General features: G+C 39.3%; 1 pseudogene; it reads left to right on the top strand.

Moving 5' to 3' along the window:
- The first annotated feature begins 36,262 nt into the window (after positions 1-36,262).
- On the top strand, positions 36,263-36,749 carry LOC139008166 (cofilin-1 pseudogene; annotated as a pseudogene).
- The last annotated feature ends 35,340 nt before the right edge of the window (positions 36,750-72,089 follow it).

The following is a 72,089-nucleotide window of genomic DNA, read 5'->3' as shown; positions in this document are numbered from 1 at the left end:
TTAAATAGACAGGGTAACACAGTGAGAAACTTGGCCTGCAAAATGAGGATTTCATTGCTACTGCAGGGGCCACAAATATAGTCTTGAACTTGCCTCTTTATTAAATCTCAGCTGCCTATGAACCTAAGAATATACATATTACCTTTTAATTCATTTCATTTCCTCAGACATTTCCTACTTTAAATCCTATTATAGGGATTTTTCCATTTGAAAAATTTCTTCATGTCTCCTAATTATCTCCTGATTCTTAGTCCCATTTTACAGATGAAGCCACAAACTGTGCCTTAAGGCTCAAGTCCAATGTTCCCTGCACTATTCCACACTACCTCTGCCCTTCAGACACGGGATGAGGTCAATGCTCATGTGGGAGTCCCAATACCTGGTACCAGTGAATGCAACCTTACTTGGAAATAGGATATTTGCGGGCATAATTATGATGTAAGTTCAAATGAGGTCGTACTGGACTAGAGTGAGCCTTCATATGACAGATGTCCTTCTAAGAAGAAACACAGAGCTATGCACAGAGAGGAGAATGCTATGTGATGATGGACAGAGATCAGAATGGTACCCTACAAGCCAGAAAATGTCAAAGATTGTGGTATCCACCAGAAGCTAGGAGAAAGGTGTACCACAGATCCTCCCCTAGAGCTTTTAGAGAAAGCATGGCTCTGTCAACACCTGGACCTCAGACTCCTGGCCTCCAGAGCTGTGGCAGAATACATTTCTGTTGTTTGAAGCCACATGGTCTGTGGCAATTTGTTGCAGTGGCCCTTGGAAATTAATACAGCTAGCATCTGAACACAGATGTTACAGATCTGGGCCACCAGCAGGGATGGGGGCTGCAATAGTTCCCAGGTTCAGGTAGATGCAGGCTATTCTGGTTTTATAAAACAGTATATTACCTGTTCTATAAGTACTAGTAAAGTTTCTTAAATTTCTTTTTAATTCTTCAGTGTGGTAGGAAAGTCTCCATGTTAAATGTCTTTTTCCCAAAGAACTAAGGCAAGTAGCCAGCCATTGCAAATCTCCATTCCCCCACCCTCTACTACAGGCTGGAGCCTTCCTGTATCTACAACGTTGTCAAGGATTGTCCTACAACAGGGCTTCTCAAACTCTGTTCATCTTTGAAAACTCCCAGTGCCCAGATTGTACCTCCAGATCAGTTCTACCTCAATACCCACACCTTGGCAGGGGGCCCAGACTTCCATATTTTTTAAAGTTTTCCAGGTGATTCCAGTGATTCTTCCTGTTAAGTCCAATGCCTCTTGAGGTTTTATTTTAACAGAAGGTAAACTGAAGTAAATCTCCTGCCCTGTTATGAGCATCTAGAACAGAGGTCAGCGTCCAGCTCACAGCCTGTTTGGTAAATAAGGCTTTATTGGAACACAGCCCCATTGATTTACATGTTGCTTTCTGGCTATAGTGGCAGAGTTGAGTATTATGACAGAGACCATGTGGCAAACACAGTCCAAAATATTTACTCTCTATCTGTCCCTTAAAGAAGTTTGCAGAAGTCTGGAACTTGCCTGATTCATCTTTCCCTCCCACAACGAAGATCCAGCAAAGGGCTTTACACTTCGTAGGCACTCAAATGAATCAAACCGAAATCAAGTGAACTGACATGAACCGAATTAAATTGAGTCTTTTTCAACATATTATCTAAAAGGAATCCAAGGTGTTATGCTTCCCAGGGGTATTTGCATTTTAATAAGTAACTTGTGAAGCCCCTGAGCTTTTATTTGAAGATAGAAAGGAATACCTAATTGCTGAAATTGCAAGCACCTGTAATTATGAATGTACAGTTCTATCAAATTGAGAAATCTCCCCCCAGAACCCCTCAAATTCCATTAGGAAAGCTGCCACCCAGCTTACTGAGTGCAGACTCTACTCTACTGAAATGACATGTGCTCACTGGAGGTCTTGATTGCCCCCACTGTGAAAACAATGTATGTCTCTAAGGTCTATTTGTTTGGCTTTCACTCTTTTTGTTAGCCCAACTGTTGGGGAAAACTGATAGGCTTTCTTAAAGGGTGTCACCACTTCCCATTTTCTAATTCCTAGATATTTTTCTATGGGGACTTTAATTAATTCGCATTGTGAACAGGTATGTCAGCATAAATATGTTGGCAAATTTCATTATTTCATTTTGCTCTCATCTATGAATAATGGGAAATTGTGCTGAATTTTAAATTCCCTCAAATGCCAAATCAATTAACTGGGGAATTTGTCAGCCAACTAGATTGATGCAAAGGCTTCTAAGATCCTCATAAACTGAAAAGTTCTTAATTTTTAATTAGATGACATGGGTGCTCATGAAGAACAAGTGTCACTCCTGTGTCTCAGGTAGCCCAAACCTTCCCTGGGGGAATGGCTTTGGGAAGCTAACTCCCGGAAGAGTCAGGAGGGAGAGGACTCCGACCAAGAAATCAAGCAGATCAAAGTTTGAATTCTGACTATTTTCACCTCCTAGCTACTGTGCTTGGACAAGTTACTGAATCTCTCTCACCGTTTGTTTCTTCAAGTGAAAATGGGAGATAATAGCCCGGCTGTGAGGCTCAATGGTTGAATGGCAACCTATGAACCAGGAGGTCACAGTTGGATTCCTGGTCAGGACACATGCCTGGGTTGTGGGCTCAGTCCCCAGTAGGGGGCATGTAGGAGGCAGCCGATCAATGTTTCTCTCTCATCATTGATGTTTCTCTCTTTCCTTCTCTCTTCCTTTCTGAAATCAATAAAAATATATTTTCAAAAATTTGCCTCTGTAAGGAGGGATTTTAAGGACTACCAGAAATATACCTCAAAGTATTTTTGGATAACAGCAAGGTAGGCATTGTTGTCTACTGCTAGAGAAGAGGGGCCTTTGGGTTTACTTCATTTACAGTTTAAAGTTTGGGTGCTACCACTTTATTAGGCAGTGTAAACCAGGGAAGCAGAAGTGAGGGAAAGGGGAAACAGACCAGAGAAGGAGGGAAGAGCCAAGTGAAAGAGTGCTCTGTGTATGGAGCACTACTGATTGCTCATTCTTGCTTTCAAGTCTTCAGAGAGGCATATGAGCTACTGCATCTTAAGGCCATGCATTCAGGGAAAGAAAAGAGAATGCTATAGCCACCGGCTCCTGTCTTCCCTTGGTCAAATGTTCAGCCCAGAGAGCACTAACTCCCTTGCTGATACTGCTAGTTTGTGCTTCCAGTGGGTACAAAGTGAATCCCAGGTATTTCAAGCCTCAGCTTGGGTGTGAGGCAAGGAATGCTGGGTATGGACCTGGGGAGAGCCCTGTTGGGTTGTGACCATGAGCCCAGGAAGAGTTGGAGGCCAGTAGGGGCAAACCACATGGCTGAAAGCTTCAGAGAAAACTGTGCCTGATAAACAATGAGATAAACTAAGCTATCCTAGCATTCATTTCTCCCCTTTGGGTCTTTTCCAAAGGTTTTATACCATCTTATGATCTTATTATTTTGTTTCTCTCTTTCCCCATGAATGCTGATGGGTGTATGTTTTTTTTTCTATAAGTTATTTAAATTATAAAAGTAATAATTGCTAAGTGTAGGGAAATTAGAATATAGGGATAAGCAAATAAGAAAATAAAAATACTTCAAAATATTTTTAGCATGATGCATATTATATAGCTGGCTTTTTTTCTTAACTTAATATTTTGAGTATCTTGTTAACAAATAACTGTCTAGAATCTCATTTTAAAGATTTTATAATGTTTCACTTTATGTCTGAACTATAATTTGCATCATTACTTCCCTATTACTGGGTATTGGCATTGTTTAAATTTTTGCAATTATTAATATCAGTGAAGGAAATGGGTAAATATTCCTGAAGATGAATTCTTAGGAAGGGAATTGATGGCTTAAGAGTTTTAACGCTTTGAATAATTATTATCAACTCCTCCTCCAGTAAAACTGTACCAATTCAAACACCTCCAGCAGTGTTCAAGGTTAAGATATGCCTTTGCAGACCTGCAGTTTCTATTTCATGTCTCTGACCTCAGCTGGAGCCCTGCTGAGCATGGTGAGCTTGACCACGCATGATTCCAGTCACTCAGCAAACCCCCTATCATCACATAGGATTCGGAGAGCTCTGCGGTAGCATTAGCACCTCAGAGCCCCGGAGCTCCCTTCCTCCTTTCTTTCATCTTAACCTGAGTGTTATTATTACTCAGTATCATGAAACAATATTCGTCTTGGCTGGGATACTTTGCAAGTCAACACCAGCTCTAACAAATGACATTCTTCCAGGCCTTGGTGGAACATTTGCGTTCTGGTGAGAATGAGTCCCACCATCTGACTAACCTGTTTGCCAACCTCGCAGTACTAAACCACAATTTTCTATGTTGCGTAATCCTTTCATCTCTGGGAAACACATTCGCCTGCCCAGCAAGGCCCTTGTTGTACATAAAACAATAATGAGCATGTACGCTGGACTTTAATCTTCAAAGAACTTTGTGAACATTAACTAATTAATTTCACAACACTCTTGTAAGATTAGTAAGCACTACTCCTCCCCTAAAATAAAAACAGGACAATACATTGAAATATTTGACATCACAAAAAGCCTCGAATCTAGTCTGGGAAGAGAAGATTGTTGATTACCAGCTCAGCTGTAAGAGTAGGAGGGAAGCTGGGCAGGCTAGTGATCTTTCCAGAATCACAAAGGGAATGAGCAGCAGGGCAGCAATTAGATTTCACTTTACTAGCGCTCATTGCTATGCTTAGGCCAACACATGGGCAGACCATAGTAATTCAGTCAAAACTCTGTACAAGAGTAAAGGCTATCTGACTAAGTCAAGGTCACCTACATACAATCAAATAATGTGAAGAAGCAGTACAAAGAAATAGCCATAAGTATTCAAATTAATGGTATAACAGGAAGAAAATGTATCTCAGAAAACAGACATATAGGACATTGAATTGAAAGGTTAGGCATTAATGAAGAAGTTCAAAATATAAATGCAAATGACAAGGGACTACACAATGAATTATAAGAGGACTGTTCCATGAATTCTTACTTGAATGTGTACCTGTACCATCAAATAATGCCAACAATTAGGATACAATTCTAGAGAGTAGGTAAACACATAGGTTTTAACACACTTAAGGGGGGGAAAGTTAACTTGTTTTATACCTGGGACCTAGTGATTCTTTTTTACATGTGTGCCTTGAATGGATAATAAAATGAAGAATTCTAAGTTGTTAAACTTTCTTTTCATCAGCTACATCAATAACTTCACTGTGTTCCAGATTGCAGTCTAGGAAGACAAGGATCACTTGCTATCATTTTTCTACTTTGTGTGGATGGCAAATATAATGGGTACTGTGGTAAAAGTGTTCTAGACACTTGGAAATCAGAATAATAATAAAATGGTACATTGTGTATTGCAAATGCTTTTTGCTATAATGATGCCCGTTAATGCTTGAGACTGTATATAGGTATAAATAGCAAAGCCTACCATGGGGTATGAAAGAGTGTGGACTTCAGCAAAAATACCCTGACTTTAAAGAAACTACCACATATCAGCTATGTGTCATTGAGCAGTATATATACAATTGCTAAGCACCATTTCCCTCATCTGTATAATGAGGATAATGATACAGTATTGGTCAGGACTCTTGTTACAAGTGACCTTTCCTAGATTCCATAGTCCCTTCTAGCACCTGCCTCATTTCTCTGCTCTTCTGAAAGAACTGCCCATATTCTCTCTGTCCCTAGGTTCTGCTTTCCCCATCCCTCCTCAGCCCACCTCCAATAAGCTCCTGTCTCTGACATCATGCCACAGAAACCTCTCTTTTCAAGGTCAACTTAGAAAACCATATTCAACTCAGTCCTCACCTTAACCAGACACTCAGTAGCTGGTCCTCTGTGGACATGACTGAGCATATTCTTTCCTCCTGGAACAGTTCATTCTCTTAACGTCCTTAATCTTACAATCACATGGATTTTCTATGACCTCAATAGTGATTATAGTTGACTCTTGAATAACACAGGGGTTAAGGGCACCTAATTTTTTACACGCACAGTCAAAAATCCACGTATAATTTAAATTGGCCCTCCCTATCTGTGGATCTTCAACTGCATCTCCAAAATACTATTTTGTTTTTGATCTGTAGTTGGTTGAATCCGCAGATGGGAAACTCAGAGATACAAAAGGCCAACTGTATCATTATTGAAAAAAATACACTTATAAGTGGACCACGCAGTTCAAGCACAGGTTGTTCAAGGGTCAACTATGTTTTCCAATGTCCTCTGAGGAATTCTAAAAGTATTTTTATTTTTGGCCTGAATTCTAAAAATATATGAGGGCTTTGTCCCTGTCCTCCTTCTATATCTATCCCCACCCCCTTGGGAGATCTCATATCCCATGGCTTCAAACAGAATATAGATTATAAAATCATCTAGCCGAGATGACGTTCCTGAGCTCCATCCTGGAAAATCCAAGCCTACTCAACATACACTCTTTTATAGGTAAGAATGCCTTTTAAACTTAACACATCCAATATTAAAATGTGACATCTACCCACTCTTTAGTCTTGCCCACCTTTGCTTCTCTAGATCTTCTCCATCCCCTTTAGTGCTACCACTATTCATCCAGCTGCTTATGTCAAAAACCTAGGAAACATCCTTGTTGGGTTTTTTGACCTTCCTCTCCTACTCTTCAGCACTTGTAACCCCCACTCACATATGCAGTCCGTCAGGAGGTTCTGTTTACTCTGTCTAAAAATATGTCCTGATTCCAACCACTTCCCCTATCTTCACCACAAGCCGGCAACATTTCTCACTTGGGTTAAGACTTTAAACTGGTTTCTGTACTGCGTTTTCTCTTGTTGCACTGTAGTCTGTTCTTCATGTAACAGTAAAAGTGATTGTTTTAGAACATAACACAAATACGTTTATTTTTCTACTATAAAGCTACCAATAGTTTCCCAATGCAGTTATAATAAAATCCAAACTCCTGAGCAAGTTGTAAGAGACCCTACACAAACGGATCATCCTCACTCACCAACCTTGCTTATTGTGACCTTCTTTATGAGACTTGAGTACAGCAAGTGCACTTGGATGTCAAACACTGTACTTGTACTTTCCCCTACTGGGAAACTCATGCCCCAGATTCTCACATGGCTGGCTCCCTGACAACCCAGATCTTAACTCAAATGTCAGTGCTTTAGAGACACTGTCTTTGACATTTTAAATAAAGTTGTTTCCACACACGTCCACATGCACACATATATTTTCTACTTCATTAATCTTTCTAAATTTTTTCAAAGCATATGACTATCTGGAATTTTATTAATCATGTATTTATTATCTGCCTTCCCCATTATAAGACTCCATAAAGCCAGCACCTTATTTCTTTTCTTCTTTACATCCCCCACACCTAGTAGAATTTTAGTCTACTCACAGGCACTCATGAAAAAATTTTTAGAGTATAAATCAAAAATCCAACCTAAACTGGATTAATGAGAAATAGAAAAAATAAATGTAACCTAAAGATTGAGGAATCGATTAAATTTAAGGAATGGTTGAAACTAAGCACCCAAGATGGACACATCAGTGTTGGTATATTTCCCAGTTTCTTGGTTCAGTTTTCCTTTTTGATAGTTTTATTCTCAGGTAGATTGGGCAGGAAGTAGATATAACAAGTAGAATCTCCTAAATAACATAATCCTTATAGTTCTCCATCTCAGGGGAAGAAAATTTCCCTGGAAATAGAGATATTGATTTGCCCACTTTTTTTTATCCCCCAAATCTAGAAGAGTGGCTGGAACATAGTAAATACTCATTCATAGTTAATGAATGAGTTAGTTAATAAATAAATACAGAATTTTTCTCTCCCAGTACCCACATATCAACTCCTAGGGAAGACTATTGGCCCATTCAAGGAGGAAAAGTAATGCTGAAAAATCACCTGGATCACATGTCCATGCCAGGAGGCAGCATTCCATATAAAACATGATGGGTGTTGGGAAGCTCCCAATGAAAAAATTATGATGAGAAGACAAAACACTTCTATCACAAATACATAACTGGTTAGTTTGATTTAAAGATTAAATGAGTTAATATTTGTGGAAAAGCCTAGTCCAACACAAGAAAAACATTTTTTTTCAACAAATACTTTCTTTTGCCACTTCAAACACTTGAACCTACAGGGGCATAGAAGAAGCTTGTATTAATTGGGTCCCATCCACTTGGAAGACTTAAGATTATTTGAAAAGGATAAGTTTACAAATTGCTAAGTCTGAAAAGCCAGACTCATACAAAGATTCTTCTGGACCTGAAAACATAAGCCATTTGAATTTCAGTTACCTATGATTCTATTTGCCCAAGGAAACTAAACCTCAAATGCTGAAAAAATAGGTGTGCCCATGTCAGCTCTCTGCCTCAGTCCCAGGTCTCTCTGACCATACATAGATGATAGGTGGCGATGGTTTGGGTCTTTTGTTGTGAAGTGGATATTTTAAGTGTGGGAGAGGCAGCACAGGGAAGAGAACATTTCTGGCTTTACTGGGATTTAATTTCACTTACAAGAATGTGATGTTTTATTTGTATACCTTTATTGCCCTGCCTTCTATATATTTCTCAGGTCAGTGCAGCCTCCCATTTTCCTAGACAATATTTTTAATGTCCTTTCCACATACCTCAAACAACTTCTCCCCACTCCTCAGTCCTCCACTAAGCATTGCTCTTCTTTTTCTAAGGACGTAGAAGTTATAAAAAGAGAGCATCTCCATGATCCCGCTACTAAATGTACTCTTCTTCTTGAATATAATCTGCTATTTCTGTACATTTCTGTGCTCCTGTCCAAGGTCAGACCCACCAATCTTGCACTAGATTTACCTCTCTCATCAATGCAAAGATACTGGTCTACCCAGCATTTATTCTCTCTCTTTCGTGTATCTTCAGTTTTCCCTCTGAGTTGACCATTACCATGAGAGCATACTCGCATAATCTAAACATACCTACCTAACAATTGCCTCACTTCTCCCTTTCCCTTTCCAGCAATGTGCCTGTGAAGTAGCTGTCTGCACTTCCTTTTCTCACCCCTATTTTGACCCCGATCCAATCAGATTTTTGTCCCTACCTCTCCACCAAAACAGCTCCTGTCAATGTCACCATTGATCTCCATGTTGCTAGAGTCTATGATCCAACCTCAAGTTCTGTCTTACTCTGGCCAACACAATTTATACACTCTATTTTTATTTATTTTATTTATTTTCAGAACCACACTTTCTTTTAATTCTCCTAGCTTATTGGGCACGCCTATTCATTTCTTTGATGGTTCTTACATTACATTACATTACATTACATTACATTACATTATATTATATTACAATGCCAGTGGCCCAGGGTTCCATCCTCAGATTTACCTTACCTATCTATACGCCCTGCATTAGAAATCTCATCTAGTAAAATTACTATCTACATGCTAATGACAACCAAATATACATGTCCAGTCTCTAACTTTCCTTTGAGTTCCCAGCTCCTATGCCAAATTTCTCACTCAATATCTTCATTTAGAATGTCAATAGGCTTCTCAAATTTAGTGTACATTAAAAATTCTCCAAAATTGCCCTGACCGGTTTAGCTCAGTGGATAGAGCGTCGGCCTGTGGACTCTAAGGTCCCAGGTTCGATTCCAGTCAAGGGCATGTACCTTGGTAGCGGGCACATACTCAGTAGGGAGTGTGCAGGAGGCAGCTGATCAATGTTTCTCTCTCATCGATGTTTCTAACTCTCTATCCCTCTCCCTTCCTCTCTGTAAAAAATCAATAAAATATATTTTTTTTAAAATTCTCCAAAATTAAGTAATTGACCCACAGAAACCTCACACATGTTCCTTCTCACGTTCCCCATCCCAGTCAATGGCGACTTCATTCCTCAGTCTATCAGGAAAGCCTGCCAGCTCTGCCTTTAAATATATCCAGAAACTGAGCACTTCCACCACCTCTACTTCTCTGCCTAGTTCAGACCTCCATTACTTGGCATGAATTACTTTAATAGCCTCAGTACCTGCCACAATTGAGTCTTTTGCCAGAGAGGATACTTTACAAGTCATGTTCCACTTCTGCTCAAAACTCTCCATTGGCTTCACATTGCTTGCCAAACAGAAACTTTTCACCATAACATGATAGGTCTTCCAGGACCTGGATCTTGACTGCCTTTCTGACCTTATTTCCTACTATTTCTCTCCACACTCACTCATCCCTAGTCACACCAGGCTTCTGCTCTTCATCAGGCATGCCAAGCTCATTTCTACTTCAGGGACTTTGCCTGTGTTGGTTGTTTCATCTAGAACAGAGTTGCACACCCAAACACTATTCAGGCCTCAGCATCCTTCCCCGATGACCCTATTCACATAATTTCTCCGTCTCCTTCAGAACCACACCATGTATTTAAATAGAGAAGATTTCATATAAAGAATTGTTAACTAGTAGGAGGTGATTAACTACTAAAAGGGGTAGAAGCGGACCCTAAGGGGTTTATTTTTATTTTTATTTTTTATTAAATTTTTATTGTTCAGATTACATTTGTTCCTCTTCCCCCCCCCCCCATAACTCCCCTCCTTCCAGTTCCCGCCCCACCCTCCGCCCTCACTCCCCACCCACTGTCCTCATCCATAGGTGCATGATTTTTGTCCAGTCTCTTCCCGAATCTCCCATTCCCCTTCCCCCCCCAAGAATAGTCAGTCCATTCCCTTTCTATGTCCCTGATTCATTATAATCACCAGTTCATTCTGTACATCAGATTATTTATTCACTTGATTCTTAGATTCACTTGTTGATAGATGCATGTTTGTTGTTCACAATTTGTATCTTTACCTTTTTCTTCTTCCTCTTCTGAAAGGATACCTTTCAGTATTTCGTATAATACTGGTTTAGTGGTGATGAACTCCTTTAGCTTTTCCTTGTCTGTGAAGCTCTTTATCTGACCTTCAATTCTGAATGATAGCTTTGCTGGATAAAGTAATCTTGGTTGTAGGTTCTTGGTATTCAGCACTTTGAATATTTCTTGCCATTCCCTTCTGGCCTGCAAAGTTTCTGTTGAGAAATCAGCTGACAGTCGTATGGGTATTCCCTTGTAGGTAATTGAGTCTCTTTCTCTTGCTGCTTTTAAGATTCTCTCTTTGTCTTTTGCTCTTGGCATTTTAATGATGATGTGTCTTGGTGTGGTCCTCTTTGGATTCCTTTTGTTTGGGGTTCTCTGTGCTTCTTGGACCTGTAAGTCCATTTCTTTCACCAGGTGGGGGAAGTTTTCTGCCATTATTTCTTGAAATAGGTTTTCAATATCTTGCTGTCTTTCATCTTCTGGCACCCCTATTATTCTGATGTTGGTATGCTTGAAACTGTCCCAGAGGCTCCTTACACTATCTTCACACTTTCGGATTCTTTTTTCATTTTGCTTTTCCAGTTGGGTGTTTTTTGTCAAATCTTTGGTTTGATTCTTGTGCTCCTCTGGTCTGCTATTGGGTATAATATTCTTTATTTCAGTCCGTGTATGCTTACTTTCTAATTTCTTTATCGTAGCATCGAGGGTCTCATTAGTTTTCGTGAGGCTCTGCTCAAGTTTATAGCAAGCCCTCAAAATTGCGATTCTTAGCTCCATATCCTCCATTTCTGTCATGTTTTTTTGTCTCCGCATCTTTTATGCTTTCTTGGTGCACCCCCTTGTGGTCTTTGTGCGCAGTCTTGTTCTAGCCAAGCCTTAATTGTTGTAGTTAACACTAGAGGGATTTGACCACCAGGCCGACTGGCTGTAGGAATCAGCTGTGTGGAAAACTTCAGTCCTCTGGGGCGGCACTAGTCCAGCCTTTGCCTGAGGCGATCGGCAAATGGCTCTGCGCAGGGCCTGGGCAGGGCGGGCTCAACAGGGCGGGGGGAGGGAGCAGCTATGGCTGCTCTCAGTCCGTCTCCAGGGGCTCTGCCTCTCTGTCCCCACAACCGCTGCAAACCTCGGAGGGACCGTAGCCAGACAGTCCCGCTTCTCCCGTTTGAGTCTGGGTCCCTAGAGACTCGCCCGGATCTGTAGCCCAGAGTCTGAGACTCACTCCTGATTGAAAACGACAACCGCGCCCTCAGCCACCAGCCCGCTTTGCGCGCGCACCACCGCACCACCGTACCTTTAAATTTTCCACACTGTGCCTCCTCTAAGCCTCGTAATGCTGTTGTTTTTCCTTCTAGTTGAAGAGTCTCTCCTCAGCCAGCCTTCCTGTGGTTCTGGGTGATGTCCGTTCCGTCTTTTAGTTGTATTTTTGAAGTGGTTGTTCAAGGCAGCAAACTCCGGTGTTTACCTATGCCGCCATCTTGGTTCGATCCCCCCTAAGGGGTTTAGATGTAGCATATTCAACAAGGTAACTACTACCTCTAAGCTGAAGATGCACAGTAACAGAGCTAAGGACTAAGAGTGTTCCCTTCCCTGAAGGCTGAGATTCAGACTTTCTCAGAAAGGGCCTGGCTACCACGGGAGCATGCAGTGTAGCTGTAGCAAAGACACTTGCCAAAGGGCATGGGCTTCCACTGGCCTTTAAAAGCCATTTGCTCTGCTCATGCCAGAAGGTCTGGGCAGTTGGAGCTGGTGTCTAAAGTTGGCCTGTCATTGCCAGAGGGAGTGGCCATGCCAGTGTGGCCTGACCTTGCTGGAGGGTGTGGGCAGACCAGAACTGATGGATAGTAGCCCTGCTGGTGGGGACAGCATGACTTAAGGGTGCGGCTGGAGTGCATCTGCAAGAACTGCCAGACTTCCTCACTGAGGGATAAGTGGAGGGCTGGAACCTTGAAAGGAAGTACCTTCGGGCCACCAGCACTTTGCCCTGTGACTTCTGTTGATGACGTTTAACATTCTGCCAGCTGGAAAAAGAGAAATAGTCACAGAGTCCAGCTCCAGTGTTACAAAGCAGGACAAAGAAGGAAGGATGGAGAAACAGTAAATTGGTAACTGTGACAACAGGTTAGATATTTATCTGTTTATTTTCTGTTTTCTCCCCACTAGAATACAAGCTCTTGGAGATCAGGGACTTTATTGTGTTCTCTGTGTCCCAGCATCTTATATACTTTCCAGGATATAGCAGATATTCAATACATATCCATAAATGAAATATACTAGGGGCCCTCGCAGCCCAGGCTTTGTCCAGAAGGTCGTCTGGATGGTGGTTCTGCTGTTTGGTCTAATTAGCATGTTAGCTCTTTATTATATAGGATAGCCTGGATCTTTTTATAAGTCATTTGTTCTTCTTGTTATCTGGCATTCTTTCCTCCTTTTTTCCAATCACACCACAATGTCTCCCAATTTCTGACTCTAACATCCCACTTTTCTGACTCGCAGGGCATTTCATCACGTGCTTCAATGGTGAATACAAGTCCTGAGCCAATTAATCACTTTAGTCTCTCTTTTAGCCGATGAGATTCAGCCCCATGTTTTATGGAAGTTGTTCGTGAAAAGGAGCCCTGTATCTTGGGGTTTTCATGGGAGAGGAAATAAGTCTGGGTCTGCTGGCAGAAACCTCAGTCATCATGGGAGGGCTTGTCTGAGGTTAGAGCTGACACAGATAAAAGCCAAGCAGAAAGATGGAGAGATACTAAATCCAGGTGACATCATTTGACTCCCTGGATTCAGCCAGCCACAGACTCTTCAGTCACATTAGCTAATAAATTCCCATTTTGCCTAGATGTACTAGTATTAGTCAGGGTTCTCCGGAGGAACAGAACCAGTAATAGATAGATAGATGATAGATAGATAGATAGATAGATAGATAGATAGATAGATAGATAGATAGATGATAGATAGAGACTTATTCTGAGGAATTGGCTTATGTGTTATAGAGGCTAAGAAATCCCATGATCGGCCATCTATAAATTGGAGACCCATGAAAGCCAGTGGTATAATTCCGGTCTGAATCCAATCTGGTGTAACTCCCAGTCCAAATCCTCAGCCTCTTTGTTCTATTCAGACCCTCAGTGGATTGCATGGTGCCCACCTGCATTGGGAGGACAATCTATGTGATTGAGTCCACTGATTCAAATTCTAATCTCACCCAGAAATAATACTGACTTTGGCAATCCTTGGCCCAATTTGACACATAAAATTAACCATCACACTAGTAAGTTTGGTTTGTTTTTCTGTCAATTGCCGTTGAACAAGTACAGTTATACTTTCTAAATTTCAGTCTCCTGAGACAGAGAAGTCCTTGCCTTATATCTTAAACCACCTCACTGAGCACCTGATCTCTCCCTGGAACATACTCAGTATGCTCATAAATTATCATATGCCAATTTCTGACAAATTTCTAGGAATTGACTTTAATACTTAACCCCCGATCTTCATTCCAGAATATTGCTTTCAGAGAATACTCATCTCTGAAAATGATTGGACACAGGAAATAAAAAAATGTATTTTCTTCATACATAGACAAACACAAATTAAGAAACATCTTTGAAACTGACAGAAAACCTTAACATAATAAAAAATAACTAAATGGTTACATAAATACCTATTGTAATCTTAGAATCCAGCCAGAGTGGAAATTTTGCAACCACATCAGGGCAAAGGATAAGAATGGCATTAAAATTCATAGATAACTGCTTTCTTTCTGGCACCCCACTCAGAGCCCCACTTTGGGGGCAACCATAAATCCCCCAGTTGCTGGGAATATCATGTGCTGATGGACCACAACTGAGAGCCTTGGTAGACACTGTCTCTTACCACAGGGACCTACCTCAAGGTTCTCCTGTCAAGCAACAGTGACCAGCTGATGTGAGGTTACAAAGGCCCAGTCCCCTTGCCTCGATTTGGGGTAATTCTGAAGGATGGTTCTAATTCCAGGGCTCCCTGCAAGAATGCCTAAGACCTCAATGCCCAGTGTATCTCCTAAAGCCCTGCTCTAATAAGCCTTCTTCAGGCAATCACCTCAGACTCTTTTCTGGAAACCTGATCTAAAAAAGGTAAAAAGTAAAAAAGACATTAAAAGAAGATGAATAAATACACCTTTTCATATAAAAAGAAATGAAGGGTAGGACAGCAATGGAGAGAGATTGTCACAGAGTATTATAGAGCACAGATTCCGAGTTATGCAGTGGGCCCCTATAATAGGGGGAAGAGGGAATAGAAATGCGTGATATTTTATATCTGGATCCCTACTTTTACTACTTCTAACCCCAAAATGCACTGCAAGTGAATTAAATATTTAAATAACAATAAAACCAAAAACATTAAATAGATGATAAATGAAAGGAAGAAATAAAGGAGGCAGGGAGAAAGGAAGGAAAGGAGGGAGGGAGAGAGAGAGGGAAGAGAAGAAGAAAGAAGGAAGCAAGGGAAGGGAGGAGGGAGGGAGAGAGAAAGAAAAAGGGAGGGAGAGGAAAAAAATGAAATTCACTTATCAGAGTGGTTCTGTTTCTTTGACTAAACCATGACTGATACATTATTGAGTTGATTTGAACTACTTTGAAATCCTAAGCATGAGGGTTTAAGACTTGAAATTTTTGAAAAATTAATGATTTTATGATGAACGAGAAAATATTACAGGTAGAGCTCCCATTTGTCTAAATATCTCTGAATGAGAAAGATGAAAATGGTAACTCCCCTAGAAATTTTACAGAAGATATATATTTTTTTAAAAAAGAAAAAGACACAGTCACTTTTATGCCTTAAGATCTCTACTGTCACTTTAGTTGACTCTTGGCTTCCAATTATACCTTCGTTTTTATGTTCCAGACACAGAATGAGAGGGGACACACCTTCACTAGAATGAGACAGCTAGTTCATATTAGAGGTATCCAGGACACCCACTTTTTATTTTAAAATCTACTTTTTCATATTAAGGTTATTCATTTAATATACACCTATATGTAACATTCATATTTCCCTAGAGGAGTTGGGGTTACGGCTAAAAAGAGAAAAGGAATTTGCATCTTTACACATGTTATAACATAGTGAAAATATTTCCATCAAGATTACTTCTGATTCAATTTCTTCATAACATCTGTTTCCATTGAACAAAAATAATATGCTGTCATGTACCTGGGACATACTCACACTTTCTATTTTCATATTAACAGCACAAAAACTGTCATTGTTAACTTGATGTAACTGCCACCAATGCCACCTCCAGCACACGGACATGCGTTTATATGTTCACAAATTCATATTACTCTACACTTGGAATGTTCTGCAAATATCAGCAGTTTTCCTAGCTCATTTCATCCTGTATTCAATCTTATAATCTGGATACAAAGTAATGTTTTTACTCAAACAGACACAATAAAATGTTTATATAATGGACAGCAACATCTTTATTCTCTTCTGTATTTTCCAAATTTTCTACTATGAGTAGGTATGTTCTTGCCTTGGGCACATTAGCAACCTTATTGGCTATGAGTGGATAAATGACAAAAGTGTTTGAACCAGGTTTGGCTGATTGTGATGGATGTGAATTCTTCGGAAACTCCCGGAAAGGTCAGGTGGACCAGTTAGAGTTTGCACATGTTCTGAGTGGTCAAGTCTTGACTGAACCAGAATGACATGGGCAGACTAGTCAAAACCAAATCAATATCAGCAAAAGGAATATTTTCCACTTTGAAATAAAAATGTTATTTCTAGTCTAGTTGGTTTGGCTCAGGGGATAGAGCATAGGCCTGCAGACAGCAGGGTCTTAGGTTCAATTCCAGTCAAGGGCATGTACCTTGGTTGCAGGCTCCTCCCCGGCCCAGGCCCTGGTTGCAGCCATGCAGGAGGCAACCAATCAATGTGTTTCTCTCACATCAATGTTTCTCTCTGTCTTTCCCTCTCTCTTCCATGCTCTCTAAAAAAGGTCAATGGAAAAAAAAATATCCTCAGGTGAGGACTAACAAAACAAAAAGTTATTTCTACAAGTTAATTAAGGACATTTTCTGATGATATTCTTTGGTATTTGATACTATTTGGAGTTACAAGATGACTAGTTTTATGTAATTACATTTTTTTTAGTGCTTACCATCATTTGTTGTGAAATACATAATTTGCATTGAATTTTGATTTTTAAGATCCCAGTTCCACTTCTACCTCTCCTTTGGGAAGTAATTTCTTAATTAAGAGTTGCCAAAAACTGAAGGAAAATATTAATATGTGTATATCATAGCCCTGAAACTTGTTTTACACCATTCAGTTGGCACATTAACTCACCTTTTTGTAAACCTAAGTATGCTTCTAAGATGTTATAAATAATCATGACAATATCTAATAAAAATAGATGTCATATCACCAAATCACAGCAGAGTTTAAACTTAGTTTAGTAAAATCAACAACTTGCTCACTAGATTGATGAACTGCAGTTACGTGTTTTTAACAAAAGCATTTCTAGCACCCAGATAAGCAAGTGTCTTCTTGACATAGATGGATGACAGCACATGTGCCAGAAGCCAGTGGAAAATAGGACCTGTCATCTAGAAAATGACAGAGCCATTTCGAGTCCCTCTAGATTAGCACTCCATCTTCGGCAGAGCAGATATACTGTTCGCTGAAGGTCTATCGCCAGCAAATCCGAAGCAAGAGGGCAGAGCCCTATCTTTCCAAAATGCCTGGAATCACCAGAGGCGCAGAGTCAGAGAATGAATGGACGTGATGACATCCCGGCTTTCGGGAAGGCTTGTAGTACAAGAAACCAGTCGAATAAAAGCACTGCCATGTGGGTCAGCAAAAATATGCATTCATCTGTTCACCATAGAGATGTACCAGCGTTCAAAAAGAATGTAAGCTGGTATAGACACAGATTGTTTTTAATACCCTGCCTTATTCAAAACTGTCCTATAGAGAGGTGCTTGATTATAGTAGTTTGCTACTTATCTTTATTTAAACAACCGAGTGTTTGCAAAAACATCTTCTCAGCCTTGTGTGACTAAAAAAATACTGTCTGACTGCTCAGCATCCCGGGAGGTAATTCTGAGGTTAAAAGGAAGGTCCAGAGGGCACTGAATTCAGCAAGACGGATTTCCCAGTGCAGCTGGGTCTGCATTTCAGTAAAGGCTTCCCCACCTTGCCCTGGAGCCCACTGGGGCCATCTCTTTGTGACCGTGCTTAATGGCTGAGGATAATGTGCTGCCCTGCGCGGGGTCCTGTGGCAGAGAAGGAGCACTGCTGTTCTGTAAATGGCTTGGCATGCATGGCACGCTCTTCATCACGCTGACCTACTGCCATGGCACAGCGCGCCTGTGCATGGCCGACTGCTGTTTCGTGGCCAGCCGTTAGGGCATCTTGGATTTCTGAGGACCCGACTCAGCACCGTGGGGAGGCCAGCTCAGAACGGTGCAGTCATGACGATGGCCTTCACATCTGACAGCAAACATCTCCAAGGGACATCCATGAACATATCAACCGTCAACAGTTTTTCTGCAAAACAAAACAAAAAAAACTGCCTTACACATATTTTTCTTTATGGCTGAGGTTAGCAAAAGAGATAAAAAAAATATGTTTAAAAGTGTTTAGAAGTTAAGGATAGTAAAGAAACAAGTAATTCTCCCAGGGGAGAAATGACTGCCTTTCATTCCTGGTTAGTTAACAAAGGCCTTTTAACTCCAACTTGGAGCTACAGGGGTGAGCTTGTGTGTAATTTGGGGCTCTCTGGAATCTCCTCACACTTATCAGGCCAAGGTTTGCTGCACAGAATTTTCTAATTAATATTATGAGTCAAATAAAATTCAACTATATAGGTGAGGCTAACTTCGGAAAGAAATATTCTTCCAACTACTTATTTTGTCTATACTGACCAATTATTGGTCTTCCATGAGCCAGATAAAGAAGAAAATCCGTGTTTCTGTGGCATACTCTCCTCATTTTGTCAATGACATTGCCCACGATGAGCATTTCTAAAGAATAGCTATGGCTTCCCGCGTCAGCTCGGTTTTGTCAGTTTTGAATGCAGGGTCTTGCTTTGCCATTTCCAAGGTCTCTTTGAAACCCTGGATCACAGCTGGTGCTTCAATCAGAAGCTCACACCGTGAAGAAGCGGGCTGCGGATCCTCAGCCGGCTCTGGGATATAGCATCTTTCACAGCACACAGTGGAATACCCCCTTCGTTTCACTGCTGAGAAAGACTGTGTCATTCACAAGTCCTTCTTGACAAAAATATTACAACAGCCCAGCCTCCTAAAGGAGGGGAACATTTGGAGGTTTGAATGGAAGTGACCTTGGCTTGTCAGAATTATTTGACTTTAAAAAAAAGGCAACAGTGAATACTGTTTTCTACTGTGGTTTTAAAGTCTGGCAGGTAATAAACTTAAGAGCATTTTAATTATTTGTATCATGACAGAATGTGTCAGTAAGAATATATGTGGGGGGGGTGGTTAAGAAATATACTCATATAATAGGTTAATATTCTTTCCTAATATATGGTATGGTATTTCTTTGTGTGTTTTTTTTAAATAGTTTTCAGCCCTGTCTGGTGTTGTAGTGGTTAGAGCATCAGTCCCCATACTGAGGGGTCAAGGGTTTGATTTCTGGTCAAGGGCAGGTACCTGGGTTGCAGGTTTGCTCCCTGACCACAGTTGAGGTACATGAGGGAGGCAACCAGTTGATGTGTCTCTCTCACATCAATGTCTGTCTGTCTGTATCTCTCTCTCTCTCTCTCTCTCTCTCTCTCTCCTCCCTCCCTTCCACTCTCTCTGGAAAGCAATGGAAAAAAATCCTCAGGTGAGGATTAACAATAATAATAATTTTCAGAGATAGATTATAATAGAGCTTCTTTAGGATAATATTTTTAATGTTTAAAAAGTATTTTATTTATAACTGGGGAATGAAGATGAAAGAAAACTTTTAGTGACCATTTAGGGAAAAAAAGTATTGGCCATGCTAGGCAGATGTTATATTAAGATTTGTATCTTTAGCTAAAATCAACATAGGAAGTTAGCAGGAGTCAGAAAATGGAAATAGAATATATACATAATAAGAACTAAGGCTTTGAAGAAAAATTCTCCTTTCTTTGTGGTTCACTTCTTTTTTTCAGATTGTGTGATTTTATTGTGGTACTTGTTTAACAATTAATGTTCTACACTGGAACTTATTCAAAGAAAATAAGCCTTTTTCAAATATTAATACAGGCTGATTCTAAATATGCCAAATGAGGCAGAGAAGTGGCAGATTAGATGCCAAAAAAATACTTCAACCTCAATTATCCAAAAATTTCAACACTCTGCATGGCTCAAGAGCATGTAATCCAGTTGTCTCCAACATAATCACAATCTTCTCAGAAGACCATCCTTACCTGTTACCCCACTTTCCATTCTCAACCAAATAGGAGCCCGGGGTTACAAACATATTTGCCCAGCATCTTACAGGTTAACGACGAGCATTATACATCCATATTTATTGGGTAATTACTTTTATAATTAATGTTATGTGTAGCAGAAAATGAGCATTTCATACACTGCATTTGTGAACATAGGTGTTTTTCCAATGAAAAATAGCTATTTTTGTAAAGACACTCTACTGACTACCAGATAACATATTCGTATATCGCCACATCTGAAACTGAACCAAAACCCACAATTCAAAATATAATCAGAAGTGCTGGGTGGAATGAGGGGGAAATGAGGGGTGAGTTGTTCAATGGGTACATTTTCAATTTCACAAGATGAAAAGTTCTGGAGACCCATTGCCAACAATGTGAATATATTTCACACTATTCAACTATACACTTAAAATGGTCAGGTGGTAACTTTTATGTTACTTTTTTTTAACCACAATTAAAATTTAAATTTTTAAAAAACATAATCAGGAGAAATATTCCCCTCTGGATCTAGGAAAATGGACTAGGTGTGATGGATGCATTATCTACTGACACACACGTTAAGTTATGTAAAGCATCCATAGGGAATATGGGTAGAGCTGCCATAGGGGCCAAGGAAAACAGAAGCAAAGAGATGATCAATGTCTTTGTCTCCTTGAATAACTGATTTGTGCAGAATACCAGAAATCAGCTCTCAGAAAAACCTCTCACCGTGAAAAGTGTATCTAGGAACCCTGTGAAAAACACACTTCCCACGCAGTGACCCTTGACAGTGTCATTGCTTAGACATTGACAACAAAGCCAACTTTCTAAATGTCAGATATGCAACAGGGAAAAGAAACTCCTCGGATGAAAGTAAAGGGGAGGGAAATAAGATGTGTTGATCTTGAACCAGGGGCTTTACATGTAATATCTTATTCAATCTTATAAGGTAGGTGCTATTATCCCAATATTCCCAAAAAGAAAAATTGGGTCTGAAAGGTTAAGGAATTTGCTCTATTTTGCCCACATAGTATTTATCATTAGAAACAGAACTCCAATCCAGAGCCTGATTTTCAGTCTAATCCTATTGTCTCTGTTACAGCATTTTGGAAAGTCAAAATGAAATTGTGGGTTAAAGTCATAACTAGTTTCTCTTGTGGTCTGTCACTCTGATGATTCTCAAGCTCTGTGACTCTCTGTGGTCCCTGGTCCCTGGGAATCTTGAGCGACTATTCACCCCTCACTGATCTGCAGTATCCATCCTTTCAGTAGCTGACCATGACTATAGTAACCCTTGGCCATAGACATATAAACAAGATCAGGCCCCTGTCCTCAAAAAGCTAACTGTCTACTCTGGGAAATGGTGACAGGTAATATGTGCGCTAAGTGCCTACCACAATGGAGGTATTCACACAGTTTCAGGGGGGAATCATTAAAAAACCAAAATGGAAGAAGGAGTTGGTGGAGAGAAGTAGATGGGACATAGTATCTACAACCAAAAGCAATAAGAATGACAAGGCCCAAGGCTCTGTCTCAAGTTCACCTCTGCATTTTGTGAACAACAAGATTCCTTTAGGGGAGTTAAGCAATACCTAACATTAATTTTTTCCTCATCATTAAATGCAACTGACCAAGTGACAGTGTGAGAATAATTTATATTTTATTACTTAGGACTAAATATGGTCCTTAATTGGGAACCAGATGTGTGTATGTGGAGAGTGGGTTGTGGTAAGTTAGAGTGGGGTTATGAATAAGACTCTATCGTTTGTGAAATTCAAATTTTCTTTAAGAATTTTGAATGGGCATAAACGGACAAGTTACTATGAATAGTAAATGCATAGTGTGGTAGACAAAGCTTCACTCTCATCTTTTTTTATGAATTGGAATTTTATCTTCTAATTTTATATCATTTTATTTATAACTTTATATGTAATAATATATGTCTTATTTTTTACATAGTTTTTCTCCCAATCTAATTAGGCCACCCCAAAGGATCACCTTTAACACTCCAAATGTGCTTTGTTGACTACACTTGGGAAAGTAGTTTTTAAACTCCTGGTGTTGCCTCAAACTTTCTTTGGATTTCTTGCATCTCATGTTCCCATTAAGTTACAATCGATAGACTAAAGGAGGGTATGTCCTAAAGAACACTCCATAAGGTACCAGTGCATGACACTGTGTAACTCTCAGAAAAAAACAACAACACAGCAATAACGAGGAGAAAGCTGGAGAGATTCATAAACTAAATTAGTTCCATTAAATTTCTTTAACTGTATCTTGCCGTTTAAAAAATGGCGACATTTATGGGCAAATGTGGCTCACCCAGCTTTAGTCACTATTATTGGGTGTTAAAAGCAAACTGCATTTACAGGGCCCATGGCTAACAAATTTATTTTCTCACAACAAAGTCTCCCCAGCATTGTTTGTTATTCAGGAAATGTCACAGCTTTAGAGGAACCCAAACTTCAAAGTCGAGGAAGTGGATTTGGGGCCTGGGAGCCTGGGGGCACCAAAGAGACCATCCATCAGCATCAGAAAATTACTCAATTTTTTTTTAATAGTCATTTGTTTACTACAGGGTGCAAATCAGGACTATACATCTACACATAATTTCAAAAGCCCACATGTCCATTTTTAAAGCTACATAGGTACTGACTTATGATTTCATAAAACGTTTAGCCTACCAGACAAAACACTGTTCTATCAGCTGCTGATGGAAGGGGCCTTCCGTTGCTAAACATTGTGCGGTACTAGCAGCGTGACCCTGGGGTCATGGGATAACACTGGTGCGCTCATGCTCACAGGGGCTTTATTTTTCTAAGTGGCACCTGCTGTGAGGCTCTCTATTAATACAGAGAGCCTGCAGCAAATCACAGATGTTTTATGCACTAGAAAAACTGACAGGAAGTAATCACTAAAAGAAAGACAGAAACAGTAGGAGCCAGGGGAGAAAAAAAAAGACTTCTTATATCTTTGGAGGGTTGTTTGGGCGAAAATGGATTTAAAAATGCAGACTGTGAGTAGCTTTGCGGTACAGTTCAGTCTGACCCAGATTCCACCTCGACCCAGCTGAGAAGGCACAGGGCTTCTTAGAAAGAAGGGGCATCCCCTGACATAAGTTAAATGGGAAAATATGCTTGCAAATCCCTCCACGTTGTTTTCGGTGGGTTGGCATTCTTAACTGTTGTAAGTGTTCTTGTTATTTTGTGGCACCCTGGTTTTTTATAAAACAAGTGCCCTATGTTTTTTTTTTTAAGTTTGAGAATAGTAAATGCTTTTGTTTGGGGGCAAACCTTTCCTATTAGCCAGAGACCATTCCCTTTATACTTCCCGGGGGGCTGCCCCCACCACCTCAAGGAGGTTCTTTCTCCCGTCCTGCACATTGGATATCGACCTCTGAAAAAGAACTTCATGCTTGAGTTTATCTTGTTTTCACACCATGTTGTTTTCAGTGTATTTCAAGACCATATGACATTATTTCATAGACTTCCAAGTAAGCAGTAACAAAGAAAATATTTGTCTACTCTACACTTTTCCCAACAATTTCTGGACCTCATTTCAAAGAGATGCATGTTGCCTGATTGTTAATGTGCTATTCTTTTTCCAGAGAAATCCAAACATGTTATTTGTTTTCACAGGAGTGTTTATATTTAACACGTTTACATTTTAGGTCACATTTGCTCCACTCCTTAAATGACTTCTCTAAGAACTATTTTTTTTTTTTTAGCTTATAATCACATTAACAGGCTACCACTAATGAATTCTTCAGAGCCCTGTGTTTTGGTTTTTGGGTATTTTTTTTTTTTTTTTAATAGTTGACACATTCTTTGCAGAAAGGAAAGAGCATTTGAAATAACATTGGATATTTTGCCAAGTCTGTCAAATGAGTAGCACTTCCACTTTCTCAGCTCGGTCTCATTAAAATTGTATTCTAATTCGGTCTTCACTCTGTCTCTGTGCTTCATAAGTCATTGCCTACTCATTACTTGTAGTGCGGGAGATGAAATTTATTCAAACCCGATAGCTGAGATAAAGCATTGAAAGGCAGGCAGCTGGGAGAAATGAAATTAGCCTATTTTAGTGCTTTTCGGGCTGGATTTTTACACAGCCACCAGTTAAGACACGTGTCCATTTGCATTTCTGACACTGTCTATGTTTGGTTTTTAGATTTTTTAAATATGATATCCTGAAAACAAAAATACAGAGATTCTCCCATTCCTTTTTTTTCTCTTGTCTTAGCAATGAAATGTCACTGAGTATCTGAGTTGATTAAGAGGAAAACATGATTTTCTATAGTTTTCTATAATTATAGAATCATTAAAATCGCCCAACAAAGATAAATTGTTCCATTGTGCTACAATTCGTATTGATGTCTCTTACAGAAAAGAACATTAGTGACAAAGAGTAAATGTTATACCCTCAGAATGGTTGGAGGGGAAATGGACTTAGAGCATAACGTGACTTACAAGCAATTTCACACGGAAGCCAGGAGGGAGCTGCGCTTTCTAACCTAACCTCTCCATCTCCAGCTTTAAATGTCAAAGGAACACACTGAGGAATTCCTAATTTTGAATATAGAGGAGTTTTTGAAGAAAATTGACTAAATGCATTGTACTTTCCATTATAAAATTGAGTTGTTAAGGAATTATATGATCTAATTATGAAACTTGGTCTTTTTGACGACTCTGATTATGAACAGATATTGTCATTAGGTAGCTAATTAAATTGATGGCAATCACAAGCAGTAATTTAGAAATATATTCTAAATTAGTTTCTCTATGAAAGCAAGGTCTTTGTTGATCTGTGTATGTGATTAATGTACAGTGTCATGAATTAGCTGAGGGATTTCTGCATAGAAAATATATGCATTTATATAAAAAGAGAGATTTATTTATTCTCCAATTCTGAAAGTAAAAGATGGATATGTACTTAAATATAAGTACCAATGTATATTTTTTTCCTGTTTACTCAAAGAAAATATAGGAAAACAACACATTTCCTAGAAATGTAATGGTTAGTTTCAGGTTAGGTCTAAGCTTCTGTACATACAGTACAGTGCAATGTGTATACCCAACCTGGAAACTTTGCAAATAATATTTACAGATTTAAATTTAAATAGACAGAGCCTGTCAACGTAGTATGTGAGATACGTGGACAAATCTGTCAAATCCACTGTCATACAAAACTGCAAAATATTTTATGTGACTAATAAATTTTGCAGATAAGCAGTGGGCCGGAGTCATAAACAAATGTGTCTTTAATGGAGGTATTTTCTGGTAATGGTAGCTAGATTGGAAAGGTGGACCCTCTTGAGAGCATTTAGCATGGTGGATTTTTATTTGCTTTTTATATCTTTCTCAGTGTGATATTTGGTTCATGGTCTTTGTCATGCTTGTACCTATTAACATTTTATAAAACATCTAGCAGAGGAGGATGTAGAGTTGTAATCTAGGACTAACCTAGAAATTAATAGGCCACACAAGGCTAAAACCCTGGCATGATTTAAGAGATTCTGCCCAAAGGATTACATAACAGATATACTATGCAATGTACATATACTGGTACAACATATTATGTAAGTAAATCCCAAACACCGAAACTGATGTGGACTTACACCTTTACTAATATATGAATTATTCTGCAATCTCTACTTATTGGTTTCAAGATAAAGAGAAATCCTATACTATAACTAAGACATCCAGATCCATTTCAATTCTGTATATCTATCCCTTCTCCTCCTCACCTTCTCCACACCAAGCCCTTGGAGAAAGCACAGACCCCAGTCCTATAGTCTGTATGGCCTACATCAAGCAAATAGAACTGATAATAATGTGGAAACTGATTTGTTATTCAAATACAGCATTTTTAACACCAGGCTTGGGCCTCCATAACCATTGAATTTATAACCTAAGCCTCAAAAAAGTATAGAACTAAAGGGCTCTATTAGGAAATATACTGAGACTATGTCCATATGTTCCTACAAAATAATTTGATCTATTTTTTTCACTAGCAAAGATTTGTCTCTATTTTCAGGCTATAAGAATCTAGTTGCCAATTAAATAATTATTTAATGTGGCTCCTTAATTTTTTTATTAAAATAACAGCTGTACCAACTGCACTTTTACAAAGCAGCAAGAAAAGAATCTGTTTCCACCCCAGAGTTCCATGTTAGCCAGTTCCTTCTCACCAGAGAGGAAAAAAATACCTACAGGGAGAATGAATGAAATAGAAAAGGGCTATTATGGATCTACTAGAGGCCCAATGCACGAAATTCATGCCAGGGGCTCAGCCCCTGCTGCTGCCGCCACCGCCACGGCTGCCCCTGCCTCGGCCATCGCCCACCATGGCAGCCACCTCTGCCCTCGCAGCCCCGGCTTTGTCCAGAAAGTCATCCAGAAGGACGTCCGGTCTAATTAGCATATTGCAGTTTTATTATTATAGATTGTCAGCCTAAGGGCCTGCTGTGGCCACCAGTCCTTGGGATTGTCTGTGTCCTTGGAACTGGTAGCTCTGAGTGCTGGCTTTGGCAGGGAGGGACATCTTCCACATGGTCCACAGGTCTATTCTCCTGGTTAACTCTGTCATGGCTGGTTCACCAATCTGTTGCGGGAGAATTGGGTGGATTGCCTTTCTCCATCACTGATGGGAGTGGGGGACTTGTGATATCTTGAGAAAAAGAATTTTCTAAGACTCGAATGGGAGAATGAATGATTTCTATTTGTGTAGAGTTATATTCCTCAGTTTACAAAGTCCCATGATGCTCAAACCAGTCCTGGAAAAGGTGCAGCTGGGACTCCAGAAGAGGTAAAAGCAAAGCCAGTGTCCAGAGTTTCCATCCCATGTGGGCATTGAGTCCGATGTACCATCAGGCTAGTTAAAGTCCATTAGTCCATTGTGTGGAGTCCACATGGCTGTGGGCCGCGTGGGTGAATGAGAGCATGTGAGCCCCACAAGCCAGGAGCGCCAGAGGGCCAACAGCTCTAAGAGAGAGAACTCTCTTTGTTTAGGAGTTAAGTATTTTGGATTTTGTACTCTTGCAATGGCCACACCTATTTGGTCAATGATTATTTCCCAGGTATGAGTGATAGACAAGTACCTTCCCATGTCACTCAGACCTTACTAGGCATGCATCTGATGTCCAGTCCCTTCCCCCAGTCATCTGCAGGGAACAGATCTGGAGAGTGTTAACAGCTTTCGGCTAATTAGTAACCAGGTTATTACAACAGTATCAAGACTACAGGCTCTATCTGTCTTTTATGGTTGGTGCTGGTTAAATCTGTTTAGCACCAGTGACTACTATGGTCGGCATCAAAGTATTTGGTGGATTATTTGGATTTTGCCTTTCTGAGTTCTTAATATTTCTCTATAGTCGCATGTCTTCTCATAAAATCTGCCCACATTAGGCATTTGGGAGGTCAGACTGGAACAGGGAAAATTTTGAAAAAGTGGGAGGCCTCCTTGGACTATGCCCACATTATTCATATGAAGAGGCATACCCCATCTCCCTTTATTCGCTTTAGTGCATATCACATAAAACAGTACCTGCCTGCTTCCTATCACTCAAAGAACTTCAAAAATTGTCTTCCCTACAAGATATTTTTTCTTTGCCCATTGTTTTTTACTTTTATATTTGACTTTCTTGCGATGTGATTTTATCTTTCTTTGACTAATTCTAGTAGTTGAATCATCTCTTACAATCAGAAAAAGTGTCCCAAAATAGAAAGATTTCCCTTAAGCATCAAGATGAAGCTTTAGACCTACTGGGCTCTGTGAAAAACTGAAATGAGTCTTTAAAAAGTAACTGGTTCCTAATCAAGAAATGAATGCCCTCTTCCAAGGCAATATCTTCACCCACTTTTCTACAGTTTAACATGCAGTATCCTCCCATGTTTTTACTTACCTGGACTTTCAATCTATTTCTTCCATGTCTCCTTTACCAACATGCCTTTTACTTCTCAGATATTAGTGCACTTAGTCATCACAGATGAGCAAACCAATTCAGGGACATTAAGTGGTCAGCTCTAAAACAATCACACCAAAGATATGCTTTTGAGAGGAAAAAAATTATGTAATGTTCATTTCCAAAATTTTTAAGGACCGGTTTCAAAAAGAGGTAAAGTCATGACTCTCATATAAATATAAAATGAACACATATTATTACGTAACCAAAGTCTGTGCTCCTAATGCTTCAAATGGCCAAAACTCAAAACGTCAGTTTGGAATAAGAAAAGTTATTTGATCAAGGAGGCACCAAATGAGAAGATGGGAGACCTAATGGTGTCTCAAATCCATCCTGCTTCCTGTATTAAGTTAACGGTCTTTTTTATGGGGGGCGGGGGAGGGTGGGTTGCTGGTTTTTTGTTTGTTTTTTCAAGAAAAACAATTTTAAATATAATATTACATACAATAAAAATTAATATTTCAAGAAAAAGGATTTTAATTATACTAATATTACCCAAACTATACTAACATAGTATAATATCACAAAAGTTATAGGAAATATTAAAAATCTTTAAATAACAGGATTACTTCTATTTTATTCTAATTTTTTTTTCCCTCTGGCTCTATTTGGTTCATCAGATTATGTTGTTCATTATATATCACAAATGAGTGAGATCATGTGATATTTATCTTTCTCCAACTGGCTTATTTCGCTTAGCATAATGCTCTCCGGTTCCATCCATGCTGTTGTGAATGGTAAGAGTTCCTTCTTTTTTACAGTAGTGTAGTATTCCATTGTGTAGATGTACCACAGTTTTCTAATCCACTCATCTGCTGATGGGCACTTAGGCTGTTTCCAAATCTTAGCTGTTGTAAATTGTACTGCTAAGAAACATGGGGGTGCATATGTCCTTTCTGATTGGTGTTTCTGTTTTCTTGGGATATATTCCTAGAAGTGGGATTACTGGGTCAAATGGAGCTCCATGTTTAATTTTTTGAGGAGACTCCATACTGTTTTCCACAGTGGTTGCACCAGTCTGCATTCTCACCAGCAGTGCACGGGGGTTCCTATTTCTCCGTATCCTTGCCAGCACTTATTGTTTGTAGATTTGTTGATGACAGCTATTCTGACAGGTGTGAAATGGTACCTCATTGTCATTTTGATTTGCATCTCTCGGATGATTAGTGACTTTGAGCATGTTTTCATATGTGTCTTGGCCTTCTGTAGGTCCTCTTTCAAAAATTATCTATTGTGGTCCTTTGCCCATTTTGTATTGGATTTTTTATCTTCCTTTTGTTAAGTTGTATGAGTTCTCTATAAATTTTGGAGATTAAACTCTTATCAGAGATAACATTGACAAATATGTTCTCCCATGCAGTGGGCTTTCTTGTTGTTTTGTTGATGGTTTCTTTTTATTTTGATGTAGTCCCATTTGTTTTATTGTCCTAGGAGCAGTATGGTAAAGATATTGCTATGACATATGCCTGATATTTTGCTGCCTATGGCTTCTTCTAAGATTTTTATTGTTTCCCGTCTTTTGTTTAAGTCCTTTATCCATTTTGAGTTTATTTTTGTGTATGGTGTAAGTTGGTGGTCTAGTTTCATTTGTTTGCATGTATCTGTCCAACTTTCCCAACACCATTTATTGAAGAAACTGTCTTGACTCCATTGTATGCTCTTGCCTCCTTTGTCTAATATTAATTGAGTTAATGGCTTGGGTCGACTTCTGGGTTCTCTGTTCTATTCCATTGGTCTAAATGTCTGTTCTTGTGCCAGTACCAGGCAGTTTTGTGTTCTTTATTTGTGTTATGTCATTCTTTATCATAGACTGTTCTTTTTTCATAGTTACTATATCTTTTTTCATGCTGTTGAGCATTTTTATCATCATTACTGTGAACTCTGTTTCAGATAAATTTCTTATCTCTGCTTCATTTATCTCTTCTTCTAGAGAATTCTCTAGTTTCATTTGGGGGTTGTTTCTTTGTCTTCTCATTTTGGCTTTCTGATTGGGTTTGTGACTGTGTATTAGGTAGATCAGTGGTTCTCAACCTTCTGGCCCTTTAAATACAGTTTCTCATGTTGTGACCCAACCATAAAATTATTTTCGTTGCTACTTCATAACTGTAATGTTGCTACTGTTATGAATTGTAATGTAAATATCTGATATGCAGAATGGTCTTAGGCGACCCCTGTGAAAGGGTTGTTCGACCACCAAAGGGGTTGTGTCCCACTGAGGTTGAGAACCGCTGAGGTAGATACTCTACACCTCTCAATCTCTAGTGCAGGACAGTGTTAAAGGCTGTTTCAGACTAATTAGATCAGGCAAAGACTCAAAGCCTCCAGAGACCGCCTCTGTGTACAGAGTGATAGGATTCTGACTTGATTTGCCCCCAAGGCAATCGTCCTGTGAGAGTTTTTTTCAACAGGGTGGGGCAGTTGCTTCTGCCTGGAGGCTGATTGTTATTTTTAATCTCTTAAGTGGCCTCAGGGTAAGGTGTTTTCCAATAGAGTGTGTCAACTGTCTTCCTCCCAGCAAGGCAAATGTCTACGTGGGAAAGATGTCCTCCGCTGCTTGAGGGAATGACTCAGTCCAGGAAACTTGGGGTGTCTGCCTTCTGAGCTCTATCCCCTGAGTCCCCAGTCTTGGCTTCTGCCCTCACAGCTCCAGTCCACCTCACCCTCCCTCTGCCAGAGCACAAGGTGGGTGGCTCCACAGGGAATTTTGTACATTGGCCCTTTAAGAGGGTGCCTGAATTTTCAGCTGTTACTCTCTGGCAGATAGCACCCCGCTGCTTTTCACAGCCAGATGTTATGTGGGTACCCTCCTCAGTTTTGGTGCTCTCTGCTGGGGGGCCAAGCTTGGGGATTAGATCCCAGAATTCTCAGTGGCAACCCCCCACAGCTGAGATATCTCTCTGGGACTTCAGTTGCTATCTGTGGGAGCCCAGCCAGCCCTTTTGCACCTCTGCCCCTCTTACCAATCTCTATGTGGTCTCCACTTTTGGTCCTCGGGTATCAGGGTTCTCTCATGTAAGTTTTCCTTTGATTATTCAGGAAGTTTTTCTGTATTTTAGTTGTAATACCAGTTTGTTCCTGGGAGCAAGTCCATGCAGCATCCACTTACTTTGCTGCCATTTTTAATCCAATCTAAGTTAATAGTTTTTAAGGGGTTAAAAAGAACAAGTATGTGGAAGTGCTGGTAAGGCAGGTTTTAATTGGAGGAACTTGGCCATTTATGGTCAAGGAGCATCAAAAATGGATCTTCCTGGACAGCAGACCCTTTGCATCTGAAAGGGTTCCAGTGTTCAAGTTCTGGTTATGTCCTTGTCCTTTGGTTCTATTTGCTGGGTTGGGAAACTTTGGTTTCCAGTGCAACTAGAGGTCAAAGTTCTCTCCTCTGTGGCTGCATTGGCTGCAGGACTTGCAGTTTTGGTCTGTTGTATTTGAAAAGCAATTCAATGTGTCATTAAACAGGATAGGACCATTTTGAGTTAGTTCTGTGGTTACAATATCAAATATTATTTTTAAGTCATTAATTAAAGGAGGGAACTGGTAAAATATCATAATTGGTTCAAAGGAGAATCCAAAGAATAGACACATAGATTAGGAATATTGAAATGGATTTGCAAATGTATGCAAGACTGCCTTCTTCTACAATGGAGGAGCCAAGTTGAAACTCCTTGGGGCACATTTGATTTGCATGTTTGCAGATAAGAATTTTTTGCATGACCATCAGTTTTCTACTTTCTACTTTACAAAGTAGTAAAAATGTGCATAACCTGTCAAGGCTGAAGTAATCCCTGGGGCTCTAGCATTCCATGGAAAGGATATCCAGTCATTTATTTTGCTTATTCTGAAGTTTCACATCTTTCTTTACAGATTTGTTGAATCTCCTCCTTGATATAACAAATGAATGAATGAATACTCTTGATTAGACTTGTCTATACTTAGGATTATTCATTCATTCAATAAATATTATTTCTTACCTCCCACACCTATATTCCTGACTACATTCTGTGTGTAAAGATTCTGCAATTAACAAAACAGAAACACCTTTGTCTTATAGTCTAATGGGGAAAAGTAAAAAATGAGTGAGTAAACAAGCAAATTGTAAATACAGGCTGGGTAAAAGATAGGTTTACAGTGTGTGTATGTGCAACACAGAGTTTATCCTTGTGTTATTATTAATTATTGTATTATTGTCTATATAAACAACTGTAAACCTACTTTTGTCCCTCCCTTTATATGTCACGTGGTATTTAGTGTTATGAAGAACATAAAGCAAAACAAGGTAGCATGTATGGAGAAGATACTATTTTAAAGAGGATGTTTAGGAAAGATTTCACTGGTAGGGAGTTATTTTAGCAGAAACCTGAGGGCAATGAGGGTCAGTTACACAAATCTCTAGGAGAAGAGCTATGTAGGCAGAGAGAAGAACAAGTGCAAAATTCTAAGACAGCAACAGGGTTAGTGTATGGAGGGCCAGTAAGGATGGTCAGTGTGAAGAAAGAAAGAAAGTAGAAAGCAGGACCAAGGAAAGGAATAGATAGATATGACAATGAATACTCATCACCTTTGCAGGGTCAAAGTTTAGATTGGATTCTGAATTCTGTGACATTCAGGGCAAAAAGAGAAAACTAAACTATAAGCTTTACTAATGGTAAGTGACATGATTTTTTTTCTCATTATTTATTTTCCTTCTTGTATGAAGCCATTAATTACTCAGTCAATAATTAATGGCTGTGAGCTGTAGCACCACATTAAACTTTCATTCCGGAATGCTAGGGGCCTACAAATTTTAGAAGAAAATTCAGAAGGGAACTAAGTCTATTTAGAAAGCAAAGTGCTCTGTAGCTGTATGTGATTTCACATTGGTAAGGCATTCTATCAAATTTGAACAGCTTATTATAGCTTTCTTAAAAGGAATCTGTATTTATATTTATCCTCAGTTTTCAGATCTAATAGCCAAGCCTAAATACTCTGATTTGTGATTTTTCTGATTCACTATTATTCAGGATTCTTTTTACTTTTTCTCATGGGAGACTAAGAATTCTTCCGTCCCTTCATTTCTCAGGCTTCTTCTTTGCTATTTTTTAAGTATTTTTCCCAAAACAATGGTGAGAACTTAAAAGAAAAGAAAAACAATTCAATCCTACGTTCATAAAAAGTAGAGAGCTACCAGTTTCCCTAGTTTGTGGTGGTTGTGATTGCTACTGTTGTTATGACTATCCTGTCTTTTGTGTACCTTGAATGGTTCCTGCTTTTAAAAATGTTTATCCAGTGTTTCACATAGTTCCCATGACTCCCCGCTGATAAAGCTTCAGTATAATTAAAGTATTTATATGAACACTGCGGAATTCAACTTGCATTATTTAGACACACAAAGGAACATTCCTGGCATTTCCAAGTCACAATTGTGTAATCCGATGACATAGTGTTACTTAATTTAAGAATACCTCTACACCCAGTAAAAAATAAAAGTAAAATTGCTTTGTTTTCCTTTTTTGTTAGATGATATTCTTCAGTTAAACTAATTTCACTGGATTATACTTCAATTTGAACTGAATTTTCTAAACTAAACACTCTAAAATAGTCCTGCTAGGCTATATTTGCTTGTTTAATTAACCTGGGGGGAAAAGAACCATATCTAGACTGGGAGAAAGCTAACTCATCCCCATTCAAATAGGCCTACAGGCAGACATTTTTGTTTTGATTTGGTTTTTGCCTTTAAGTAAAGGCTTGCCCCTTGACAATCCTCATTATGAAAATAAATGTAACATTGAATAAGTTAATGTCATTCTTTTGGAATTATGACATGAAGGGGAAGAAATATAACATGCTAGAAATTTTGGTAGGAATTGATTTACAAAAGAAGTGGCCACATTTGTTTTTCTTGTGGTTAAAGCTCTAGTTTGGGAAAAGACTAAAGGGCAAAGAATTGGGGAATTTATGGATGAATGTGGATCTAATGAAGAGAGCCCATTGGTTCTACAGGCCAGGGTAAGATTCCCACAGTCTTGAACAAACAGTTCTCAGCCTATAATTTCTAAGCCTTTGTTTTCCCACTTTGGAATTCTGACTACAGGCATGTTACCAAGCCAACTGGGTTCACTACAAAGATCCAGCAATGCTCTTTTTATCATAAAGATCAAGACAACAATTGTGTGCCTACAAGAAAAGAACAACTAAAACCATCTAACAAGCATCAAAAGAACAATTCTAGAGATAGTTGCCTTTGAACTCCAATAATGGGCAACATTCAGTCTCGAGATTTGAAATCCCCAAGTTAAAGGAATTCATTACCAATCGCCTTTCCATGTAATTATAAGAGCTGCTGGCAGCAAGTATTTTCAGCAGCATTAATTTTGTCAAATGGGATATTTTGCAGTCATGTTGAATTCCATACAATGGCCGTATTATAAATCCACGTTGTAGACTTAGTTTTGTTTATTATAGAGTTCATTTATGAAATAGAAGAAATCTAAGTTTCACTTTGGCTTTACCCCAAACCATAGAAAATAGAGTATTCTTTTACAAAAGCTTGTTCTGAAATATCACTTCCTGAATGTGAAAGTATGTTGTTTGTACAGATACATTCCATTAACATGCGCAATGCCCAGCTGAGAAAATAAAAAAGGGTAGTTAATCTGGGCATTTCCTTCTCTGTAGCTGTGACCTGTGAACAATTGCAGCTCCATATTAAAAAAAAATAAGAATTTCCATTTTTGTGTAAACACTTCATTTTCTGACGGCATGGAAGCAATTTAAACTGAATCGAGGCAGGCATCAATAATTCAGAATAAATATTCTATTTGAAGAACTTGGACCACTTTTATTTGTGGGGGCCTATATCCAAACCTGAGAAACAGCTTTTGGGATTCAGTCATTTCTTATCATGAAATCTATGATAAGCCATTTTTGTGTGCGTTTCTTGTGAGTATGCAGTTTCTTTTGTTTTCCTACATAAGAAAGATTAGAGAACCAGCTATTTTGGTGTTTTATTTTGGGGAGGATTGAGTGAGTTTTGCATTGGCCAACACAGGCAAATCTTAAATAATAGTAGATTGTTACGAAATGCTCTTAGAGAAAAGTTCCTATAAGTCAAATCTGATTTTTTATGGGGGTAATATAACATTATATGCCCATCAAGACCTTGATGAAAAACATGTTAGAAAAAAAAGGAGAAGGGCATAATGTGCATATTTATTTCATAATAAACAATATGTCTATATTCTGCATAGTATAATCAGGTTCATGGAATAGCCAATTCAATATATTTTATTAAAGAGATCTTAAAACAGGAATTGTGTCTGCATCCAACAATCCAAAGGCTCCAGAAAGACTAAGGCCAGGCAAGTAGAGAGGAGGGACAAGGAAGAAGGAAGGAAGGATTTTATATGCCAGGGTACAACTGGGGAAGCCAACTAAAAAATGTAATTTGTGACTTGTCTGTTTTTAGGTCTATGAATAATAACATGGGGTACTCTTAGCAAAGGATTTTGGTATGAATTGCTGTTAAGTCAAAATCTATTGCTATTATGCATATTATGCTTTCAAAATATAGAAAAGATGAATTGAAAGCAATATATGAATGATGCATACCAGGCTTTATTTAAGCATACAAATTTATTTAAGTTTTATGTGACATGGGAGTCATCATCTATAATAATAAAAGTGTAATATGCTCATTAGGCCGGACATCCTTCCGGACGACCTTCCAGCCGAAGCCGGGGCTGCGATTGAAGCCCAGGTCCTGGGTGCCTGTTGTGTGCCTGCCGTGTGCCTGCCGGGTGCCAGAGGGAAGCCCAAGTCCTGGGTCCTGGATCCCGGGTGCCAGAGGGAAGCTGGTGCCAGCAGCCGGGGGAAGGAAGGCCTACTCTTGCACAAATTTTGTGCATTGGGCCTCTAGTAAAGAAATGAAGACTTAAAGAAACAATTAAGCCTAAGTGTCGATGAAGAGTCAAAAGTCATGGAAAAATGTGATTAGAACAAAAGGGTATGGTAGTCGGATCCCAGCAACAGATGCAGTGTGCTTGTCTTTCCAGGCTCTTCTTGCTATCTCCGTTAGCTTCCAGAAGCAGGGCCTCTGGTGTGGCTGTCTCTGATGGAGTCATCAAAGTGTTCAGTGACATGAAGGTACCTAAGTCCTCGACACCAGAGGAAGTGAAGAAGCACAAGAAGGAGGTGCTCTTCTGCCTGAGTGAAGACCAGAAGAACATCATTCTGGAAGAGAGCAAGGAGATCCTGGTAGGTGATGTGGGCCAGACAGTAGACGACCCCTACGCCACCTTCATCAAGATGCTGCCGGGCTATGCCACTATGCACTGTATGATGCAACCTATGAGACCAACGAGAGCAAGAAGGAAGGCCTGGTGTTTATCTTCTGAGCCCCTGAGTCTGCACCCCTTAAGAGCAAAATGATCAATGCCAGCTCCAAGGATGCCATCAAGAAGAAGCTTACAGGGATCAAGCATGAATTACAAGCAAACTGCTACGAGAAGGTCAGGACTGCTACACTCCGGCAGAGAAGCTGGGGGGCAGTGCTGTCATCTCCCTGGAGGGCAAGCCTTTGTGAGCCCCCTCCAGCCCCCTGCCTGGAGCATCTGGCAGCCCCAGACCTGCCTGTCGGGGGGTTGCAGGCTGCCCCCCTCCTGGGCTGGGGGATCTTAGCAGGGGAAGGGCAATCCCTTCACCCAGTTGCCAAACAGTCCCCCACCCCCGGACCTTCCTTCTCCCTCCACCCCTGATGGTTCTGGCCTTCCCAAACCACTTTTGATCTTCTGATTCCTCTTGGGTTGAAACAGACCAAGTCCTCCCCAACCCAGGCACCCCAGTGTTGGAGAGGGCCTGTATTTTTTTAATGACACCCCTACTTGCAACCTGTTCCTCCTCTTTCCCACGCTGCCAACTTCTAACCACAATAGTGACTCCGCTTGTCTATTTAGTTCTGTGTATAAATAGAATGTTGTGAAGATTGCCCCTCCCCATGCTGCCTGGTTCCCCGCCCCTTTTCCACCTGGTCTCAGCCACTCATGGAAGTAGGACCAGTAAGGGACCCTTAATTTAAAAAAAAAAAGAAAGAAAAAGAAAAAAAAGGAAGAAAACAACAATAAAAAACCTCACTTAAAAAAAGCGGGGGAGAGGGGTAATGAGCTGGGAGAAACTTAGTTCATTTAGATTCCTCATGGTGTCCCTTTATCTTCAGAGATAAGGATGTTCCTTTCCTCCAGCTATAGGAAGGGCACCTCCCTCTCACATGAGAGTCTTATGACTTGCATCAAGGAAGAAAGGGGAGGTGAGAAAGTCCTTCCTATACCTGCTATTTCTCAAATTATTTCAGCTTAAAATATTTAATATGCCAAGATGGCATATTTTGGGGTAGTGTGTTCTGAATGCCATCTGTGTGTGTGTGTGTGTGTGTGTGTGTGTGTGTGTGTGTGTGTCACAAAAACACATACAGGTACACCTAAAGCTTCTAATCTGTCTGAAGAGTTTTTTTTTAAAAAAAACTATGAATGCAATCAAAGTATATGGTGAGCTCTTATCTTTCTGCAACATTATAACATATATAGTTGAAATATCCATGAACCTTTGGTTTGACTATGTAATTCTGAGGACTTGCCATTAAGAATGTTATCTTTATGGATTAATGCATAAATTATATGACTTTAAATATAGTGTTAGTACTTTGGGTTGACTTTTGTTCCCTCAAAGGTTATACATGAGTTCTAGCTAAACACACATCCATTACCCATCAACTTTTGTAGTTTTTAAAAACTAAAAGCAAAAGAGAGTTCAGCTTAATCCCTTTTTGTTTCTCTTATAGAGAAACATTTCTAATATCCAAAGTTAAAATGTTGTGAGAAAAATAAATACTTACTTTGGATATCCATTCCCAATGTAAAATAATGGTATGCCCCCACCTGAACCATGAAGTTAACCTGTAGAGTTCCATTCAATTACAGATGAACTGTTTCTTCCCTTTTCAGTTTTCACTGGTGGTCAGGGCAGTACATGGTCCCCTAAAGGGGGGGACATGGTAATTGATTGTACTTTCCTGACAAGAAGAGCCACAGGCACTTTTTCATTCACAACTTACTGTGACCCAGCCCTCATGATCGCAGCTCCCAGAACCATGATCTGGGCCTGAACCAAAGCAGCCATCTTTACATGTCCACTAGTCTGGGTGTCCGACTCATAACCTCAAGCTAGTAGATAAGCAAGTAGAAAGAAGCAGAGATGGAAGATCAAAGTTCTGGTCACTGTTTTTCATGCTTTAAATATATTATTTCCACTCCTCACAAAACCCTGAATAGTAAATATCATTATCCCTATTTTACAGATTGAAAAACTGACAAGAAGAAAAATTTAAGTAACTGGCCCACCATCATGTACCTATGAAGTGTCTGAACAGGGATTCACACAAACCTCTGTCTGACCCCACACATAACAAGATAGTTATTTTAGCCATGTGGTTAAAGATTATTTGGTGCAAGTAGATTGTTATCTGTAAATGGAGGAAGTCCAGCAGCTCTCCGGTAAACTGCTAGGGTGAAAATTCTTGAGCTTCTCAAGAATCAAGGATTGTTTCTTATTTATCTCGACATCTCTCATAGAAAGACTAGCTCGGTGTTAGCATTGGAAGTGTTCTAGGAATAAAGATTAAATAAATTGTGCATTGGTTGAAATATATTTTTAGGTAGAAATGACATTAAAAGAATACTTTCATCTAAATACAGGATACAGATTTAAAATTTTTTATTATGTTAGAGAGCATTTAATAATATAACACAGAAACCATTAGCTGTTATATACATTCACTGTTCCCTAATTTATTACATTATCCTAATATATAAAAAGCCAGGGGCTGTCATGACCTAAATGACTGGATGGATGACAGAACAGCAGGCTAGGGTCCTGGCCAGCACAGTGGGAGTCAGTCGGGAGGGAGCTGTGGGCTCCGGCCACCCGCGGTGCAGTGGCGGGAGAGAGCAGTGGGAACAAAGCCATGATGCCATTGGACTGGCCTCTGGGTTCCTCTCCCCGCCCCCCCCGCCCCCACTGCCCACAGGCTCCGGGGAACCAGACTGAGATCTGGGAATCTTGGTCCCTACCCCCAGCCCACAGGCTCCAGTAACTGGAGCCATACTGCAACTGGACTGGCCTTTTGGTCCCTCCCTACTCCCTCAGGCTCTGGGGAACCAGAGCCATGCTGCCATCAGACTGGCCTCTGGGTCCCTCCCCCCACCCTCAGGCTCTGGGGAACCAGAGCCATGCTGTGATCATACTGGCCTCTGCATTTCTCCCCCTACCCGCAGGCTCTAGGGAACCAGAGCCATGCTGCAATCTGGGATTCTTGGTCCCTACCCCTGGCCCCCAGGCCTGGGAAACTGGACCCATGCTGCGATCGAACTGGACCCTACCTGAGGGGTCCCGGATTGTGAGAGGGTGCAGTCTGGGCTAAGAGACCCCCCGAGTGCACAAATTTTCATGAACTGGGCCTCTAGTTTAAGAGAAAAACAAATTAATGGGTTATTGAACTCTTAAAATGGCTTTGATCTTGATACATCTCTAAAACTAAGTTTAAAAGGAAAATTGTAAGATAGTAGAAAACATCTGAAAAAAATTATCATTTATCTGATAATTTAAAACCCAAACATCAGCATAAGAAAGCTGTAAATGAGACATTAAAGTCAGTGGATATGCTAATGAATGTCTCACATGTTTGGAAAAATAAAACAAAATTTAGTAATAAGAAAATTGTATGTGATACTGTTTACAAAGCATTTTCCTAAGTTTCTCAAAGTTCTTCATAACAGAAATCAAAAGATAAACATGGTTATTGTCAAATTTTGTGAAATATTTTTATATTTAAGCACATGAATCTAATATAGATAAAAAGGCAAAATATGCATTGATTTTTTTAGACATTAAAGTGAAAACCTTGCCAGTCCTGACCAGCAGCCCATGAGTGACAGATGAACAGATTACTCCAACACAGTTTCACTGTGAAAGAGAAGCTAAGGGACGGCCTGGCTGAAGAAGCCAGGCTGCCTCAATTGTCTGCCTCATTAGGCTTTTATTGAAATTTTTATCTTTAGATACAATCAGTAGGTGAGTAATCTTGGGAGGACATATGTGTTAACATTGTCCTCTAGGCAAGAGCATCCAGGGATTAAGCATAAGGATTCCAGTTAACACCTGGGGGTATGCTCATGCACAGACTTATTTGGAAAGGTCAAGGAATAATTAGGAGTGCCACCTTCAACACTCCCCTAAGTCTCCCTTAAGTCGGAATTCTGATAAACAGGGCAGGTGGCCTTCCACACAATTCCCTTTTCTCAGAATGTTCTTCTTACAAACTTTCCATCAAGTCTCATGCTTCCCAACAAAACCTCAATGAAGTTTCCTCTAATATTTACTTGTGGGTTTCTCCCAATTCCTCCCCTACCTACCATGAAAGATAATGATTAAAACACTTTAGATTTACTGTATATTATCATCTTTTCTATTCAGGAGAACCCTGTGATGTATTTGTGATCATGCCTAATTTATAGAAAATTATAGAGGCACTGAGAAGTTAACTTGCTAAATTGTGGAGGGAAAGGTGTTTTGTTTTGTTTTTTCAATTATAGTTAACATACAATAATATATTAGTTTCAGGTGAACACCCCAGTGATTAGACCAGCGGTGGGCAAACTACGACCCGAGGGCTGGATCCGGCCCTTTTGAAATGAATAAAACTAAAAAAAAAAAGACCATACCCTTTTATGTAATGATGTTTACTTTGAATTTATATTAGTTCACACAAACACTCCATCCATGCTTTTGTTCCGGCCCTCCAGTCCAGTTTAAGAACCCATTGTGGCCCTCGAGTCAAAAAGTTTGCCCACCCCTGGATTAGACATAAAATAGTAAATGATCATCCCACTAAATCTTATATTCATCTGACACCATAAGTAGTTATTAGAATACTAGAGGCCCGGTGCATGAAATTCGTGCATGGGGTGGGGGTGGGGGGCCCTTCAGCCCGGCCTGCACCCTCTCCAATCTGGGACCCCTGGCTCCTAACCGCTTGCCTGCCTGCCTGCATGCCTGATTGCCCCTAACCACCTCTGCCTGCCAGCCTGATCGCCCCTAACTGCTCCCCTGCCTGCCACCTTATTGCCCCTTAATTTCTCTCCCCTGCTGGCCTGATCGCCCCTAACTGCCTCTGCCTTGGCCCCTGCCACTGTGGCTTTGTCCGGAAGGACGTCTGGAAGATGTCCTGTCTAATTAGCATATTACCCTTTTATTCGTATAGATTATTGACTATACTAGAAGCCCAGTGCACGAAATTCATGCACTGGGGGGAGGGTCCCTCAGCCTGGCCTGCGCCCTCTTGCAGTCTGGGACCCCTCACTCCTTACTGCCCGCCTGCTCATTGCTCCTTATCGCTCAGCTCGCTGCTTTTTAGCACTGCCGTGAAGGTGGGAGAGGCTCTCACCACTGCCGCTGCACTCGCCAGCCATGAGCCCAGCTTCTGGCTGAGCAGTGCTCCCCCTATGGGAGTGCATTGACTACCAGGGGGCAGCTCCTGCATTGAGTGTCTGCCCCCTATTGGTCAATGCGCATCATAGCAACTGGTCATTCTGGTCATTCCACTGTAATGGTCACTTAGGTTTTTATTATATAGATTCCCTATGTTGTGACATCCTCGTGACTACTATGTAACTGCCAATTTGTACTTCTTAATCTCCTCATCTTTTTCATCCATATCCTCAACCCCTCTCCCATCTGGCAATTATCAAAATGTTCTCTGTATCTATGAGTTTGTTTCTGTAGTGCTTATTCATTTACTTTGATTTTAGGATTTAATTGTTGATAAATTTTATTATTCATATTTTTTATCTCTTCTTCTTTTTCTTTTTCTTCTTCTTCCTCCTCCTCCTCCTCCTTTACCTCCTTCTTCTCCTTCTCCTCCTCCTCCTCCTTTTCTTCTTCTTCTTCTCCTTCTGCTTTCATAAGGCCCTTTAACATGTCATGTAATACTGACATGTGGTGAACTGCTTTAAATTTTTCTTGTCTGGGAAGATCTTTATATGTCCCTCAATTCTAAATGATAGCTTTGCTGGTTAGAGTAATCTTGGTTGTAAATCCTTGCTTTTCATCATTTTGAATATTTCTTCCCAATCCCTTCTGGCCTGCAAAGTCTCTGTTGAGAAATCAGCTGACATTCTGATGGGAGCTGCCTAGTAGGTAATTACCTGTCTTTCTCTTACTGCTATTAAGATTCTCTTTTTGTCTTTAAGCTTTGCCATTTAATTATGATTTGTGTCTTGGTATGGACCCTTTGGGTTCATTTTGTTTGGGACTCTCTGTGCCTCCTCAATATACATGTTTATTTTATTTCACAGGATAGGGAAGTTTTCAGCCACTATATTTTCAAACATGTTCTCAATTCTTTGCTCTCTCTCTTCTTCTTCTGGTATACATATGATGCAGATGCTGTTATGCTTCATGTTGTCCCAACGGTCCCTTAAACTATCCACATTTTTTTTAAAAAATTTTCTTTTTGCTACTCTGATTGGGTGTTTATTGCTTCTTTATATTCCAAATTGCTGATTTGATTCTCAACTTCATCTACTCTACTATTGATTCCCTGTAAATTATTATTCATTTCAGTTAATCTTTCCTTCATTTCTGACTAGTCCTTTTTTATGTTTTTCATGTCCTTTTTTATGCTGTTGAAGTTCTCACTAAGTTTCTTGAGCATCCTATAACATTTGTTTTGAATTTTGTATCTATTATTTTACTTGCCTTCATTTCATTGACTTCTTTTTCTTATTTTTTCAGTTGGTTCCTGTTTGTGTCCTCATTTTGACTGCTACCCTGTGACTGTTGCTATGTATTATGCAGAGCTGTTATGTCTCCCAGAATCAGTAGAGTGGTCTAATGTAGTAGGTGCCCTGTAGGATCTAGTGGCACAGCCTCCCTATGTACCTAAGCTGGGAACTCTAGCTGTGCATCCCCCAACCCCCCCCCCCCCCCACACACACACACACAAACAACCCTATGTACACCCTCCAGTTGTAGTTGAGCTTTGATTGCTGTTGGCATGCCAATGGGAAGGATATACCTCCAGGTCAGTCAACTACAAAGCCTGACTGGGACCACTGTGGAGGATCATCTGTGCAGGGGCCCACACCACAGAGCAGTCCTTACTTCAGCAGGTCTCTGGTGCTCACTGAGTCAGCCTTTAAAGATGCACAGATAGGGCATAAGCTATTTAAAATGTCTATATTTGAGTCATACCTTGGGAAGTAAAATAAAGGAGATTGATGCTGAGAACAAAGAAAGAACAATTCAAGGGCCTTGGAGCACAGAAAAGCTGGGAGAGCTGCCATAAAAGCTGTGTGGAGACAGACAGGACCCCAACTGAGAAGAAGACTTAGTACCTACACCTTGACCTTTAGATCAATTTCCTGGCTATGAATATATCTCAGATCAGGGCTATACTTCACCAAGTTCAGTGAGGCAACAGTGCTGCTCCCCATATGTCCTTTGGAAACTTTTCAAGATAAACAGAAGAGATATGAATAGCATTACTCCTCAGAGAAATCCCATATATCACATAGCTGTCTCTCCTTTCTCCCTCTTTTCTTGTCTCTCTCTCTCTCTCTCTCTCTCTCTCTCTCATCTCTGTCTCTATTTCGATTTCTCTTCTCTCCTGATCCTTACCTGCCTTAGGAGTCAAGACTGCCTGCTGTGGAGGAAAACTGAGCTCTTTGATAGATTGAAATCCTCTTCCATAGCAAGTAAATATGCAACCTAGTAATTCAGAGTTAGTATGCTCTCAATAACACTTACATGTTAAAATATAGTGAAGTCAACAGAAAAAACTTAAAACAACAAGAAGAACATTTCTTCAAGCAATTGCAGAATCTCTCTCTCCAATACTAAATTCAGAAATAAGATTTATACTAAGGGTTATGGAGGAGGGGAGGAGAGGAGGAGGGAGAATGAAAGTAATATTGCCAAATGGCTAGTAGTTAAAAGCTCTCTGCCTTTGGGCCTTTTTTTTTTTTTTTTAAATCTTAACAGCATTCCCTTCAAAAGAACTGTGAATGATTACTCATTATTGCCTCAAAGATATCCTAACATTATTTAGTAGTTGGTTTTAGAGCAATGCAAGAGGAAACTGTTTCTCTTAGTACTGAGTGATAGCTCAATGATATTTAACTGGGCTTAAGGGAACAAAGCCTTCTGATTCTCAGGTGTCAATCTCTCCTCTCAAGTCTGCCTTCCTGTGTTGCTATCACCACTTCCCTTGTACTACTAGAAGCAGAAAAACACTTTGAATATTAATTTGAAGTGGAATATAACTTAGTTTATACTGGGCAGTTAGACAATTTTTCTATTTCCAGACTCATTGCACATTTGAAGGGAGCATCAAAGTCACCTTAGCTTTGCCTTGTGAGTGGATATAAAGTTGTATTTCTTGGCTGAAAATGACCTCAAAAAGCAAATAAACTGCTGTGAGGATTATGGCAAGGAAAAAGACATGAAAGGGGTTAAGAATAAAAATATGTTACCCTAATAAGTTTAATATATTTAATGCCACTGAGTTGCACACTGAAAGATTGTTAAAGTAGAAAATTTTATGTTATAAAAAAGAAACAAAATATCTTCAGATTTATGAAGGTCCATAGAATGGATTCCTTCTGCATTTCAAAGATTTATGTTATTGTTCTTTTTAAAAATATATATATATTATTGATTTATTTATTGTTTTTACAGGGAGAGGGATAGAGAGTTAGAAACATCGATGAGAGAGAAACATCTATCAGCTGCCTCCTGCACACCTCCTACTAGGGATGTACCCACAATCAAGGTACATGGCCTTGACCGGAATCAAACCTGGGACCCTTCAGTCCGCAGGCCAATGCTCTATCCACCAAGTCAAACCAGTTAGGGTTGTTATTGTTCTTAAATGGAAGCCAAAAATAAAAAAACACAACACAAAATGGTTAATTCAACGGGCATACACAAAATCCTTCAAGAAAATTATATTTAATCTCACTTTTAACAATTATTACATAATAATGAATATAATTAAAAGAGTATAAAACCTGAAAAAGCATTAAATAAATATGATGGAACAAAGTTCTAAAAAAGAGGAGCTCTATGATACTTTCAACAATAAAAATTATATATTTTCAAAGTTCTTCTAAACCCACAATAAGTAGTAGGGGTTGTCATTAGCAGATTGAATATGAGTGTTGAGATATATTGAAGTTTTGAAAACTGATTTCTCTGGTAAATTTCACAGGAGGTGGCAGAAAAGAGGGAAGAGTCACAAAAAAAAGGGAAAGAGAGACAGAAAGAAGCCCATCTGATGGCCAGCTATACAGGGGAATAAGAAGAGAGTAGAGGTTGAAAGGTTTGAAAAGCTAAAAATAGAGAATGTAATCTGGGATGAAAGAAAATGTGTGTGAAACCTGAAGGTGATTGTCGATGTCTCATTCTCTGATGCTCTAACTTCACTCTCACTATCAGTGAAGGGTATTATTGATGGTGATGAGGAAGAAAATGTGGGACTGAATCCCAAAGAAAGGTATTTTGGCTGAGGATCTTTAATGTGCTCAGCAGAGGAGAGATGAGAACAGGTAGAGTAAGAACAGGGGCTGGCGAGAGCTGTGGCAGGAAGCAGCCCACATGAGGCAAAGGTTTGGACAGGTTTTGAAGGGGAGAAAGAGACCACTGCTGGCACTGACGCAGAGCAAAGCGCAACAGGATTTGGCAAGAACAACTGGGTAGGAAAAGATGGAAGGAAAGATCATTGAAAGATACGAATGAGTCTAATCTGGTAGCCAGAAGAAAAAGGTGATCACGCAGATGAACAGAAGAGATGGGGAAAATAGAAGATGGCTATAACAGAAGCAGAAGTATTAAATTGGTGTTCAATTATTAATCTAGCAACATATTAAATGTAATTGTTGCAGATAAGCTGCCAGGCGGTGCGGGCACTCAGAGAAAATTCAGAAAAGTTGCCTTTATTGCAGATTGCACTAGTGCCGTGGCTCAGGGGAGTCAGTCTCCAAATCCTGAGTGATGAACAAGGACGAAGCTTTCCCTTTATACCCCTTAGTTCCTTTGTCCCCAAAATATGGATCAGGCTTCCCCCCTGAGTTGGGATGGGGGAAGTGAGACCACACCCAGAGGCCTGCCAGCACTGGCACCAGCCCCTCCTGGGGTTGTATATGGTTCATGGTTTATGGTCTCTGTAAAATGGGAGTATTCTGGGAAACAGGTTCTGCAGGGTAGGACAGGCATCATAGATAAGAATGGAGTTTGATAAGAATGGAGTTTATCGGCAAACAAGAGTGTATGTTTATCAGCAAGCGAGGGTGTATGTCAGAAGGCAGGTTACTAGCACAGATTCAGATAGCTAGCCCCCCAAATGTCTCATTTTCACCTTCAGAATGGCTTAAATTTCTGTAAATTCTAAAAGTGTAAACAGCAAAGATAAGGAGACGAGTTAAAAAGAAACTTCCAAAATCTTCTCACATGAGAAACATCTTTCGTTCCTCTAACCACACACAACAAATTTGTTCTATTTAAGAGGGTTTTGTTTCGCCTCAAAACTTTGCAGCATTTGATTGAAATAGTCATTCATAACTTGAACCTCATTTAAAGCTCCTTGGTATATACCCCTAGTGTAAAAAAGCACCATGTATAAATAACCAGGAATGTGCAGGTCTATGCTTTTGTGTTACTCACCATAATAAATATAGTGTATTTGGTGTGCTTCATGCCACCAAATAAATAATGTGTTCTGCTCCTACATTACACCAAATAAATCAATGAAAACAAATGTCTTTCTGCAGAATAATTTGGTCTCAAACTCTTAACCATGTACCAGGAAATAGATTTCCGGTGTTGTTGAGCAAGGATTGTAAACAGCACCGTGTCGGTGGTCTCTGTTTATTGTTTTGTGTAACTTTAGAAGGGGAGAGTATTGTTTACCGACTAAAATCCTTTTTGTTTTAAAAAAAAAAAGATTTTTATCTTTCATTTAGGTTAATAACGTACCACATATATTTGTCAATCAAATTAGAATTACTGTCAGCCCGTAATGCATTTTAGTTTAGCCAATATCAGTCAGTCCTGATTTATTTGCTTAATACAAATCTAATTGAGTTTCAGCCTGTTCTTCTCCTTTCAACTGTTAACCTACCAAGTACATCTTTAATTTCCAAGACCGATGGTGTGGTAGCAGTGGAGAGGAAGAGTGATTTGCATAAGGCCCCAGAAGGGTGCCAAAACTCTTCACGCTTTAAACAACAGCCTTTATTATTCTGTAAGTGGATGTGTTGAATTTTCATGCTTTTGTTTCCAGTTCAGCCCTGACAGAAAAAGAATAAAGTAGATTTTGCCAGCACCCCTGCTGTGCCCTGGGGGAGAAATTCAATGTGCCTCATTTGTCTTAATTGGAGAACCGCCCTCAGCACCAGCTTTTTCTATGCATACATTAGCATAACAGACAGAAAATTCAAGCCCACTTTTGTAGAAGTAGTCTCCCCCCCACACACACCTCCCATTTTAGACTAATAAAAACCACAAGAGGCAAGGAGCACACGTTTCATCTCCTGGATTTCTCATAGTTGCTGCTGTAAAATGCTCTGTACAGGAGAGATGCATCAAGCCTATTTTATCTCTGCACTGTTATTAGAGCCGGTCGTGAAAAATGTGATAAATATCACCCGTGACAGAGAGCTGAAAGCTTCTCTTTATTCTTCCTAATGTGCTAATCCTATATACTTGTTCTCTGACGGGTATTGCTGCCTTTTCAGAGGGGAGAGTTGGTTCTACACGGAGGCAAATGTATAGCCGCTGAGAATGGGAAGGAGAGCAGAATGTAACACCCCCAAACATGTCACTTTGGCAGGAGGATTATTTTGAGCTAATGGCAATCAAAACCCAACAGACTCAGGAAAAGCTCTTTGCCTCCGTCCTCAAATGCCGACATTTACATTGGAAAGGAAGCCTGTAACCGTGAAGAGAGCTATTACCAGAGATACCTTTGAACCTAAGAAGTTTATCTGCATAACAGGGCAACCTTTCTTTTCTTAATATCTCCTCTGCCTTCCTGTGAATGGCTTCCTCCCCTGGGGTCCTCAAACCCCTATGTCTTTCATTAGCTCAAGAAGTTATATGAGCCTCAATTACCTGGCTGCGGTTTCTATCTTCATCTCTTTATGAAGCTCCCATATGTAGGTAATTAAACGTGGTTTTCTCCTGTTAGTCTGTCTTATCTTAGTTTCATTACTAGATCAGCCAAGAAACCTAGAAGGGAATTTTTCCCACCCCTACTAATGAATCTTAAAAAAGAAAAGGAAAAATTCTTACCAAGCCGAATTTATTAGCACTAAAACAAACACAGTTATCTCAGTCAAAGCAAGATTTTAAACCCCATGCCAATTCATTGGAGAAATATTAAATTCATCTTCTCATTTTTCATCTCACAAAAGGGTTCTAAGTCTGTATGAACAGCCTGCACTGTTTAAATCATTTCCCTAATCCAGGTCCTTCCAGTATCTGATAGAACTAATGAAATTTCAAGGTAGGTGTTTCTAAAGAAATATTTTGTTTACATGTTCCCAAGACTGGTATTAATTCTCTCAACACATCTGTTTAACCTGCTTGCCACTGCCAGTGCGTGAAAGAGATGGAAAGCATGGGGAAAGATATAATTTCTTAATAAAACGTGGCGTGCACATTTTCTTGGAAATATGGCTGCCTTTCAAAAAAACAATGAATCCATATTTTGTCTTGATTTTTCTCCAACAGGCCCGATTCACCACGTCAGTCACATGCCGCTCTCACCAGGAGCTTTCCAGGGATTTCAAGTAAGTTGTGAGGCTTTTTTCTTAACTTGTTCTGTTCGGAATTATTTGTATGCCTATTTTAAAAATAATTATCTTTTGGGTCAGGTCCTTGTGGGTAAATGGTAGGCAAAATCATTTTGGAATGATAATTTTGAGGTGCAGAAGGAAGAAAAAACCAACCACTTCTTACATCTGTGTAATGTTCATTGTATGCCGATTTCAAATGCTTGGTACACTTCATGGGAAGTCTGAAGGCAAAACTTAGGGATTGATACACTCTTTCCTGCCCCAGCCCTCCTCCCTTCACTTTCCATTCACTCAACCCCAATAAACATTCCAAGAGGCTATGATGTGTTGGTAAGTATTGGAGACTAGGAATGAAAATGTTTGCTTTCTTCTGTAAATGAATCTAAATATAATCATTTGGCTTTATCTGTCCTTTGAGAGGATTTCAGCTTTTCACTTTAATACTGGTTGCATTTACATTATAAAAATAACAAGCAGTTTACCCAGTTTATCAGATAATCCCTGCTGCTTTTGAAAACAAACATTCCAGCCACTCTGAGAGTTCTTCAATCTTTCTTCTCACCCCATCTCTCCTTGATGCTGTGCTTTGGGACTGCACTCTCACCTGATTCACTTGGCCCAGCCTGTCCTGCACAACAGTAGGAGAGATGGTTCTGGGATCACTTTCTCCATCCCATCCTACTTGGTTTTCGTTTTCCAATTACAGTTGACATTCAATATTATTTATATTAGTTTTAGGTATACTGCAACGTGGTGAAACATTTATCTAATTTATGAAATGATCCCCAAATAAGTCTGGTACCCACCTGGTACCATACATAGTTATGATAATAATATTGACTATATTTCCTATGCTGCACTTTATATCCCCATATTTTGCACTTCTTAATCCCTTTACCCTTTCACCAGCTCCCAGACCTTGTCCCATCTGGCAACTCTCAGTTCATTCTCTGTCTCTATGGGTCTGTTTCTGTTTTGTTTGTTCATTTATTTTGTTCTTTAAATTTCACATACAGGTGAAATCATTTGGTATTTGTGTTTCTTTGTCTGACTTATTTCACTTAGCTTAACAACCCCTTGGTTTATTCATGTTGTCGCAAATGGCAAGATTTCATTCTTTTTTATTGTCGAGTAATATCCCATTGTATATATGTACCACTTCATTACCCATCTGTTGATGGGCATTTGGGTTGCTTTTATATCTTGGCTATTGTCAATGGTGCTGCAATAAACACAGGGATGGATATAACTTTTAGAATTGGTGTTTTGGATTTCTGCAAATAAATACCCAGACGTTAAATTGCTGGGTCATAAGGTACTTCTATTTTTCATTTTTTGAGGAACCTTCATACTGTGTTCCATAGTGGCTACACCAATCTGCATCCCCACTAACAATACATGAAGTTTTCTATTCTTCACATCCTAGGCAACACTTGTTATTTGTTGATTTATTGATGACAGCCATTCTGACAGGTTTGAGGCGATAGCTCATTGTAGATTTAATTTGCATTTCTCGGATGATTAGTGACTTTGAGCATCATTTCATATGTCTATTGGCCATCTGTATGTCCTCTTTGAAGAAGTTTCTATTCAGGTCCTCTGCCCATTTTTTAATCTGTTTGGTGGTGTTTTGGTGTTAAGTTGTATGAGTTCTTTATAAATTTTAAATATTAACCCCTTGTTGGATACATCACTGGCAAATATCTTCTCCTGATCCATAGGTTGTCTTTTCTTTTGGATGATGATTTTGTTTGCTATTTATTTATTTGAAAAATAAAAATAAAATGCAAATTTTCAGGGAGGCATATTTAATACTATTCCTAACAACTTTCAAAAATCATAAGAAAAGAAAATTGGAAGTAGAGGGAGCATTGAGGATTCAATTACAGCCGTTCCAAGAAATTGTTGCTGTTGTTCATAAATATATTTTATTATTAAAGATTTTTCTTAATGGTCACTATTATAAGAGGAATATGTGTTCACCTTATCAAAATGAGAAAACCCACTCCTATTGTGTGTGTTTTATTATTGCTCCAGTTTCTGAGAAAGAAATATCCTTTGCAGATATACTAGACAAAATTGTATTTTGAAATATGCTGATATGTACTGTACTTATGTGTTACTACCCCCCCCCCCCCCCAGTGTTGATTTGGCCCACCTTCTAGGTTGAGAGGTGCAAGTGGGGTTAACCTCTTTGACAAGACTAATCAGTTGTTAACCTGACCAGAATTAAGGAGGACTGCTTTATGGTAACGCATTATTTTTTGTGCCATCCATAACTATGAAAATCAATTTTCCTCACAAAAGTTAACCATTTGTAGTAATGATGCTTAAAAATGAAGCATAGATATACTAGGGGTGGGGGGCATGTTAAAATTGGGGAACAAATAGATAGGGAATTAACTCTCCCCATATCCACAAAATATAATTTTATCTTGAAGACCTGGAGTAAAAATAATCCTGATGGTTTTAAACAGCATGTTATTGTGGACACTATGTAGGGTCATGGGTATGTGGGTAACTTGATGAGGAGACAAATTTTAACAGGGCACATCTCTCATAAGAAATTCCTGGTATTCTCTTATGAATTAATACTTTGCAGAGTGAAATTTCAAAAATAATATAAATATCATTATGGAAAAATCTAGAATTGACTTTGGAAAGTACTCTTTTGATTATACAAATGTTTTAATTTATACAAATTCTCCTACATGGTCAAAGCATAATAGCCAAGCAATACCAAATTAGGAGAAATCCATGGGCAACAGTAGGACATCTTGTAGGACCAGAGTTTAAGACAAAATATTCCTGAATTTAAACATACAGTTCAAATAACGATGACCTAAAATTCTATGTGATAATCATTTCTGTTGCTGTTACAAAGAACAAGACATATAAGGGCTAATTTAACATCAACAAATTAACAATGAGATGTGCCATTGCCTGTAGTGACAGGCATAATGAGGTGCTGAGGGGAAGACACTTACATTTGTTTTGTACATGGAAATTTCTCACTTTAGGGAATTTGTAACAAATTAACGAAATGGGAGTCCCCTGTTTATTTAGGGAACACTATGACTGTTCTTTTTTCTTGTTTAAACTTCTTTACAAGTTATTGATTGACTATTCACTTTCTTGGTTGATAACCTCTGTATCTGATTCTAAAGACTTAGCCAACATAAACTGGGGGAGTCACATTAAGTAACTCCTGGTTTATTTGTCAGCTCTTCTTAGTGATTATATCTGTTCTCTGAGAAGATAAGAAATGTCAGATAATAAATGATGGTTGTTAAGTAACTATGTCCTTTATGTTTAACCTAAGAAAAGCAAGACACCTGTGTAAGGCAGGCAATTGCACATGAATTTTTCCCTCTGGAAAACCAGCAGGTTCCTTATAAGAAGGTGGAGTAGAAGCAGTGCCCTCTGGCCTGGATCTGGTGTCTTGGCAAACTGGAGAGGGATGGAGATTCTGCTCTGCAATGTTAATTGGTCAGGTGATGGGAAACAAGGAAGACAGGGACATAGGTTGTCACTGTTGCCAGGAGCTTTCAAGGATGATCTGAAAATTAAAGAGAGGGAATAGGGGATGAGAGTAAGAGATCACTTATAGATATCCACTTGATATTGTCAAAAAGTACAACAATAGCAGGAAGTTCAGGTGGTACTGGGGTGCTAAAGAAGTTCAAGTAGTATCAAGAAAAGGCATATAGGCTAGATAGTAGGCACTAAAAAAGCAAGAGGGAAGAGGAGACCCTGTCTAGGATTCTTAAGGCTGTGACACTGCTGTCTTCCTAACTTGTCTGAATATATTACTCATCTTTATATCAGATTCTATCCTAAGAGCTATGCTAAAATGAAATGAAACATAAAAAGTTCAACTGGTAAAACTCCCGCAGGAATTCTACAAACTAGTTGGCTGGATGAGGCTTAGACATGATAGCTTGTAAAGTTAGGCAACCCTTCACCACCTGTCTAGCTATAATGTGCTTGGGTTTCAGCAAACTCAAGGAAAAAATTTTGAACTCTGTTTGTGGTCTGGGTTCAGACATATGTTGATGGGGTATAAGTAAGAGCAATAGAGGCCAGATTGCAGAAGAAACAATCCCTTTGAAAAATCATAATGAGAAAGAAGTTCTGCATAGTGGACCAGATGAAAAAAAATCAAGTCCAAAGAAAGGGTCACAGTGTGGCCAAGTACAATGTGAAAGGGGACTTAAATCCATCCTGATCTAACCCCTAAGAGATATCCTATTTGTGCTGAGAAAAATGAAGTGTTATGTGGTTGTGGGATAAGAAAATGACTAGTGGAAGATGTGCAGACTAAATAAAGACCCATAGATCCAAAAGTATGCAAGAATGTCAGGGATTTCAGGGTCAAGCACCGAGACTAGAGTTTCTAAAGTTTTGGAGGTTAAAAGCAGGTAAGGACCACCATTCAGGTGGCCTGAACACAGCAGCGGTAATATGCTGGGACAGTGCCAGAAGACCACAGGTGTCAATCAGGGCAGCCACTGAGCATAGAAACAGGGTGCAGCTAGTGTTATAAAGAAAGTGAAGGTGTTGAGTTTTAGTCAAGTTGGAGGGATTGATATAAACATTAAATTGGCATTATCTAAGAATCAAAGTAGTCTTTTATATAAGCACTAGAGGCCTGTTGCATGAAGAGATTCATGCAATAGGCCTTCCTTCCCCTGGCTGCCAGCACCGGTTTTCCTCCGGCACCCGGGACCCAGGCCTTCACTCTGGCTGCAGCGGAGAAGCCAAGCCTCTTCAGTCTTCAGTCGTCTTCAGTCTTCGCTCCGTGCCTGCATATGCAAATTAACTTCAATCTTTGTTGGGTTAATTTGCATGCTCATCCTGATTGGCTGGTGGGCGTAGTGGAGTGACACCAATTTGCATGTCTCATTTTTATCAGTGTAGATATGGTGTATTATTAGAAAACAGGGTGTATTAGTCTGCTAAGGTTTCCAAAACAAAATGCCACAGACTGGGAGGCTTAAACAACAGAAATTTTTTGTCTCACAGTTCTGGAGGCCAGAAGTTCAAGATCAAGGTGCCATCAGTGATGTCTGATAAGAAGTCTCTTCCTGGCTTGAGATGGCTGCCTTCTTAATGTCCTCACATGGCCTTTCTTCTGCGTTCAAGAGCTCTAGTGTCTCTTCATCTTCTTACAAGGATACCAGTCTTATTGGATTAAGGCCCTCTCTTGTGATTTCACTTTAACTTAATTATCCCTTTAAATATCTACCACCAAATATAGTCAAGTACTGAGTTCAGACTTCAACATATGAATTAGGGGCTGGAGGCACAACCCACAACACTAGGATAAAGACTAATTTTCCTGGGGAGTCCCACCCTTATGACCTCATTCAACCTTAATTACCTTCTTAAGAACCCTATCTCCAAATATAGTCACACAGGGGGTTAAGACTTCACCATATGAATTCTCGGGAAAAAGAATGTAGTCCATAACAAGGAGCCAGGATCGATCTTATGAATGAACCTAAGAAATGGAAAAGCTAGAGAGTTCTATCTTGTCCCTACCTGACAGCTAAAGATAATCATCCATCTTCAAGGATTTGTGTGTGACCTGTAAATAACAAAGGCTTCTTGCCTCAAAAAGCTTGTTACCCCTCTGAGTTTCCAATAAATGGTCTTGATTCACTCTGTAGTTTAGTGGGTATTTAAGCAAAAGAAGTATTCATCACTTACACCTACATTGTTTTTAAAAACATGTGAGACAGTATATGAATTCTAATCAATGAACCAATGAATTTTCTTTGACTTTGAGAAGTTGTGCTCTATCTCAGATTCATGCTTTTTTCTCTATTGCATCTAATTATTCAGAAGACACAGAAATAAAAATATGAATGTGGTATTGGTGTTTTGCATGATGGGCTTAAAATTTGTAGCATAATTTTTTACAAAAAGACATCAAAATTTAAATATTCAATTTTTCTCCAATAATAAGTTGAGGAGCATGACTTTAGTGTATGCCAATAAACTGAGTTGATGTGGCTCAAAGTACTTACCTTCCACATACTAAATGAATATTCAATATCCTTGATTTGTTCTCTTTTAGTAAGTAACTAGCTCTCATATGTGGACAATAATATATCATTTATGTTGGGTTATAGGGGATATAAACCAATTCTGACTTAAACAAAAAGGATATGTTAGATGAAAAGAAAACTGTCACAGAGTTGAGGACAAGTTTCTGGCCTTTGAAAGGACAGGATGCAGAGTAGCAAAGTTTTAGAGTTCTAGGGAGCATTACCCAATAGTCTCTGTTTAAAATGCTACCATTCAGATAAATCACAACCCGAGCATCCAAATTTCAACTAAAATGAATCAGGTCAGCAAAACTTGGGCCAGGTGCCATTTGATTAACAATTCCACTAAGACCACACATGGTGAGAGAGTGATAGGTTTTCAAGGAAGGTACAGAGTACTGTGAGAAAAATGGAAATGAATGCTGGACAGGAAAAAGCAACAGATGTCCATTAGGAGCAAATGTCTGCAATATACCTATGTTGAATATTGACTATAGAAAGGTGAGAGTATGAATATTAGCATTGACAATACAAGAATTTCACTCCACCTTTTCCCCCCATAAATGACCTCCAAAGAGATTCTCTTTGGAGGTCAAATACATAGTAGAAAAGGAAGGAGGAGAGGAGGAGGAGAAGGAGGAGGAGGAGGAGGAGGAGGAGGAGGAGGAGGAGGAGGAGAGAAAAGAAAAGGAAAAATAAAAGGGAAAAATAAAAAGAAATAATAGCAAGAAATGTCTGCCTAGCTGGCTGTATTTAAATATTGGGTCAGTATGTGTTTCCTGTGGAGGATGTATATGCCCTTTCCTGGTTTTGTACTGCTGTCACTGCCACTTGATCACCTTTCTGGTTTTCAGTATGATCTTCATTAATTCTTCATCTCCCCACGGATCTATTCCCCAGCCCCAGTGTCTCAACAATGCCAGAAATACAGCAATGATGACTGAGTTTTAGTGTCTATTGAAGCAGCAGTCTTCATTAATGTGGAAATGACATCCCAATCTAACCGTTTTCTAAAATCTTGGTGCCCAGGTGCTCTAACTTTAGCTATTGTCACAAGACTCCATGTTGGTCTGATTATATAGCTCTCAGCAAAAATGAATTCGTGTGATGCCATCCATTAAGAAAAATCTAAGCACAGACTAAACAGCCTTTCAACTATGTTTGTTTGGGCACTTTGAAGGCCAGTCTGCTTTTGAAATGGCTCCCTTAAAGGCCAAATGGGGAAAAGCCAAGAGCTTTGGGCAATACTTCAAAAGTCAACAGCTGCTCTGCACTCCCAGTCAATCTCAATTTGCCACTTGGCTGCTTACTGATGAGCTGCTTGTACGAGTGTTTGATAGCCCCATAGTGTATTTCCTAGTTCACCCATTGGCTTGTCAAGCTTTGGGCAGATAATTTGGTACCCAAGAAGTTTGGCATCTCAGCAAAACAGCTTATTATAAGGGAAAGAGTATTTGATTGGAAGTCAAGAGTCCAATTTCAGGTTTGAACTGTCCCTAATTACATAGGTGGTGTTGGGCAAGTAATTTAAAGTATCTGGGCTTTGTTTTGTTGCTTTGTTGTTATTAACATTTTATTATGAGAATTTCAAACATATACAAAATCAGAAAGAATAATATAATGAATCCCATGTACCTATTATCTACTTACAACAATTATCAATTTTGATTTATCTAAACCCTACCTCAACTACTGGATTATTGTAAAACAAATCTCAGACTCATATCATTATGTTGATAAATATATCAGAGTGTTTCTCTAAAAGATAAGAAATATTTTGTTTTGCAAAAGTAATAATAATATTAGATACTAAAAATAATGTTAATTATTTTAAGAGATCCAGACAGTCCCAGCCAGCGTGGTTCAGTGGTTGAGCATTGATCTTTCCTTGAACTAGGAGATCACAGTTCGATTAGCAGTCAGGACACATGCCCAGGTTGTGTGCTCGATCCCCAGTAGGGGGCATGCAGGAGGCAGCTGACCAGTGATTCTCTTTCATCGTTGATGTTTCTCTCCCTTCCTCTCCTTCCTCTCTGAAATCAATATCTACCTATCTATATCTATATCATCTATATCTATATCTATATCTATATCTATATATCTATATTTAATATTTATATATATGATCCAGACAGGATTTATATGAGGCCCATAAAAATTTAATTATTTAAATGTTTATTAAATCTATCTTAAACTATAGTTGCGCCCCACCCCCCCTCTTGTTCTCTCTCTCTTCCTCTCTCTCTCCTACTCAACAAAGTGATTTCAGGTACAAATTTTTGGTAAGAAGCATTCTTAGGTGGTATTGTCTACTTCCATTATGAAGCCTATAATGTCTAATTGTTTATCATTTTGAATTGTGAGCAGCCATTGATAATAGATCCATTATTTCATAAGGGGTTATAAAATAGTGATATGATAATTTTAGCTTGCCTTCTACATTTACTAGCTGGAGTTCTACAGACAGTAACTTTCCTTTGCAAAGTATTTGGTTACCTGCAGTATAGATACACAGAAAATGCAGGACGAATGTTTGAAGCTTTCCTTGTATTTACAAGTTTTAAAAAATTATTATTTTTCTAATATCTTCCAAAGGAGAGCAATGAGATTTTGTTTTGTTGTTTAAGATCAGTATAGACTTCTGGGCTTAAACATTTGATGTGTTTTAATGCATTTCAGCTATTACTCTTATTTACGCCCAACTTGGCTAGTAGGAACCTCCTCAATTAGTCTAATAAGGGAAGAACACATAAAATTACCTATGTTCAGATCATTCAAAACCCCCTGAAATCTAACTTAATGGTAGTCTTACAACTAAAAATATAAAAAAGAAACCACATTGAGATAGGTAAAAGGGGTAAGTGTGAAACTGACTGCTTCTACACCACATGTGGTAGATAAAAGTCAGGAGGGATATCTTGGCTGCAGAGATCCCCCTGAAGAGTGAGGGGGTCTCAGTCCCTTATCAGGACCCCCAGCCCAGTATTCTAGTGCTGGGAAGAAAGTCCCCATAACTTGTGGCTATTAAAACCAGCTGGGATTGTAGCTGAGTGAGAGAGAAGGCTTCTGGAGTCCCAGGCAGTTCCTCTTAAAAGTCCCATGCACAGACTTACTCAGACTTACTCCCTCTGCATTCCAGCATGGGGGAGGGGGAAGTAGTTCAAAAAGCACCAGGGGACATTCAGGAAGGAACTAAAGTATCTGGCATTGGTAGCAAGAGCTAGAGGGGCAGCCTGCTCCCAGACAGAAGTGGTAGCAGAGGTTATTGTTCCTTTGCTGAGCGTTTCTCCCATAGTGCCAGCATGTGAGCTCCATAGCAAATCGACTTTGCTAAGGCTGTTAGCCCTACCCTTATGATTCCCTGAGTCTCTGCCGCACCAACTTTCAGGCCCACCCAAGTTGTTTTCCAGTGGCTTTTCCATACAAATGGTGATATGATAATTCTAATCTTAGCTCATGCTTCAGACTTTCCTAATATCTCTCAAATAAGCATAATATGGCCTCAGTGAATCCTGTATCTCTTTCTAAGTGGTCCCACACCTGACACTAATGGGAACTAGCCTTGATTTGCAGTTTGGCCTCTCCTGGGCACCTCAAAGCCCAGCACAAGTAGCAGCCATCAGCATATCACTTTGTAGTTCATGCTGGGTGGCCCTGGGCAGAACATAGGCCTTGGAATGTACCTCCAGGGAGGCTCCAGGGCCAGCCCACCTGGTAGACAGCTTCGACCCTGTCAAAGCACCATGCGACCACCTCTACAAATGACAAACTCAAGTGGTGAACTCAGTGGGCAACAGAACCACAATGAAGTAAGTCCTGCTTCATGGGTTGGGATCCTGCACAGCTGATCCTCCACAGTGGTCCAAGCAAGTCCTTGAACCAATCAGCCAAGGGGTAAATCCCTTCCATTGATGTGCCAACAGCAATCAAGGCTCAACTACAACTGGAGGGTGTACACAGCCAATACATGGGAAACCATACCTGGAGTGCCCAGCTCAGGTGAATGGGAAGTGTGTGCCACTGGACCCTTCAGGACACCTACTTCATTAGGCACTCTACCAAGCCCAGGAGATGTAGCAGCTGTACTGAATACATAGAAACAAACACAGGGATGTGGCCAAAATGAGGAGACAAAGAAGCATATCCAAAATGAAAGAACAGAACAAAATCCAAAAAAAGAATTAAACTTAAAATGGAGACAAGAAATCTACTAGACACAGAGTTCAAAACACTGATTATAAGGATGCTCAATAAACTTAGGGGAAGAGTAGAGGACTTCAATATCATGAAAAAGGACATTGAAGTCATAAAAAAGAACCAGTAAGAAATAAAGGATGTACTAAATAAAATAAAGAATAATTTACATGGAATCAACAGTAGAGTAGAGGAAACTGATAATCAAATCAGCCATTTGGAATATAAGGAAGTAAAAAAAAAAACCCTATTGGAACAGCAAAAAGAAAAAGAAAAAGAATCCCCCAAAAATGAGGATAGTATAAGGGGCCTCAGATATATATTGGTATATCAAGCATACAAATAGTCACATCATGGGGGTGTTGGAAGAAGAGAGCAAGAAATTGAAAACCTATTTGAAAAAAATAATGAAAGAAAACATTTCTAACCTGGTGAAGGAAATAGACATATAAGTCCAGAAAGCACAGAAAGTCCCAAGCCAAGAGGAACCCAAAGAGGACCAAACCAAGACACATCAGAATTAAAATACAAAAGGTAAAAGAGAAAGAGAGAATATTAAAAGCAGCAAGAGAAAAACAGTTAGTTACCTACAAAGGACCTCCCATAAGACTGCCAGGTGATTTCTCAACAGAAATTTTGCCAAAAGGGATTGGCAAGGAATATTCAAAGTGGTGAAAAGCAAGAACCAACTTCCAAGATTACTCTACTCAGCAAAACTATCATTTAGAATCAAAGGACATATAAAGAACTTCCCAGACAAGAAAATTCTAACGTTCACCACCACCAAACCAGCATTACATGAAGTGTTAAAGGGTGTTCTTTTATAAGAAAAAGAAAAGAAAAAACTAAGATATGAACAATAAAATGGCAATAAATCTATTAACAATTGAATCTAAAAAACCAAAGTAAGTGAACAAGCAGAATAGAAACACTCATAGATACAAAGAACATTTTGATGGCTGCTTGATGGGAGTGGGATTGAGTGGTTGAGTGAGAAGAGTGAAGGGATTAAGAATTACAAATTGGTAGTAACAGAAGAGTCATGGAGACGTAAAATAAAGCATATGGAATGTAGTCATAATATTCTAAAAACTATGTATGGTATCAGATGGGTATAAGATTTAACTTGATCACTTAATAATTTATATAATGTCTAATCTCTGGGTTGTATGTTTGAAACTAATATAATATTGAATGTCAACTATAATTGAAAGATAATAAATGATTTTTTAAAAGTTTCACAAATAACAAGCTGCATAGGATAGAATTTTAAAATAAAATAATACTTTTTCATGAAGTAAAAAAATATAGAATAAAATTCTCAATGTCACGGAAGACATAATAAGCTTTGTAGAAAATCCAGAAGGATTCACAAAACACTCCTGCAACAAATAAGCAATTATAGCAAAGTTGTAGGCACAAGGTTAATATATAAAAATCAGTCACTTTCCTGTATACTAAGGAACTAAATAAATGAAGAGATTTTCCATGTTCATGGATGGGAAAACTCAATATTGTTAAGATATCTAATTTCTAATCTGACCTGTAGATTCAGTGCAATCCCCAACAAAATCCTATCAAACTATTTTATGAATATCAACAAAGTGATTCTAAAGCTTTATGGGGAGCTCTGGCAGGGTAGCTCAGTTGGTTGGAATATTGCCTCTGTATTACAGGTTCAATCCTCAGTCAGGGCACATAGAAGAATCAACCAATGAATGCATAGTAAGTGAACAACAAGAATCCATGTTTCTTTCTCTCTCTTCCTTCCTCTCTTTCTCTCTCTAAAATCAATAAATAAAAATGTAAAAACTGAGGTTTTATGGAGAGACAAAAGACCCATAATATCCAACACAAATTGAAGGAGAACAAAGTTGGAGGACTGACATTACGTGACATCAAGACTAATAACAATTTAAAATTTCTGCTCCGCAAAAGAGGATGTCTATAGAATGAGAAGACAAGCCACTGATTGGGAGGAAATATTTGCAAAAGAAGTATCCGAAATATAAGAACTTTTAAAACTCAACAAGAAAATAAACAACCTGATTAATAAATGGGCTGAAGGAGAGGACAAGGTGGAGGAGAGGAAGTTGGAGAAAGAAGAAAAAGAAAACATTATAACTGGCACGAAGGCAAAGCAAAAACAAGCTTTCTGTTTCTGCAGTGCTGAATGTGGGACCAGACACAAATCCATGAGACTTTCTCTAGTGCTCTTTTTTATTTTTTATTTCACAAACTAATAATACAAAAACTTTAACTCACAAGATGTCAAATTGTGATGATGACCCTGTTTAAATCAAGTCTGAGGGTTAAAAATAAGTATAGGTTTCATAATTTTGAAAGCACTCTTAAAGCATTCAGGAAAATGTACTTATGCATAACATCTTCATTTTTAGTGACCCTGGCTAAATGATGTGTGACTCTAACTTCCTCCTTGGTTAAATTGTAAGCTATTATGTATTCCGACATGATGGAATATGTGCCATTTCAATTGAGTCCAAGATAAATCACCTATATTTCAAGTTAAGCTTCCTATATTTGAAAAGAAGACAACAACCTTGGACCAGGACTCAATCCCAGAGCAGAAAGACTGATGTATCACATATTCTAAATATCCTTGAGTCGAAGGCAATGGAATTTGCTATATATTATAGTATTTGAGAATGTATGTGAGCGTTTTAAATGTACTCCATGGTTCAGTACTATTAAGTCCTGATTTAGCCAGTTGATGCATCCCGTCATCAACCTGGCAGGAAGCCTTTGGAGAGCCATTTGTCCCTGGATCCAAATCAAATATGCACCCTGACAGTTAAAAAATATTTTGTTAGACGAAATGACTGAGCTGTCTTTGACAGGACTGCCGAATAAATTATGACATCGGTTGACCACATTGGGCCCTGGGGCAGTATTACCGAAAAGAAAAAGACAAAAATCTGGTCTTTCTAGTGACTGATCTTAGGCAGAACAAATGCATCACTCTTTCTGTTACGAATCTTAGCTGGTGTCCAAGGTTCTTGAACTCTTTTATATTGGAACTTAACAGGGTAGAATTGTCTTTCGTCCTATGTATTATTTGAAGGGGCATTTACTTAAACCTAGTACATAACATTGTGAATCACAGCAAAGTTGACGTTTAATGGAAAGAGGAGGAAAAAATAGGAGCCTGACTCACCTGTGTTCAAATTTCAGAATAACCACCTATTAGGCTCTTATTCTTTTATTTTATTTTTAAATTTCTTTGTATTTTTTAAAAAAATATTTTTATTGATTTCAGAGAGGAAAGAGAGGAAGAGAGAGGCATAAACATCAATGAGAGAGAACCATTGATCGGCTGCCTCCTGCATGCCCCCCGCTGGGGACTGAGCCTGAAACCTGGGCATGTGCTCTGACCAGGAATTGAACCATGAACCCTGGTTCATAGATCGATACTCAACCACTGAGCCATGCCAGCTGGGCTAGGCTTCCGGTCTTTTAAAATGGGAAAATAATAGCTACCTTTTGTGACTATTATAAAGATTAGAAATGGTAAATACTAACTGCCTAACATATTGTAGGCATTTATCAAAAATATGGCTTTTATTATTATTATCTAAAAACAACAGGCTTCTAAAATTGCTCATTTAAAGGCTTATGAGAACAAATAGATGACAAATATTATATATAAGACAATGGGGCCAATCAACTGGGAAATACATAACCTGCTTAAAGGCATTCAAAAACAGCATCGGGATCACAAGTAACAGTTTCAATGATAATAAATACACTGTGTCAAGCTTGTCTGTCCAGTGGTCTCTAAATATTAAAATTATTTCTACTAATGTATTTAGGAAGAGTGATCAGAAATTATTTTGCCTTTGGGCAACTTTATATTCCAGACATGCAAAAGAGCCTTTCACTCGTTTGCTTATTTAAAACAACTAGTTTCTAAATTCGTTCTAAGCTTCCCCTCACTCCTTTGACCAACACAGTGATTCTACACATCCCAATGGTGTTTCACTGCTCCCCGGCTGATTCAGAACATATGAATACGTATATTTATGAGGAGCAGGTTTGGTTTCTCTGCCTACCTGAGTTCCTGGGGAAGTCAACAGAAACTGAACCGAAGAGAAACAGACTGCGTTTCATTTCCCTCACGTTTTGCCGCATTGCTGTGATTTTCTTCAGGTCCAAGACCCATGGAACTATGGAAATGGCCATGACTTTTCCAAGAAAAAGACTTACATTTTAGTTTTATTGATTTCTTTGTATTTTATTATTCATCTGCGTCTTGTTTTAGGAAAGTTCTGGAGAATACAAAGATTTTACCCATGGGGGGCGGGAGGGGGGGCGGCTGCTTAAAACCATTACTTGGTTTTGAGTGTTTTTCCTCCCCCCAAAAATGGTTTTCCTCTTGAAACTATTTGGGAGTTTACTTTCTTGCAAAAGATGGGCTTTCTGAAAAATTTCCATTGGCAGGAGTCCAAGGCCATAATGACTTTAAATCAAACCCTCAAGTGTTTCCCTTTCTCTTTCTTGGGGCCGTAAGCAATTCTTTTCTCTGAGTGTTAGATTCAGTTTAACTCAGCAAGTTTCCAGAAGCAGCCCACAAGGCTACCAAAGACAGACATTCACACTTTCAGCCGTGAAAGATGCTGTTGGGACTTGGCGTTTTATATGTTGAACACTGTCCCACCCTGAATCCCCGTGTTCAGCTGAGTGGGGACACAGCCCTTGTGGAGAGAGAAGGGGTTGGGGGTGCCTCCGGGAGATCCTGGGGACAAAGAGATCCTGTTTTCCAAAGTTTGGCCATGGGGCTGGTCAGGAATTTTAGGCACGTGTGTAAAATTATTACCCCCAAATTTTTCTAAGGATAAACCCTTGCTCAGATCAAATATTCTAATGAAATGACTCATCGCCGAAACCGGTTTGGCTCAGTGGATAGAGCGTCGGCCTGCGGACTGAAGGGTCCCGGGTTCGATTCCGGTCAAGGGCATGTACCTGGGTTGCAGGCACATCCCCAGTGGGGGATGTGCAGGAGGCAGCTGGTCGATGTTTCTCTCTCATCGATGTTTCTGACTCTCTATCTCTCTCCCTTCCTCTCTGTGAAAAATCAATAAAATATATTAAAAAAAAAAAAAAAAAGAAATGACTCATCATTCAAGACTACCACGCTGGTTCAATAAGTTCAGAACATTTGCATTTTTCCAGTTTATCTCACACTCTAAATATATTTAAAACAGAACAATTTCATAGTCTGGCATAAGTACACAAGTCTACCAGCTATAATTATCCTAATTCTACTTAATTTTGTCAAACAATGTTTCTACAGAGCACCGGGGATTACGCGGGGTAATCTCACAAAAGGAACCTCCACCATCGGAGGGAAACAGCAGCTTTTTCTCACCTTCTCTCCAGCCCAGTCCTCCTCCCCCACAGCCCAGCCCGACTCAAACACGTGGGCTCTGATTAGGATAAAAAATATAGCTCAGCCCGTGTGGCTCAGTGGTTGAGTGTCAACCCATGAACCAAGAGGTCACCAGTGCAATTCTGGGTCAGGGCACATGCTGGGGTTGTGGCCTCAGTCCCCAGTAGGGGCATTCAGGAGGCAGCCAATCAATGATGTTTCTCTCCCATTGATGTGTCTATCTCTCTATCCCTTTCCCTTCCCCTCTCTCTAAAATAAAAAAAAAAAAACATTGTTTAAAAAATCTATATATCTGAAGAACAAAAGCTTCAGTCTAACCAAAGTACTAAACCTGGTGGGACAGGGACATTTTAAAAGGCAGAATACTGTGGGTGCCACAGATGAAAAGTCAAGCTTGCTCCTTGGAAGTGCTTGGCTGAAAATTGCTTTCTCTTCTCCAGGAGAAAGGAGATCAGATGTGACTCCCAGACCTGCTGTCAAGCAATTTGTTCAAGAGTCTCTCAGTCCTTCACTGTGTGTTCCTTTAGACTTTGCCTTTTATTTTTTTAAAAAAATTTTGTAGCTCAACTGCCTTTTGGTTGAGTTGTGTTGCTGATCATTTGAAGACATCTCTAGTTCCCTGTGCTTTGGCAATTAAGACTTACAGATGGGTCTCATTATTCCTGCCATATAGAGGTGATAACGTTTTTGTATTCTATTTAGAGGCTACACAATTTCACATAACCCTACTTTCATTTCCCCTCACCTTATATATAAACTCCATTAGGCTATTTTGTAGAGGCTAAATATGAAAGGGCAGTGGTACTACCGTGTTTCTTAACCTGTTATCAAGATCACAATATTTTAACAGGAATGAAGGTCCCAAATGCAAATTGCCATTCTCTCTGTGTAACATTTATGCAATAAAGAATGAATTGAGTACATGATTTTTCATTTCTGGAGTACGAGGGCTGGTAATACATGAGCTGCAAGAAGCAGGCATTAATCTATCTTGCTGCTAAGAAATGAAATGTCACTGAGAGGAACTTGTTCTTGCCAGCACACTCTTTCATGGAATTCTCCATAAAAAAAGCAAAGAAGAAAGTAATTCCTTTCCCAATTGCACTATGTCACAGCACATCCACCCTCTTTCGAGTGTTCTGATTTAGTTCCTACATGTAGAGTACAGAAGCTTCAGTTTTTCAAGGATACCTCACTAGATTTCATTTTTCACACGAAATTGGTGATTTAAAAAAAAATGAAAAGAAAAGGACCAAAGGAAATATTTCTTCAAAACAACACTTTTCTAACTTTGTTTCTCAATAGCTGTTGTATTTTTGGGCTGACATCTTACTTGCTATGGATATTGGGTGGTGTCATAAGGTTGTGTGTGTGCGTGCACGCACACACACACAAATATACCTGATCAATTCTATTCCCTCTGGTTTTGTATTAGTTATTTCTCTAGTGAGTTGGGATCACAAGTAATATTAATAATAATAAAATACTTCAATATAATAGGTGACTGAAAGCCTAAGGACTGTTTGTTTCGTTTTTAGAGGCACTGTCATTTTTTCAATATATTCCTCTTCAAAATAATAGACAATACCATTTCTTGTTCTAGTAGAAATGTAAAAATACCTTTATTTCACATCACCTGTGACAACCTCATTCAGACTGTTAGCACACCTTTGATTGGATATTGCTTCAGGGTGGAGAGTAAGAAATAAGTAGGACCATCGAAAGTTGATGGCATTACACTTTAAATAGAAGTGGTATTCAAACCTCTTTTGACAGCAGAATTTCTCCCCCCAGTTCCTTGTTAATGACACTGAAGCAGTGCTCTATTCCACTCACTCAGCATCTTCTTTCCTTATACATTGGGTCCTTTGAGAGGAGGCTCCTCAGAGCCTAGGGCCTTGTTACCTTTCTGTCCCCAAACAGAATGCTTGCTAATTTTTAAACTCAATTAATCACTTTTTGATCCTCCAAAACACCAGGATAATAGTAAAGAAAAACATTTTAGCAGCTCTAACAGGAGGTGACCTTGAATACCCTTATGAAGGGGAGCCAAACTTTTCCCACCTTTCAGAACGCTATTTTTTTGTTTTTCAATCTTGACAGACACATGCATTTCTCAATAGCGAATTTCTCTACATGACTTTCACCACCTTCCATCCATAGAGAAGCCAATCTATTCAAGTCAGTTCTTGTCATCCTTAAGGTAAGATTGGCTGGGATCCTATTATGGTGCTGGTTTGGATGAACTACTATATCCTATTTTTAATCTCTTAGCACTGATTGTTTTAAAGCAGTCTTCTAACGTTATTTATATACAACCAGGAGTAATAAGAATATTGGAGTCAGACAGAGTCAGAAAACTTGGAAATTGCCATGACAATCAATGAAATAATATTTGTGAAATGTCTTTGAAAATGTGATGTATTATTCTTGGATTTATAAAAAAGTTTTCATTGAGGGCCTACTTTATGCCTGGCACTGTTATAGGCACTGGGAACACAGCAGTGAACAACAACAACAACAAAAATACAGGCATACCTCCGAGATATGGTAGGTTTGATTCTAGACCACAATAAAGAGTCCCATAATCTTTGCTGGTGGAGAGTCTTACCTTCAACTTGTAAAAAACGCAACATCTATGAAGCACTGTAAAGTGACATGCAATAAAACAAGGTATGCCTGTATCTCTCCTCATAGAGCTTCCATTTTAATAGAGACAAATAAATCAATAGATTTTCTATTGTTATTGTTTTTATTATATCATTATCGCCAGTGTTAAATAGAGCAACGTTGCTCATTTGTGCCATGCGTACAATTGGAATTGTGAACACATAGAGTTTATTTATTTATTTTTTAAAAAAATACATTTTTATTGATTTCAGAGAGGAAGGGAGAGGGAGAGAGAGGTAGAAACATCAATGATGACAGAGATCATTGATTGGCTGCCTCCTGCACGCCCCCTACTGGGGATCAAGCCCACAACCCAGGCATGTGCCCTTGACTAGAATCGACCCTGGGACCCTTCAGTCCGCAAGCCAATGCTCTATCCATTGAGCCAAACCAGTTAGGGCAACACACAGAGTTTAAAGTTTGAAGGTGAAGACTTGGGTTTGTGCCCTGGCTCCTACCACATAGTACTTGGACACATCCACAAGCAAACCCTTTCATCTCATCAAGGACATTTCCTTGTTTGTGAATGCAGGAACAATGATAATATTTAGCTCACATAAGTGTTTTAAATATTTTTAAAATATGGAGAATGTACTTTGTACATTTTAAAGTATTGCATAATACTACACATACTTAGTCCTATCATTGTTAATACGATGGGTTTTTTTTTTTTTTTTTACAGCGAAGCATAATACACTACTGTCCTTGCTCCAGCTAATTTAGGATATCTCTTTATTTCTAAACATATGTTTAAAATTTTTTAACTAAATTAGAAACAGAAGTGTCCACTGTTTCAGATAACATGAATTGTGTTTATGTGACAACATTTAAGCTACCTGCACAGCTGGAGTAAATGACAACTATTCACATATCAGTTCTCCATTGTTCTGATTACAAGCTTATACAGGAGGATGATTCATGGTTTACTTGCTTTATAAGTCACAACTGCAAGCAGCATCATTTGTCTTCTATCAGCAATTCATATGTAGCCCAAGAATCCATGCACAGAGGTATGTCACATAATTTCTAATCTTGGGATAGGTCCATTCAGACAGTGACATCTCCACAGTAAATGATGCAGGTAGCCTTTTAAAATAAAAGCAAAAAAAATCTTTTATGTACATCTATTTCATCCTCATAATTATGTCGCCCAGTGAGATAGTCTTGCTCAATGCTAAGTGCAGAGTAGTTTTGTCTATCAACTCTGTCCACTGAATATTGTAGCACATAAAACTGTGTTTGTATTTTACACATCAAAAACCTACCCAATTCTAGGAGAACCAATGGAAATATATTTTATGGTTCACCAGTTAAAATAGAAGTAGAGAAATTAGAGGACATTTTAGGGGATAAAATCCTCAGAATTTGTGATATCCTGGGGAGAGTTTGGGGGGACTGGGATGAGGGAATCATAATTTCAGTGTTCTAGAGGTTGAATTTGAGATGCTTTGTATGTAGTAGTTACATAAAAGACCTGAAGCTCACTTGTGAGTTCATATATAGGAAATAGTTGAAATTATGAGTATGGATAAGATCTCTTAATGAGAGAATACATAGTAAAATAAGGAAAAATATATAGAAACAAACTATTCCACTGTATGGATATACCACAATTTGTTCACTTATCTATCAGTTGATGGACATTTGAATTTTTTCCTCTGCTGGATTTTATGAACAATGATGCTATAAACACTCATGTTTAATTTGAAGTTATGTTTTTATTTCTCTTGGTTATATACTAGGAGTGTATTTGCTAGGCCGTGTGATAACTCTGTGATTAACTTACAGCTCAGATTCCTCCAATGGGTTCTCATTTCTCTCTAAGTAAAACCAAAATACTTGCAATGATTATAAGCCCCCACACAGTATGACCCCATATAACCTACTTTGGTTTTATTTTCTACTATGATTCTCCCTTTGCTCACTCCCTACTCCTCTCTTAGCTCTCCTTGAAGACACCAGTCAACTCTCTCTACATATCTATTTCTACTTCCTAGAACAGACTTCCCAAGGTTTGCTCCTTACTCCCTCATATCTTTATTCAGATGTCTCCTTTTCAGTGAGGTAATCAACTCTCTCTGACTGCTTTTCCTGCTTGTTCAGTGTGTATTTGGTTTTTTGTCCATCATACTTATCACTATTAAATGTGCTGTGCAGTTAATTATTTGTTTTATATCTGTTTTCCCCACTAGGAAGCTAGCTCCAAGGAGGCAGGAATTTTTAGATTTTGCTCAGTGTTATTTCCCCAGGGCCTAGACCATGTAGTAGGACTAGAGAAGCATTCAGTGCAGGAGTGGTTGAATGAGTGTGTGGAGCCTGGCATATACTGGAATAGGTAGAGTAGTGAATGGGAAAGAGGACCAATCACTGTGAGTAGATGATACTTCCAGTAAGTCTGAGAACAAGAGAGGGGCTGCATATACACACATTCCTCTGTCTTCCCTCCTGTTACTATGGATGAAGGGTCCATGCTCCTAAGGCCAGCTCTCTACATGTACCCAGGGTCTTGTTGAGAGAAAAAGGTTTTCCTCTACCAACTTAGGTCCAAATAGTGAGGGGCTTGAAAAGTAAGTGATAATAGAGCAACTGGAGAAAGGACAAGGTTTATTTCACACGTGTAATGGGAGTTGCTTAGTGATGAGTAACTCACTGAAGAGCTAAAGGTTTAGGTCAACATAATAACAGAAGCCAGGTTAGGGTATCAACAGGAAGGTATAGAAGCATCTGTTGGACTTTTTGTTGCTAATGGAAATGGGCAGTCTTTCTCCTTCCTGGCTATTTCCCCATTCTGGAGGAGGAGGGGTATGGCCGCCACATTCTTCCTGGTGCTAATAGGGTCAGTCTTTCAAACAGGAAATTCCCTCAGAGTGGGGGGTCAATGACAGCTGTATTTTTGGGAGGTTCTGCTTGTTTAGATAATATTTCTTTCATAGCTGTTGTCTATTCAGATGTTTTCAGTTTGAAATAATCTTCAGACCTCTTTGGTGGGCTGCTAATGTCTTCAGTCCCTTCCCCTTAACACGATGCACACTCATAGGGCACCATTCACACAGCCAACGTGAGGTGATCCCCTTGGAGGTGAGCGTGGCACAGGGCCCTGCTGAGGACCTCGCTCCTGCAAAAGTCTCCACTCAATACCGCATCACCCGTTACATACAAACATGCGAATTCTCCCCAGTTTTAAATAAAAATAAAGTAAAGCCTTATTTTTAATGAGAAATTTTAAATGCATACTGGGTATTTGATGATACATAGGAATTACTGTGAATAGACTCACAGGAGACCCTGGGCCTCAGGCAAGAACAGAAGACCACGCAAATGCAATGAACACAGGAGGCTCTCTGTTCATCCTAATTACAAAAGTCCTGCAAGCCAGGGATCAAGCCAGGGATCAAGCCTGCACAGCAAGGAAGAGAAAAAGTGGGATTTAGACCAGGGTAGGACCTGGAGAAAATGAGGCCGAGGCCCGGGGAAACTGCCCTGAGACTGCCAGGGAGACATCTCTGTGTGCCCAGAAGTAAAACCCAGTGAATCTTTGGATCAAACATTTCAAATGAGGGTGTATATACATACATACATAAAAATATTCTGTCTCCAGAAATAGTCGGCTTGATTTTGAAATCTCTAGGCAATAATTCTAGTTTTAATCTGGTATATCATGGAAAATAAATTGTCCAAGACTTGGAGAACTAGGTTAAATATTCAATCCTCAGCATTGACTATATCATTTACTAGAGGAAAATAGCTTTTGGAATAAAAAAGTAAGCATACATATAATCAACTAATTTGTCAGATTCACCAACTACCATATCAATGTTTTGAAATCCAATCCCTAGGCCATCCTCAGATTGAGAACAAAAATAAAAACACCTGCACTTACTTCTATAACCTACTTAATATTGACAGTCGTGGTCACTCATAAACACAGCCATGAAATTGCCTACCTGGCACCTCTATTTGTCTTTCCATATACAAAGCTAATTTTCTATTAATTTCCTACTTAATTCAAATGTGTTTCTATAGATAGATATCATCAAAGCAAAAAAAAAAAAGATTATAAAAAGATGATTAAAAACAACAACTGTGTTATGATTGTTGCTATCATGTTACTGCTCTTCTCCGTGATGGATTAAATTATAAAAGCCACAAAATGTCAGTGCATTATTAATTCCTGGAAGAGTGACTGCTGTAGAAAGGCAAAGTAACAAAAAAATTGCCAAGTTGGAATTCACAGACAATGAGAGACTGCTCTAACTCACTAATGCACCTTGGGCAAATGTCCTAAACTGCTGGATTTACTGAAATAAACATATCTGCTGGGGCCAGTCCCAGTCATAGGCATGCCAGGCACCATCCCTCCTTATAAGAGGCTATTGCCAATGGGTGAGACAGATACTATTGTATAATAAAGAATGTGGCTGGCTTTTGTCCCTGATTCCTGGGAGGAAGCCTCTAATCCCTTGAGAAAGGAGTGTCTGTTACTCATGGTAGGCGCATAGGCCCATGCCTGAATTTATACCAATGAGGTGACTCCTGGTGAGCCCTTAGGTCAGGGGTGGGCAACCTCATGCACGTGTGCCAAACATGGCACGCCAATAACTTTTGCTGGCACGGGAAACCCTCTCTTATAATCTTCCATTTACAATTTTTTTCTTAATATCGACTTTTTTTATTTTTCAGATAAATTCAGTGTA

The sequence above is a fragment of the Myotis yumanensis genome, unplaced genomic scaffold, assembly GCF_028538775.1.
Source record: "Myotis yumanensis isolate MYYU_CA2020_CCGP unplaced genomic scaffold, mMyoYum1.0.hap1 SCAF_4, whole genome shotgun sequence".
NCBI classification, from domain to species: Eukaryota; Metazoa; Chordata; class Mammalia; order Chiroptera; family Vespertilionidae; genus Myotis; species Myotis yumanensis.
Note: the sequence above shows the minus strand (reverse complement) of the source record. Positions and strands in the feature narration are given on the sequence as shown.